Here is a 71,717-nt window from a genome sequence, read left to right as displayed (position 1 = left end):
AGGACAATGCCAAAACCACAAGGCAAATGCAACGAAGGTTAAATCCTATGATGAGAGATGTGGTTAAGGCAGAAGTCCTCAAGTTGCTTGACGTGGGTATTATTTACCCAATTTCCGACAGCAAGTGGGTAAGCCCTACTCAAGTCGTTCGTAAGAAGTCGGGTTTGACGGTGGTAGAAAATGAACAAGGTGAACTAGTTCCAACTCGTGTCCCGACGAGTTGGCGCATGTGTGTGGACTACCAAAAGCTGAATTTGGTCACACGAAAGGATCACTTTCCTCTACCCTTCCTAGACCAAGTGTTGGAAAGAGTTGCAGGGCATGATTTCTATTGTTTTCTCGATGGCTATTCGGGATATTATCAAATTGAGATTTCACCAGAAGACCAAGAGAAGACTACCTTCACTTGTCCTTTTGGCACATTTGCTTTCCGACGAATGCCATTTGGGTTGTGTAATGCACCTGCAACATTCCAAAGATGCATGCTCAGCATCTTTAAAGACATGAACGAGAAATTTTTGGAAGTGTTCACGGACGACTTCTCCATTTTTGGCGACACATTTGATGATTGCCTGTCACATTTACAAGCCGTCTTAGCTCGATGTATGAAAAAGAATTTGATACTGAATTGGGAGAAATGCCACTTCATGGTGCCTAAGGGAATTGTCCTAGGACATATTGTTTCATCGAAGGGCATGGAAGTTGATAGAGCTAAGATTGACTTAATCGCCAAGCTACCTGCACCCAAGACGGTTAGAGATATTAGATCATTTTTGGGTCATGCCGGATTTTATAGGAGGTTCATCAAGGACTTTAGTATCATAGCTCGACCATTATGTAACCTCCTGTCCCTTGATACACCGTTCAATTGGACTGAAACCTGTCAGGAGGCATTCGAAAAGTTGAAGTCTATGCTTAGCACTGCACCCATCGTGCGACCACCTGATTGGTCATTACCTTTTGAGATCATGTGCGACGCTAGCGACTATGCGATAGGAGCCGTCCTAGGACAACGCAAGGATAATAAGCCGTATGTCATTTACTATGCAAGCAAAACCTTAAACGATGCTCAAATGAATTACACCACTATCGAAAAGGAATTGCTTGCAGTAGTATTTGCATTAGACAAATTTCGTTCTTATATCCTTGGTGCTCCTATTGTTATCTTCACGAACCATGCAGCACTAAAATATTTGCTAGATAAGAAAGAGGCCAAACCACGCCTAATACGATGGATACTTCTACTCCAAGAATTTGACATCACCATCAAAGATAAAAAGGAAGTAGAAAATGTGGTTGCTGACCATTTATCACGGCTAGTTTTTCATGATTCAGTGCCACAGTTTTCTATTAAAGACTCATTTCCTGAAGAGCAGTTGTTTGCATTCTCTACTGTGCCATGGTACGCTGACATTGTAAATTTTCTTGCTACAAACCGAATTCCGGAGCATTGGGGGTCGACAGATAGAAAAATTTTCTTGCACGAAGTAAAGAATTATTACTATGACGAACCCTATTTGTTTAAATATTGCAATGATCAAATCTTTAGACGATGCATACCGGATCATGATATACAAAGCGTACTTTCTTTCTGCCACACTAATGCTTGCGGTGGACATTTTTCCTCTAAGAAAATTGTTGCAAAAGTTTTGCAATGTGGTTTCTATTGGCCCACCATGTTCAAAGATGCCCACGAGTTCTGCAGGACATGTGATCCATGTCAACGTATTGGAAGTCTAACTCGTAGGCAAATAATGCCTCTTCAACCTATTACTATTATCGAAATTTTCGATTGTTGGGGCATCGATTTTATAGGCCCATTCCCACCGTCTTTTGGATATGAATACATTTTAGTTGGTGTCGAGTATGTGTCCAAATGGGTAGAAGCTGTCGCTTGTAGGACCAATGATCACAAACCTGTCCTGAAGTTTTTAAAAGAAAATATTTTTCACGATTTGGGATGCCTAAGATCATAATTAGTGACGGTGGAAAACACTTTTGTAATAAGCCTTTCGAAACCTTATTGAAAAAGTATGGTGTCACCCATAGAGTTGCTACCCCATATCATCCGCAAACCAGTGGACAGGTAGAGTTAGCCAATAGGGAGATCAAGCGTATTTTAGAGAAACCGGTGAACCCATCACGAAAAGATTAGTCTTTGAAACTATCAGATGCATTATGGGCCTATCGTACTGCATACAAAACCATTCTTGGCATGTCTCCCTACCGGCTAGTCTATGGAAAAGCGTGTCATCTGCCTGTAGAAATAGAACATAAATCGTATTGGGCAATTAGAAAATTGAATTGTGATTTACATGATGCCGGTCTAGCTAGAAAATTGCAATTGAACGAGCTTAATGAGATTCGCAGAGATGCTTATGACAATGCTAAAATTTGCAAAGAACGAATGAAGATCTTACATGATAAATCAATTTTAAAAAAATCTTTTGAACCTTTGCAAAAGGTTCTTTTATATGATTCCCGCTTACATCTGTTTCCTGGTAAGTTGCGATCGAGATGGACAGGTCCTTACATTATAAAAACTGTTTTTCCACATGGGGCGGTTGAGATTGAGAATCCACGGGATGGTAAAATTTTTAAGGTAAATGGACACAGGTTAAAACCTTTTCTTGAGAATTTTGCAGATGAAGAGGACTCCTTTTCCTTGGGGGAGCCTTCTTATGACTGAATATGAAGGCAAAGGTATGTGTATATTAGTTAGAATTATTTTTTTCTAGTTTTGTAGGTCTTATTTTCTGGATATCAACAGCTCAAGGTATTCTCCTTCTCTCCAATATTATTTTCTCTACTGTCTCTCATATAAATATTTCTTGTATCTATTACATTGAGGATAATGCAATGTTTAAGTTGGGGGGAGGGAAGTATTTTGCAAAAAAAAAAAATATTTTTGCATTCTTTTCTAAGCAAATGCACATGTATTTTCATATTGAGTTTGTGCAACTATTAAGGCAAGGAATACATGCGTACTATGACTGATCAGAGACCTATTATTAGATCCCCGCACATTTATTTAATGATATAGGAAGGCCTCAGGAGTTCACATTTGTTTAATGCATTTTTATTAAGCCATATCTGTAAAAGAAGTACGAGTATCCTTATCCGTACTATAAGGTTCTTGATTTAGTTTTCACATAAAGATAGAGGTTGAATACTCCGGCTAGATCATCTAAGTGTCTTATGTTCCGACCTTGGTTGACCTATAGTCACGTTGCAGTCACATTATATGGTTCAGTTTACCTTCTCCATTTTGAAAAAAAATAAAAAAAATAAAGAGATGACAAGTCTAACCTCGTGGCGTAGTCTGGTTCGAGTAATTAAGCCCAAGGGGTGTTTCACCTAATGCCTTGAGCCAATTGGATCAGGAGTCATTGGCCGAAAACTCGCTACATGGACCTTGCTAGAGCTTAAGGGGGTTGGACTATTGTAATCACCATATGTGTTTAAAAAAAAAAAATGAATAGGGTTGGTCAGGCTGAACCCAGTGACATGTGGTAATGGCTGGTTTGGCTCCATTGTATTGGACCTTTGTGTACTTTGGATATTTAGTTGGGATTGATAGCTCCTTCTTTTTATGCGAACCATTCTTGATAATTTTAGAAAACATGAGATATTCCAAAAATTTGATGGATCAGGCTCTAATAAACTGTAGTAAATACTTGTAAACTTGAGTAGTACACCTAAAATTCAAGCGGTACCATGTTGTGGTGGAGGTATTAGTACTCTGAGAAAGTCATACTATTTTATGCACACTACACTTTCATATTTTTCTTGCTTTGATAGTTGCCAAGCTTGAGAAAAATATATATTAATTAATTACATGTATATTAGCTTAGGCTTTATTTCATATTTTTATGATCTCATGTCATATCATTCATGATGTTTGTGGGTAACATCCCTGAAAACCCTCACGAGACAACACTCGTCCACTAGGATAACCTAGGGGTTTAACGGCTTTGTGGAGTGATTGATTAAAACCCCTATTTGATTTTGATGAGCTCAAAGCATTTGAGTATATCTTATGTTTACTAATGAATTCAATTAAGTGTTTCAGTGAAAATCGTGTCTAAGTGTTTCTAGACTTGGTTTAAGATATTTTGGATAAGGTATGAAGTCAGTTTGAACCAAAGTCTGAGACTCGAGTCGACTCCAGGATATTACGAGTCGACTCCAAGCGTATCAGAATCACTGGCACGGGCTCGAGTCGACTCCAGACCAGTACGAGTCGACTCCGACTGAGAACAGACAGACGAACAGAAAGCATCAACTTAAAACCTGTCAGCGAGTCGACTCCTGAAGTGCGCGAGTCGACTCCGATGCTTACCGAGTCGACTCCGGAGTAATATGAGTCGACTCCAAGAAGCTACAGACAGAAAAGTCAGAGAGCGTTATTTCGACCCTGAGATTCGAGTCGACTCCTGTGGAACGCGAGTCGACTCCGATGGTTGGCAGGTCGACTCTAAAGAAAGCGAGAGTCGACTCTCAGTGGTACACAAAGAAAAAGTCAGAGAGGAGTTTTCGGACTCTGAGATTCGAATCGACTCTCGCAATACACGAGTCGACTCCAAGGCAGCGCTCCACCAAAAAGACAGAAGGCCAAGTTTCGGAAACTGAGAGCCGAGTCGACTCCAGAGAAGTTCGAGTCGACTCCAAGACTGGACGAGCCAAAAGACAGAAGATCGGAAGTTCGGGCTCTGAGCGCCGAGTCGACTCCCAGGATTATCGAGTCGACTCGAGTGGGCCAAGTTGAAAATTGGCTTCGTGGATTTCATGAGATGAGCCGACTCCGAAAATGCCAAGTCAGCTCCAGAAGTTGGCGAGTCGACTCCGGGTCAAGACGAGTCGACTCCCAGTCGAAGAGGCCACTTTAATTCAAATCCGGAACAGTTGCCGAGTTGACTCCAGAAAAGCATGAGTCGACTCCCGCTACAGCCGAGTCGACTCCTGATCGCACGAGTCGACTCCGACCCCCCAACGGACATATTGTCAGGTTGTGCAGAGTGTGCAGAACGGGCAGAAAAAGGTGTCTAACGGCTAGTTTCCGTGGGGATGGCTTAAATAGCCACAGAGGACTGTAGCAAGGTAGAGAACTACCATTCCATTCAAAGAGATCAAGCTTTCATTCTCTGCAAGTTGGTTTTCAACGAAAAGAGGGAAGAGCGGCATTAACTCCATCCAACTTCCTCTTCCCAGCATTTAAAGAAGCCTCCTCCTGTATTCAAGTCGACCAGACATTCAAGAGGAGACCCGAAGCTCAAGAAGCCCTACTCAACTCCAACTCAAACGTGTTTGAGGGCTTCTAACCTCTCTTCAATTTATATTGTTATTTATCTGCTTTTGAGAAGCTTTGTTTTCTGTTTGTCCCTTTTATTTACATCTTGTCTTTGCTTGATTCAATCGGGGGATTGAATCAAGGGTGTAGAGGTTGGTTGGTGAGCCGAGTGTAAAACCAACGTGTAAGGGTTCGATTGTGATCCCGGAAAAACAATCGGGGTTGGTTCTAGTCGGTGAGCCTGGAAAAACCGACCGAGTTCGTTGTGAGCTCGTAAAACAACAAGTTTGGTTGTGAGCTTGGAAAACAACCGGCTGTAATCCAAGGGGTTATAGTGAATTCCTAAGTGAGGCTTGGGGAGTGGACGTAGGAGCAAGGGTTAGCTCCGAACCACTATAAACATCGTGTTTGTGATTGCTTGTCTCTCTTTCTCTCATTCTCATTTCACTCAAAGCACATAGCAACTAATTAATCACCTTGCAAAAGTATTAATTAGTCATCTACAAAAGTTTTAATTGTAAAATTATTTTAAAACCCAATTCACCCCCCCTCTTGGGTTGTCTATCTGGGCAACAAGTGGTATCAGAGCCTAAACTCTTCTACCCTAAGAGTAAAAGATCGAAATGACAACCCCATTTGGATCTTCCCACATTGAGGGTCAGTCCACCCAAAGACCCCCATTCTTTAATGGATCCGATTACTCATATTGGAAGGCTAGGATGAGAATATTCATCCAAGCCCAAGACTATGAGATGTGGACCATTGTATCAAATGGACCATACATCCCATCCATCTATATAGAGGGGGTCACTGTACCCAAACTAGAAAAGGATTGGGATGAACATGACATGAGAAAGGCACAACTCAATTCTAAAGCAATGAATGTGCTTTACTGTGCATTAGATAGGAATGAATTCAATAGAGTCTCTACTTGCAATTCTGCAAAAGAGATTTGGGACAGACTTGAAGTGACCCATGAGGGCACGAATCAAGTCAAAGAATCCAAAATAAATATATTAGTTCGTAATTAAGATGGATTCTAATGAGACAATCACTAGCATGTTCACTAGGTTTACTGGCATTGTCAATGGCCTAAAAAGCCTTGGCAAAAACTATACTAACAGTGATCTTGTCAGGAAAATTCTTCGCTGTCTACCAAGGTCATGGAAAGCCAAGGTGACGGCAATCCAAAAAGCTAAGGACTTGAACAAACTTCCACTTGAAGAGCTCCTTGGATCCCTAATGACTCACGAGCTAACAATGAAGCAGCACAGCGAAGAAGAGTCCACCCATAAGAAAAAGATAATAGCTCTTAAATCTACATCATCTAACAAGGACTTATCTTGCAGTAGCAGCAGTGAAGAAGAGGATCATGAGGGAGATGATGATGAGGCTCTTCTTGTGCGCAAATTCAGAAAATTCATCAACCACAAGAAGTCCTATCATCAAAGGAGAGGCCCCTCAAATTCCTATCGCAAGGATAAAGGTAAGGAAAGGAAAAATGAGGGGAGTGGTTGCTATAAGTGCAAAAAGCCGGGACACATCAGAGCTGAGTGTCCCTTACTAAAGAAGAGCAGCAAGTACAAGAAGAAGAAAGCCCTTGTCACCACCTTATCGGACTCCGACGCATCATCGTCATCATCGGATGAAGAACAAGAAGAAAAGGCCAATTTCTGCTTCATGGCCAATGAAAATGAGGTAACATCCGAAACACATCTTGATTTTACTTTTGATGAACTGTATGATGCATTTAATGAACTAATGATTGAATATAAGGCTATAAACGTTAAGAATAAAGAGCTAAAACTAGCTAATCAATCTTACCTACATAAATGCGATAAATTAGTTAAGGATAAGGACTATATCACCAAAGAAAATCTAGAACTTAAGACAAGCAACCAACTCTTAACTCAAAAGACTAATACCTTGAGCAAAGATAATGAAAAACTAACTAAGGAAATTTCAGAACTTAAAAACAATAAACCAATCTTAAACGAGAATCTCATAAAAGACTTAAACATTTTAAAAACAGAAAAACAAACTCTAACTAAAGAACTTGAAAAATACAAATCTTTGGTTGAAAAATTTACATATAGTTCTGAAAAATTGAATATGATACTTAACAGTCAACGAGCGGTATTCAATAGAGCGGGTTTAGGGTATAAACCTAAAAATAAGCAAAAACTTCTTAGTGACTTCTTTGTTAAAGCAGGAGAAAGTAAAACTAAGAAAATAACCTGTTTTTGTTGTGGAACTGTAGGACATAAAGCAAATGTGTGCAATTATAGAAAAGGAAAAACAAAAAGAAAAGTTAAAAGGGTATGGGTTCCAAAAGGAACCAACATGACTAACCATGAAGGACCCAAGAAAACTTGGGTACCTAAGATTACATGATTTGCTTGTGTAGGAGTGTCTTGCAGCCAAGGTCAACAAAAATTGCTGGTACTTGGATAGTGGCTGCTCGAGACACATGACGGGTGACAAGGATCAATTCTTCACCCTTGAAGCTAAGAAGGGAGGTGCTGTGACTTTTGGAGACAACAACCAAGGTCACATCATTGGTATAGGTAAAGTACAAATTACCCCTTCTACTTTTATAGATAATGTTCGATATGTTGATGGTCTTAAGCATAATTTATTAAGCATTAGTCAATTATGTGATAGAGGCTATAATGTCATGTTTAAACCATCACTATGCATCATAACAAACCCAAATGACAATAGTTTAGTTTTTAAAGAAATAAGACGTGGAAATGTGTATGTTGTAGACCTTGAGGATCTTGCCAAACACAACCCATGTTTAGTGGTTAATGAAACCAAGGATAATGATGCTAGTTGGTTATGGCATCGTAAGTTAGGTCATGCAAGCATGGACACAATATCTAAACTAGTTAAAAGAGATTCTGTGATAGGTTTGCCAAAATTAAAATTTGAAAAGAATAAAATATGTGAAGCATGTCAATTTGGCAAACAATCAAGGAACTCCTTTAAATCTATAAATTGTGTCTCTACCTCTAGACCTCTAGAACTACTACACATGGACCTCTTCGGACCAACTAGAACCACAAGTCTAGGAGGAAATAAATATGGTCTAGTTATCGTAGATGATTACTCTAGATTCACTTGGGTTATGTTCTTAGCACATAAAGATCAAGCTGTTTCAGTCTTTAAAAAGTTTCATAAGGAAGTAACAAATGCTAGAGATTCTTCAGTCATAGCCATTAGAAGTGACCATGGAACCGAATTTGAAAATCAGTTATTCGATGAGTTTTGTAGTAAAAAGGGGATAACTCATAATTTTTCTGCACCTAGGACACCACAACAAAATGGAGTTGTGGAGAGAAAAAATAGAACTCTAGAGGAAATGGCTAGAACTATGTTATGTGAAAGTAACCTCCCTAAGTACTTTTGGGGAGAAGCCATTAATACTTCTTGTCATATATTAAATAGAGTTCTATTAAGACCCATTATAAAGAAAACACCTTATGAACTTTGGAAAAACAGAAAACCAAAGGTAAACTATTTTCATATCTTTGGATGTAGGTGTTTTGTTCATAATAATGGAAAAGATAATCTAGGAAAATTTGACTCTAAATCTGATGAGGGCATATTCTTAGGGTACTCTACAACTAGTAAAGCCTATAGAGTCTTTAATAAAAGAACCCTAGTCATAGAAGAATCTATACATGTTGTTTTTGATGACTCGAGTGATATCTCCTCTAGTAAGAGAGTTATTTTTGATGATGATACGGAAATTCTTGAAGAAAAGATTGATGAGATGACATTACAAGATAACAATCAAAAATTAATTGAAGATGCATCATCAAGCCAAGAGACTATAGTAGATCATGGGCTAACTAAAGCTTGGAGGTATGCTCACGGGCATCCTAAGAAATTAATTCTAGATGATCCGTCTCAACCTATTAGGACTAGAGCATCCCTTAGGAACTTAAACAATCATCTAGCTTTCGTTTCACATTTTGAGCCCAAACACATAGAAGAAGCTGAAAAAGATGTAAAATGGATAAATGCAATGCAAGAAGAATTAAACCAATTTACTAGAAACAAAGTATGGAATCTAGTTGAAAGACCTACTGAATATTCAATTATAGGTACCAAATGGATTTATAAAAATAAACTTGATGAAAATGGTATTGTAATAAGGAATAAGGCTAGACTAGTAGCAAAGGGTTATAATCAAGAAGAAGGTATAGATTTTGATGAAACCTTTGCTCCGGTAGCTAGACTTGAAGCAATTAGACTTTTACTAGCTTTTGCATGCTCTAAGGACTTTAAATTATTTCAAATGGATGTAAAAAGTACATTTTTAAATGGGTATATTAATGAGGAGGTATATGTAGAACAACCTCCTGGTTTTGAAAATCATCAATACCCTAATCATGTTTATAAATTGAACAAAGCACTTTATGGTTTGAAACAAGCACCTAGAGCATGGTATGAGAGACTTAGCAAATTTCTATTAGAACATGAGTTCTCTAGGGGTAATGTAGATACAACACTGTTTCTGAAAAGGCAAAACAAAGATATGTTATTAGTACAGATTTATGTTGATGATATTATTTTCGGTGCTACTAACAATCGCCTCTGCGAAGAATTTGCTGATTTGATGCAGAGTGAATTTGAAATGAGCATGATGGGAGAGCTGAATTACTTTCTTGGACTTCAAATCAAACAATCTGAAAAAGGCATCTTCATCAGTCAAGCCAAATACATCAAGGAGATGCTCAAGAAGTTTGATATGGAGGGAAACAAATCAATCAGCACCCCCATGAGCTCATCATTCAAATTAGACCAAGATGAATCAGGTAAATCTGTAGATCAGAAGCTATATAGAGGTATGATAGGATCTTTGTTGTATTTAACTGCAAGTAGACCTGATATCATGTTTAGTGTTTGCATGTGTGCAAGATATCAGTCTAATCCTAAAGAATCTCATCTAATTGCAGTCAAAAGAATCTTTAAATACCTAATAGGAACTAAGAATATAGGTTTATGGTATTCTAAAGAATCTAGCCTAAAATTAATAGGATACACAGATTCAGACTTTGCTGGATGTAAACTTGATAGAAAAAGTACCAGCGGGTCTTGTCAATTTCTAGGAGAAAACCTAATCTCATGATTTAGCAAGAAACAAAACTCGATTGCTTTATCTACTGCTGAAGCTGAATATGTTGCAGCCGGGAGTTGTTGTGCTCAAATCTTGTGGATCAAACAATAATTAGAAGATTATGGCATTAAACAAGACAAAATTCCCATTAATTGTGATAATACAAGTGCCATTAATCTAACTAAAAATCCAATTCAGCATTCAAGAACTAAACATATTGAGATAAGACATCACTTCATAAGAGATCATGTACTGAATGGTGATGTGACACTTCAATTTGTTTGTACTGATGATCAATTAGCTGACATTTTTACAAAACCCTTAAGTGAAGAGAGATTTAGTGTGCTTAGGAGGGGATTAGGAGTGATTGATCCATCCTAGTGGTGTTTTCCACTAGTTCATTGATTTTGATGATTAGATTGTGGTTAATTTAGAGTTTCTTTACAATGATCATCAAATCAGATCATAACTTAGTGATTTTTCCTCATTCGGCACGAACATAGCATGATTTTTAGGTGCGTGCCAGAGTTCGAGACGACTCGAGCATGTTTCAGAGTCGGCTCGTAAGAGGGAGTCGACTCGCGCATTCACGGGAGTCGACTCGAGAACGATGGCAGCAGAGGGGGAGTCGACTCGCATACAGTCGGGAGTCGACTCGAGGTCAATAGGTGCATAAGAAGAGTCGACTCGCGCATATTTTGGAGTCGACTCGAGGTCGAGTCGACTCGCGACTCAGTGGAGTCGACTCGCAGTCGGGATCCGACTTTTTAACCCTAACTTCATCGCTTAGAAAATATTTCTTTTCACCGCCGCCACTGTTCAAAACCCTAGAGTCGACTCGTAGATCGTCTCCGGCCGCCCCTAGGTCCTTTTTCCGTCGATTTTTCATCGCCCATTAGGTTTTCATCCCATTCTAGGTCAACCATGCCTCGCAAATCCGTTGTCTCAAGCCGGAAGAGGCCCCATTCCGCGACCGGTGCCGAGCGGCGTTCCAAGGCTCGGAACGACCCCGTGAGGCCACAACCTCCGGCTCGTTCCCCGCCGAGGGCGGTTCCCGCGAGGCCGTGCGCCGGGAAGGCGGTCTCCACTGGGAGATATGTCGATTTCGACTATCTCTCCCGGGAGGGCTTCACCATAGGTGAGAGATTGCGTGTCCAGGGCTTAGAATATTTCCTTACGTTAGATCTCCCCACATACCCTGGATTAGTTAGAGAGTTTTACGATACCGTCCATCGGGGAGATGGGGGTATAGAGGGCACGGTAGCCGGTGTCCCTTTGTTCATTTCGGAGGATATCATTGCCCACATCCTCCACCTTCCACAAGTAGGGGTGGCTCCCACACATCCCGAGGATAGGACTGAGGCCCTTACGGCCATTCTAAGATACCCACTTCAGTCCCCCTTAGATGAGGTGTCCGCTAGCTCACTTCCTGTTGAGGTGTGGATCCTCCTGAGCATCTTGTCTAGGTCCATCTTCCCGAAGACTGGCCGCTTCGATTTTGTTTCTGAGAGGGACCTCGCCCTTATGTTTTATATTCTTCAGGACACCCCAATCAACTTCCCCAAACTCATTTATAGGTATCTATGTGAGCCACTAGATAGACCTAGGCTCACCCTCCCCTATGGCATGTTGTTCACCCTTATCTTTAGGGAGGCCGAGCTCCCTATTCCTGAGGGGGAACCCTCTCGCGCATTGCGATGGACAGATCGCATGCGTCCGGGGACCCTACACAGGATGGGGTTTCGGAAGGTAGAGGGGACCTGGGTTAGGAAGTCTTCCACCTCCACACATACCACCAGACATTCTCCTAGTCCTGAGCCAGATTCTGACTATCCTGACTTTCCCTCCACTTCGCTCCTACCACCTCAGCCGGACCCTCCTCCTCAGCTCCACCACCCATGGAGGTCCGGATCGCTCCTGAGCAGCTCCTGGAGTTGCGGCAGGAGATTGTCCGAGACCTGCGAGATGATCTACTTTGGGAGCTCCGAGGTTCAGTGCCTGCTCCCACTCCTGCACCCACATCTTCTGAGTTGGTCCCTTCCTTGACAGCCGTGACTGACATGACGGCCCATGTACGGGAAGAGATCTACAATGTTCGGAGTTTGGTCCAGGCTCAGTTCTCCAGTATGAGTAAGGTCACGGGCATCACTCGGAAGATGCGCGATGACATCCGGAAGGACATGAGCACCACTACTCAGGGGGCCGAGCGCTTGTCGAATGTGCTCATCGACAAGCTGGATGCACTTCAGAAGTCGGTGACCGAGCTCGACACGATGCATAGCAGGGCCACCTCGGCCATCATCCGACAGCTAGAGCACGTCACCAATGCGGTCCAAGCACTCGCTGAGCGCATGCCTCGAGGAGCTACATCCTCGAGAGGAGGAGACACATCCTCGAGAGGAGGAGATACATCCTCGAGAGGAGGAGTTACATCCTCGAGGAGACCTTAGCTGTTTTTGTGTTGACATGTATTGTTTTGCTTTACTTATTGTATTCTCAAATGTATTTACATACAAATCAATACAATGAGTAGCCATATTTTCTGCAATTCTGTGCCATTTGATCTATGATTGATTGTGTGCTCTGATTACCTCCTTTTTGATACGATGACAAAAAGGGGAAGAAATATTTAATAGATATGTAAATGGAATCAACATAAAAGGAATCAAAATGAAAATTAAAACATAATTTGTTCTTAGTGGATTTGGTACCTCGAGGCTCATTATCTCTCTGTTGGGGCTCCTAATGGAGTAATCTCCAGAATCTATTCAAGGGATATTTGGAGATTAGCTGAATCCAACTCAAGAACAAATTGACAGATTTTTCCTCTAAAAACCAAAAATTTAAAATCAAAAAATTCAATACATTAAAAGAAAATTCAGAGAATCAAATCATAAGTAGAATGCATATGTTGAGGGGGAGAATCTGAATGTTTTTAAGAAAGCTAAATCATTAAATATATATAAGCCAAACAATTGATTGCATGATATGAAGGCTTATATAATTCCAAATGAAAGGGGGAGCTTTAATTCCAAAATTTATTGCTTCACACCTTTCAAGCTTGGATATATTAAATTACCAGACATTTGAATTCATTTATGGATTTTATTTCCTTGTTTATTGAACAATTCACTTTACATATACTCAAAGTTTTGTCATCATCAAAAAGGGAGAGATTGTGGAGTGATTGATTAAAACCCCTATTTGATTTTGATGAGCTCAAAGCATTTGAGTATATCTTATATTTACTAATGAATTCAATTAAGTGTTTCAGTGAAAATCGTGTCTAAGTGTTTCTAGACTTGGTTCAAGATATTTTGGATAAGGTATGAAGTCAGTTTGAACCAAAGTCTGAGACTCGAGTCGACTCCAGGATATTACGAGTCGACTCCAAGTGTATCAGAATCACTGGCACGGGCTCGAGTCGACTCCAGACCAGTACGAGTCGACTCCGACTGAGAACAGACAGACGAACAGAAAGCATCAACTTAAAACCTGTCAGCGAGTCGACTCCTGAAGTGCGCGAGTCGACTCCGATGCTTACCGAGTCGACTCCGGAGTAATATGAGTCGACTCCAAGAAGCTACAGACAGAAAAGTCAGAGAGCGTTATTTCGACCCTGAGATTCGAGTCGACTCCTGTGGAACGCGAATCGACTCCGATGGTTGGCAGGTCGACTCTAAAGAAAGCGAGAGTCGACTCTCAGTGGTACACAAAGAAAAAGTCAGAGAGGAGTTTTCGGACTCTGAGATTCGAGTCGACTCCCGCAATACACGAGTCGACTCCAAGGCAGCGCTCCACCAAAAAGACAGAAGGCCAAGTTTCGGAAACTGAGAGCCGAGTCGACTCCAGAGAAGTTCGAGTCGACTCCAAGACTGGACGAGCCAAAAGACAGAAGATCGGGAGTTCGGGCTCTGAGCGCCGAGTCGACTCCCAGGATTATCGAGTCGACTCGAGTGGGCCAAGTTGAAAATTGGCTCCGTGGATTTCATGAGATGAGCCGACTCCGAAAATGCGAAGTCAGCTCCAGAAGTTGGCGAGTCGACTCCGGGTCAAGACGAGTCGACTCCCAGTCGAAGAGGCCACTTTAATTCAAATCCAGAACAGTTGCCGAGTCGACTCCAGAAAAGCATGAGTCGACTCCCGCTACAGCCGAGTCGACTCCTGATCGCGCGAGTCGACTCCGACCCCCCAACGGACATATTGTCAGGTTGTGCAGAGTGTGCAGAACGGGCAGAAAAAGGTGTCTAACGGCTAGTTTCCGTGGGGATGGCTTAAATAGCCACAGAGGACTGTAGCAAGGTAGAGAACTACCATTCCATTCAAAGAGATCAAGCTTTCATTCTTTGCAAGTTGGTTTTCAACGAAAAGAGGGAAGAGCGGCATTAACTCCATCCAACTTCCTCTTCCCAGCATTTAAAGAAGCCTCCTCCTGCATTCAAGTCGACCAGACATTCAAGAGGAGACCCGAAGCTCAAGAAGCCCTACTCAACTCCAACTCAAACGTGTTTGAGGGCTTCTAACCTCTCTTCAATTTATATTGTTATTTATCTGCTTTTGAGAAGCTTTGTTTTCTGTTTGTCCCTTTTATTTACATCTTGTCTTTGCTTGATTCAATCGGGGGATTGAATCAAGGGTGTAGAGGTTGGTTGGTGAGCCGAGTGTAAAACCAACGTGTAAGGGTTCGATTGTGATCCCGGAAAAACAATCGGGGTTGGTTCTAGTCGGTGAGCCTGGAAAAACCGACCGAGTTCGTTGTGAGCTCGTAAAACAACAAGTTTGGTTGTGAGCTTGGAAAACAGCCGGCTGTAATCCAAGGAATTATAGTGAATTCCCAAGTGAGGCTTGGGGAGTGGACGTAGGAGCAAGGGTTAGCTCCGAACCACTATAAACATCGTGTTTGTGATTGCTTGTCTCTCTTTCTCTCATTCTCATTTCACTCAAAGCACATAGCAACTAATTAATCACCTTGCAAAAGTATTAATTAGTCATCTACAAAAGTTTTAATTGTAAAATTATTTTAAAACCCAATTCACCCCCCCTCTTGGGTTGTCTATCTGGGCAACAGGCTTGTTGCACGTGCTAAGTGCAACCGTAATGCTCTACGAAAATGGGTACGTATCTTAGTTTTGTATCTTCAGCTTCAATAAATAATAATAATAATAATAATAATAATAATAAAAAAGTCATAGGTTAGACCACATTTTTTTGTGCCCTCATTTTATCGTTTGCTCGTTAATTGCTAGAGACTAGCAATAAGCTAGTTGGAGGGTGTGATGAGAGCACAAAAGCGCGATCTACATGCAGCTTAAATTAATATTATTGCTAACAAATAATGATAAAAGTGCTACATTAATTTCATATTTTTATTTGGCACAGATCAGAGTTTAAATGCGTATTGGGTCTATAAAGATGCATCATCACAGGCCAACAGCTGAGCGCATAGGGTCAACCCCATTTGCATACCAGAAGGAGTATTAGCAGACCAAGTTCAGTCTAATGGAACAGCAACCAAAAGAGCTAGATTCATTATCCGAGAGGATCCAACGGTCCGTGCGGTTCATAGTAGCATGCCCACCATCCCACACATCCGTCCGTGATTCATCCGTGAGCCGGTGTCCGTGTCAAACTCATCCCGTCCGCGCAACTCCACCAGCGTTCACCTCTCCCGTGATCATCCCGTCCTCCCACGCATCTGCCTGCCTCGTCCACGGTCCAAGCCAATCCTAGCTCAGCTCCTCATCCTTCCGCGCCCAATCCTCTCCGCGAATCAAGCCAGCCTTCACTCCCATGCTCCAGCAGCCGTCCGTGCGATCACCGCCTCCTCCACAGCGTCCGCGGCTTCATTTCTCCATCACCCCAGCCGTGATCAGCGCCCTCCTCCTTCACAGCGTCTGTGTGCAGCCTATCCTCCTGCGAGCCACCCGTGAAGCCCCCAGCATCCCGCTGATCCCGCCTGCAGCCATCCAGCAAACCGAGATCAGCGGCCGCTTCTTCCTCTGTTCCAGCCATTCATGAGCATCTCGGTGACCACCCAGCAGGCCGTGATCAGCTCCCTTGCTTTTGGATCCGCCGCCCAGCTTCTTCCCGGCCGTCCGCTCCTCCCGCATCCCAGATTCTAGCATCCGACTGAACCTCCCACACATTCACAGCAGCGGATTTCCAGCCTTCCAACGAAATCCCATCTGAATCACAGCAAATTTGATTCTGATTTCCGTTTGATTTGTTTGGCTTTCCAAGAATAAACAGAGGGGGGAGAGAGTTGAGTATAAAGGAGAGGAAGGGGAGGCTCATTCGGGAGAGGGGCTCATTGGAAGAAAATAGAGGAACCAGCAGCCATTCAAAGAAAGAAAGAAAAAAAAAAGAAGAAACAGGGCATCCCCTGTTTCAAAAAAAAAAAAATAGACAAAAAAACATGAAGAGGCTTATTTCTTTGATAGAGGGCTGATATCCTAGGTGATAGGTGAAGGGAGATCATTTGGTGTACCAAGTTCATGATGTAAATTCTAATCCTTTGCTTTAAATGATTTATCTTTTGATTATGTCATGATTCTTATATGTTGAAAATTCTTTTATGATTTATGCTTATTGATACATGTCTTCCTCGATTATTTGATTCATCGTTGACGTTATAAGGCATGTTGAATGCTTAAAAAAGAATTCATATTATCAAGAACATACTCCATAATTAAATTTTATCTGCTTATAATTCTTAAAGAAAACAAAAGAATCATAGAATTTATCGCATGAATTTGATATTATCAAAAGAGATTCTGGATCCCTACACCATCTTAATCTATCCTAACTTCGATTCTCTATTGACTGATTTATTTTCTATTTGCAAAACATCATCTAAATCCACAAGTTTATTGAATTAATTAAATCTGAAATTACGCTAATAATCCATAGATCGTTCCCTGAGGAATCGACCTCGGACTACCGAGTTATACTACTTGTGCGATTCTCCTGCACTTGGGAGAGCAGTTTTATTTTTGCACCATGTATACCCTTATAAATATATGAAATTGCATGGATATCTTCCAAAATTGTTATTTCTATGTATACCCTTATAAACGATTCTTTTTGCATATTTACCCGCTAAGGGTATTTTCTCATTTTAGTTTTAAACTGCTAACTTTTTAACGGTATTAGATGGCATTGGTAGATATTCCAAAAAAAAAAAAAAAAAAAGATATACATACAAAACCAGTGTTTGATGAGGATATACATGCAAATATTAATTTTGGAAGGATATTCTCGCAAATTCCAAAATTAGGATGGTGTGTACACAATAAATCCTTTTATTTTTCTGATGTTATTTATTTATATTTGATGTATTTGAAGACTTATCTGGCAACTATTATTGATGAGTGAACTTAATAGGATAATAGACATATTATAGATTATTGGCAATGTTTAGTTATTTATATTTAGTATATTAAGTGATGAAGCTCAAGTCCGAGTCCGACTGAAGCTCGAGCAAGAACTGGGCTCGGGTGTAAGAAAATTTTGTTCGCCTTTGGTCAAAGCTTAGCTGGGCTTAGCCCATGAACAAGTCTGAATCAGAGTTAAGTATTGTGATAATGGACATTCAAGTTCCATTTTACATGCAGTTCTTACAAACTCAATTTTATAAAATTTCTTGATTCTTTTGTAGTCATTTAATGTTCAATGCCTACTCTTTCCATTAGTATGTATAAAACAGATATAACAGTGCATGAAAGTAATATGCCAAACAATATAACATGGCTGACGGGCATCTATTTTCACATTCAAATCTAATCATGAGGAGACTTTGGTGTCATGGCTAGTTGGCCGCCTCCTCCTTTGAATTGGATTAAGATTAATTCTGGTGCCTCTTTTGCAAGGCTAGGTAAACCAGCTCATTTAAACTCCTTGTTCTCAAACTTTTAGATCTTCGAAGTAGTCTAAAATATGGTATATTGTACCGTACCATACCAAACGATACCGAACATACCGTACTGGTCTGGTACCAATACTGATGGCGCACCGACACTCGGTATGCCAGGCATAACGCGTACCGTACTATACCAACACTATGAAAATGTGGTACCGGTACGGAGTCTGATACCAGTACGGCGAAACTTGATCTAAAAAGAGCTCTAACTCATAACTATCGCTATTTTCTCCTCAAATCAAATTCACAAGTTGCAGGAATCATCAAAAATAAGCTCTTGTGGATTATTGAACTTACCCCACCCATAGAGGAGATCAGTAAATTGATCATCCAGTTTGGGCAACCAAGAGTCTCTCACATTTGTAGAAGAAAGTAATCAAGCTCCGATTAGCAAAGGATTTGATGACTAAAATGTGGGTTTGTATTATAAATATAGTGTGTCTATTGAGGTGTTGCAGATAACACAGCGTTGGTGGTGGCATCTTGAAACTGCCTCTTTAATGATCATCTTTAAAAACTGAATTAGTATATATTTAACATAAAAAATAACAAAATTATAACAAAAGGAAAGCTGTGCACAAAAAGAGGTTTAACCACGTAGAGAACACCGTCTTAACTGTTTCCAGAGGTTAACTATAAAATAACCGAGGCAGTAAGGTCTTTGGAGGTTGGTATCAAGGATCTGGATTCGTGTCTCGCCTTCACTCAGATTTTGGTTGGGTCCTGATTCTAAAAAAGTAACTAGATCTAGGCTAAATATAAAATGATAGCCAAACAAAGGAATGGTATTAATTTTCCATTTTCAGGCTAAATAGGTTTAAGTCATTATTTAACATGAAGAAAACAAGAGGAACGTCAAGAAATCCATAATTTAAATACCAGTCACCAAAGGATTTGCTTGGCCAAGAAACCAGTTTCACCACCATACATTAACTTTCAGTATTTGACAGAAAACAAATAAATTCTTTTATAGAAATTAAAACCATCTGGAAAATAAAAATTATAAAATTACAACCATCTCTATGCTTATATCGAAGAATTTTTTAGATTCTGTAAATCAAATCTCATAACTCCATGTAGTCTCAGCTGTAAGTTTTGGAACTGCAATTTTCTCCGCCATATTGATGGATCCAGAAATCTGGGAAAAGAAGCCATAATTCAATATGATAACCATCATTGAACACTAAGAAAGAAAATATTATGCTTAAAGCTATATAACACTAAGAAAGATAATATTATGCTTAAAGCTATATATATAATAAACAAAAGAGTAAAGAGGATAACCTCGGATGATATATCTGCGTTGGTGAGGTGTTCATAATTAATCGGGCAATTATCAAAACAAATCGAATTATGTATAACTGTGAAAGAGATTTGTTTTATCACTACTGATGCAAAGAGTGTTGTAGCAAAGAGAGTCAGTGTCAATCTAACTAGAAGGACCACTGTATGTATCTAAAGGTTTAATAAATGAAAAGTTGTTGATACTGAGCTCTTTTTGGGCAAAAAAGAAAAAACAAAAACATAAATTTAAAAAAAATGTGAACAAATCTGCATCAGGAGGGTGCAATAAACAATAGTAGAAACAAAACGAAAAGGACAATTAAAGAGTTAAATGCAAGAAAAATCAATATAGATAAGAATCTTGAGAGAAACATATTTACAATTACTTTTGAAGCTTAGCTAGAATAGGGAACCAACATCAGCCTGGTCTTAAGAATAAGTGCAAAGAGTACGAATAGGTGGCATGTCTTTGAAGATATGCTGAAGAAAGTAAAAGAAAATTTAGTTCATTTTAAAAGCAAAGCGATCAACCTTCCATGCAATTGCTTTGCCTTATTATGATTCGGTATACCGCTCCTACTTTGCCACCTCTACCAGAACTATAAAACCATCAAAATCACTAAAATCACATATTGATGGATCTGATCAAAAATGAGTTTAGAGGCCTATCTTTGGCCTATGTAACTAAGGATAAAACTGATCTAACTATCCTGGACTGCCTTCCCTTGGGTCTCATATGAGGTGATAATTGGCCTACAAGGAAAAGTGACTATAAGATATAAATGATGGAAACATAGACTAAGGAAGTTGGTTAAAATGTCACAACTTCAAGAACATTATAAATTTTCCCATTGAAAAAAGTACTTAAGAACTCATGTCAAAAGTTATAGTTTCCTCTTCAATATTACAATGACTCACAGGGTTTTTGCATTTATACCATTGTAAATATATAAAATTGGATCTATATTTACAAAATTATAAACCCTTGCAAATTTATTATTTATATGCATATCCTTATAATTTTTTTTATTTTTTTTGCTCATCTATCCATTTTGAGTTAAGCGGCGGGTGGGTGGATGACTATATTTGTATAAAAAATAATTTATAAAAATATATATAAGCAAATAGTAAAATTCATAAGGTACATATTTAATTTCAGATATGTATAAGGATATATGTGTAAAAAAATATAAAATCATACGAATATTAATTTGCTAGGGTATATAGGTAATTTTAAATATTTATAAGGGTAAATATATATAACATCTTTTAAGAAAACTGTGCTGATTTAGGTATTTTATTACAATAAAGAAACCAATAATTATAGACCCCAAGTTTTGAGCTTTTTGCTTATTTTATTCTCACGAAGACAGCTACCAAAAAGAAAATCTAAGATGAAAGATATGATATATAGAAAGTATTGGCGGTATTTCTATTTCACAGAAAAATCAGGACGGCTTGACAGTAGGGTTAAAATCGGACCGGATACTAGCATGTCTATATCTATATTTATTTTATATGACGAATACAAATACGGATACGAATGTTAGTCGGATGCAAAATTCTCATAATTATTTTAGACGGATATGAATATAAATTGAATATCAAATATAGGTATAAATATGGATATAAATTAGATGATTAAACTTTATGACCACAAAATTAAAGATATTACTAAGTAGATAATAAATCAAATTAATAACATATTAATGTGGATATTTATTTTTTTTAAAGTTTCTGAGTATCATATAAAATTAAATAGAGTTACAAATAGAATTGGATATTTGGATACGTATCCGATAGCTATGTATTCATATCTATATCAATCTTTTTATAGCTATAGATATGAATACGAATATTAGTCAGATGCTTGAATTTTTATTCATATCCGGATAGATTTGGATACGAAAATGGATTTGACGAATATTATCCAATCCACTTTTACCCTTTTTTTTTTTTTTTTTGCTAGGAATGGTGAGCTATTCAAATATTATTATATAACAGCATTTAATCATTTAGTAGAAAATTATTTTCTAAGAAAAAATAAATGAATAATATCCCCCTGAAAAAAAAATGTATGTATTTATTTATTTTATTATGTTTACCTTGATGGTTGTATTGAGGGGGATGTCCCCGGTCCACTCGAGATCGACGCTCCGGGAGGAGGTTCGGAAGGTGGCCTTGACGGCGTTGCCCCGTTCGAACTTCCTCGTCACGGCGACGTCCCAGGCGTTGGCTTTGACGTCGTAGCAGGGCTCGATCACCGTCCGCCGGAGCGCGCCGTGCGCGTACGTGTACCGCACCTTCCACTCCTCTGTTCCCAGCACGTTGCTCACCGCGATCTTGTTCGACGCGTCTAACGCCACCGCCCCTTCCACCGCCGTCCGATTCTCCTTCCGCGCGTGCGTGTACGTCAGATCCACCGCCTTCTCCAGCACCTTCACCGAGTTCATGAACTGGAACTTGACATCCTGATAGACGGAAGGAATGATCGATTGACGGCGTTAGGAAAAAACAGCGAGGATGGGGAGGGTGGGTTGACGGTAACGGTGGCTGGGTCCTGGCTTGCTTACATTTTTGTGGGAGTAGTCGATGGAGAAGGAACCGGGCTTCTCGAGGGCGAAGGAGAGCAAGGAGGACAAGGAGGGGCGCCCATCGGCGACGACGAAGTCGGGGACGGAGGCCTTGAGCTTGACGTCGCCGACTTTGGTATCCACAGTGAGGGAGGCGGTAGGGAAGTTTTTGATGCTCTCGTACTTGCCTGTGAGAGTCGCCTTCATCTCCCCCGCTTCTTTCTTTGCCTCCCTCCCTTTCTCTCTCTCTTCTCCCTTCTCTTCTAGGAGGCAGATGAAGGGATACGGGAGGGAGCGGCGTGTGCTAGGTTGATCACATTTTTCTTTTTCTTTTCGTTTTTCTTTTCTTTATGCTGTATTTCCTTTTTCTTTTTCACTTTATGCTTATTGCAGGAAGGGGGTTGGGGCGTCGAGAATCCATATTTAATTTGTTGTGTTTGAGAAGATCAAAGTGCATGGAGAGTGGGTCGGCTGGTAACCTCGCAAAGTAATCTGTTGTTCATCCATATTTTAGTGTTAACTAAAATATGATTCACCTATGCATATTTTAGTTAATATAAAATATATTATTATTATTATTATTATTATTATTTTATTTTTTTGCTAAAATGAATGTATCATACATGGCTGGTATGAATACATCCAAAAAAGTCAAAAGATAACAATTCTCGGAATGCTTCGGGTAAGTCCTTCCCCAGCCAAAGAGTCTTGCCATAATTGTTTGCTACGTAAGAGGCTATCCAATCCGTTGCCCTGTTGGCTTCACGGTATACATGCTTTACCTGAACGGCCATCCTCCCATATATCATAGCCCAAATGTTCCTAAGCAGCGGGTGGCTATCGTCCACACTACGCGCGCCCTGATGGATCCAACCAATGACTGTCATTGAGTTACCCTTCAGCACTATAGTGCATGCAGGCAGAAAACGTAAAATATATTATATTAACTAAAATATTTTAGTTAATATGTTGTTAACTAAAATATTTATATTTTAGCGTTAAAGTAACTTATTGCATGGAGCTACTTGAGAGGGCATCACTTATGCGAGGCGTGTGCTGAGAGCAGACTGCAGATGTAGTGATGGTTGTAGGCCGCTGCTCCATAACATTGATTGTAGGCCACCACTCTACGACATCTATAGACTCTTAGATGAGTTTGGTTCTTATTAGGCCATACATGTCTATAGGAAGGCAAATAGTATTGTTGACTAGGTGGCTTTTTTTGCAGCTCATTACTCTTCATTCAGAAAAACCACGTATATGTGCGTTACTTTTTTCTACTATATTTTTTTTCTAGTTTTATTAGCTGCACCCATATCGGCATGTGAGCCGCCATTGTAAAAAAAAATAAAAATAAAAATAAAAAATAAAAAAAATTGCTTCCAATGGGAACTAGATTAACGAGCCTTTCCTCTAAAGGTGCGTGCTTTTGGATTTGTAGCAGGCGTTTAAGATGGTTTACGGGAAATGGGCAGTTGGTTATTATATTTAATCAACCTCGCATCAATACCATCTATCTGGACGGGGTAATTATACCCTGCACTCGGTGTACCACCTCAACGGTGCATCAGGTCAATTACTTTCGTCAAAAAAAAAAAAAAAAGCGCTCCGCCCGTTCTTCCAAAAAAGGGAACCCTGGCCACTGCCCTCTCGAGCGAACGGCGGAGGGGGAAACGCCGCCTGCGCCGGTCCTCTCTCGAGCGTCCTCTGGCCCTCTCCTTTCTGGTATGACCCTCCAACGGGAGGAGACCATAAAGCTTTCATTTGAGGTCAATCTCTGCCATACAGAACAAAAAATTCAATGCCCATTTATTCTTGTCACGCTTGGGCAAGTATTGTATGCTGCTTGATCCAGGACCCTATATTAGTGATAAATCCTACTCAGAGATCTGAGCTTGTGACAACGTGGGGCTTCTAATTTGTGGACTACAAGTGGCAGGTTAAAGCCCATCTTCATTTTCGCTCATCTCCGCCGTCCATTTGAACCATATGACATCTCATCGACGAACTCGCTGATCGGACGGCTATGATTGACCGCAGCAATAAAATAACGTTCAAAATACCCTATGATGGGGTGCGATGCATCCTCCCATTTCCCGCCGAGGCTTTGGCGACCGTTTATTTATTTCCTAATTCATTCATTCATTCATTCCTCCCCCCCCCCCCCCCCCCCCCCCCCTACACTCCACCTGGGGTTCTGCTCCCAAGCCGCCGCTTTTCGCAACCTTCAACTCGTTGGATGACTTCTCTCCAGGTCAGTTTCTGGCAAATCAATAGCATTTGGATCTAGTTTTCAGTTCGATCGAATCGCTACTGCAAATTAGGGCACTGTTTCCAATTCGTTTTTCTAATTAGGTTTAGGTTCGTGCGGATCTTTGTTGATAATTTTACCAGCTCTAGGATTCGATTCAAACCAGGATTTTTGCAGCTAAAATATCTAGCTTTCGTTCTTTGACCGTTCTGTTTTCTTGTTTTTCCCATGAATCGGTTTTCTGGTTACTGTTTGAGCTACATTGCTGGATTCTTTTTATTTTTTTGATGTTTAAGCTCACTATTCTTGTATGTAACCCCTTTGTTTGTCAAAGATCTGGTTATCCAAGGTTTCATAGGCTCATGAATTTAATTTGCTACCGTGGGTTCAAGAGGTGCATTGGTCAGAGGCAAAATAGATGCATTAGGAACAGAGTGTGAGGCATTAGCGAGTATATCAGAGATGACTATGGTCTTTGCCAATGGAGCATCAGTTGGTGGAGTTTCATATGAGGGCATTTGTTGAGTGGAGTCCATTGGAATTGAAGGACCATATGTGGAGGCTAAATTCGAAGGAAGCCATTCTTTAAAGGTAGTGACAATTGACTCAGGAGCACCACGTTGAAGAGGCTGGTTCTTTAAATAGAAGTGTTGCCTCATCAAATACCACATGGCAAGAGATAATGGTCCGCCGAGTAAGAGGGTAGTAGCATCGATACCTCTTGTGTCTATCACTGTAACCCAAGAAAACACTGGGTAAAGACTTAGTATCAAACTTACTTGTTTTAGTATCCCATATGTAAGGAAAGCACCGTGAACCCAGAACCCGAGAAGAACCATAATCTAATTGTTGATTGTGAAGCAAATAAAATGGTGACCGCCATTGAAGAGTTGTTGAAGGAGTTCTGTTAATTAGAAAAACAGCAATGGTAAAAGCTTGAACCCATAATTTCTTAGGAATATTTGCATGAAGCATCATAGTAAGTCCAAGTTCTCTTATTACTCGATGTCGTAGCTCTACAACCCCATTTTGTTCGGGTGTGTAGGGACAGAAAATCTGATGAATGATACCTAATTGTTGCATATGGTTTAAAAATTGCTGATTAACAAATTCTCCATCATCATTAGTTTGTATTATTTTAATAGATTTTTCATATTGGCGAGTAACATACTTTTCAAACAACAAGTACTGAGCAAAGAAATCTGACTTCTGTTGTAGAGGAATTAACCATATAAACTTTGTGAAATCATCCACAATTGCAGCATAATATCGAAAACGGTTAATAGAAGTAACTGGAGCAGGTCCCCGTAAATCAATATATATCTTATCAAAGACAGTAGTACTTTTAGAAGAAGGTAATGAAAAAAAAAGTTTAGACATCTTTCCTAATTGACAGCTTTCACACATGGGAGCTGCTACTTTATTGGACACAACCTTTATTAAACCAAAACTGCGAAGATGTGCTACGACAACTGCTTGAGGATGGCCGAGCCGCTGATGCCATAATTCTTCAGTGACAGCTCGAAATTTGGTTGAGAAGAAGGCAGCCGACGAAGCACGAATGGAGTACAAGTTACCCTATTTTATTTTCCTCATCAGCACCTTTTAGGTGACCCGGTCCTTTATGACAAAATCTTGATTTTTAGAACTCAGTTAACTGGATAATCAGAAGTAAGTTGGCCAATAGATAACAAATTCCTCTCTAAATCCGGAACCAAAAGAACATCAGTTGAGGTAATTTGAGAAGAACTAGAACTAAGAGTAGCATCACCAATATGAGTTATACATAAGAAATCCCCATTCCCAATAAGAACATGATCAATACCATTGTAGGGACGAAGGTTATGCAAAATACCTTTTTTAAGAAGTCATATGAGCTAAAGCCCCTGTGTCCGACGTCCATTCTTTATCATTGGCATCTGAATCAAAATGAAGAGCTGCAAATGCCTTTTGTAAATGTCAGGTTGAATGGCGTGATTAAACCTATGCCAGCAATGGAGGGCATTGTGACCTATGCAAACAAGATCACGATTGTTCTCTTGGGAATTGTTAGGTGCAACAGGGACAGAGTTGCAAATATTTGGTTTGGCCGAAGATTGGTTAGCAGGACTAAACCCCTTACCTTTAGAGGAGAAATTACCTGAGTTTCTTGGCCCTTTGTTATGTGACTTGGAGTTGTTTTTCTGCCCAAAGAAGGCAGTGTAGGCACCTTGGTCTGGAGAATGAAGGCTCACACGTGTTTCATAACTTTGCAGCAAAGGAACCACTTCGCCATAGGAGGGCATAGGAGGTTTGAGCATTGAAGTAGTAAACGGTTCATAGCGAGCACCAAGATTGTTAAGCAAAGAAAAAACCTTTGTTTTGTCATTACTGGATGTTCAATAGCAGCTAGGCTATCACAAATACCTTTAAACTTGCGAAGATAGTCATTGAGAGACATTTGTGGATCTTTCTTCATGTAGGTAAGCTGTTAAGTGAGTTGAAACTGGCGCTCTTGAGAGGTTTGAGCATAGGCTTCTTCAAGAGCAGACCAGACTTGTGCAGAAGTATCAAGGCCATTGACAATGCCAAGGGCTTCCTTAGATAGAGTTCCGATGATCCACGCTCTAAGAAGATGATCGGCAGTTTTCCATTTTTGGTACTTAGGGTTTGGAGCATTCGATCCATCTACTATTGGAAGTACAGCAGCCGGCGATGACATGTCGCCAGTGAGATAGCCTACTAACTCTTGGCTTTCTGTAAGAGCAAGAATCTACTCACGCTAAAGAGGATAGTTTTCAGGTTTCAATCTGAGTGACAAAATTGCCAATATTAAGAGATGCGGAAGATATGTTCTTTTTTTGAAAGAAAGAAGGGCACTCCTCACAATTTAAACGCTCGGATACTAAGTAAGAAAAGAGAGTTTGATGGATGTTGAAATCTCACCACACATGCAATCATGGGTGCAAGGTTGTATTTATAAGCATTGAGATATATAAAGAAGAGTTTTACAAGGGAACAAATAAAGCAAATTACAAAAAATTAGAAGAACAATCAGCATTGTTTTACAAGGCAACAAATAAAACAAATTGCAAAAAATTAGGAGAACAATCAGCACTGTTTTACAAGGCAACAAATAAAGACTCGGATCCAGATGATTTGAATTTTGAGCATGGCTCCAGATGATTTGAATTTTGAATTGATTTTGAATTTGAATTTTGAATTGATTTTGAATTGATACAACTAATATAATGGAAATCAATATTTGCAATGCCTAGGACCATAGGTGCTATTTTCCTTGTCCATGCCTGAAAATATAGTTCCTAGGCTCTCTGTAGATTTATGGGTAGGATGGGGGTGTCCTAGTTTTCCATGGAATTGGATGCTCCATGTACCGACACTCATGACAATGGATACCTTGTCCCGGACCATTTCCTAACTAGTCCCGTATTGACACAGGGGATGGTGGAATGGGATAGTGGATGCCCTATCTCTGTCCATTTCCTGCCTTGTTCCATATCGACACTTGGGATAGTGCGCTGTCTCAACACAGGATGGTGGAATGTCCAGCAATCCCACGGTATTTCAGAACTTTGGTATTTTTTTAAGGTTTGTGATGATTTCATATATTAGGGTTTTAACAGTTGGGATAAATCTGGCTTTACCCAAACCTAGAACTTGTGATCCAACCCCTGCACTGCTTCCTATATGGAAATTGATCTTTTACGTCTTCCCATGTCCAGGAACATCCCAAAGTTCATAGTCTGCCAATCAAGTAATCTGCCTCTGACTCAATGACACTAATATATTAAAGACATTATCAAATAACTACATTAGTGAAAAGCCTAAATCTGCTGGGCCATTAGTATCTTGTGCAGAAGGTAGATAGAATAGGTAATTAGGCTGGTTTATTAGGTACCATTCTGGTGCATCTAAGAGGCTCATGAAATACGTAAGAAAGCTGTGTTATAGGATTTCATGTTATAGGTCTGTCAGGTGTGCTGGAGGGCTAATGATGCTGCTAACTAGCTTAACCAATGTGATGAGGAAATCTTTTGGCTTTTAGAGGCACTGATTCAAATCAATATGAAATGTGCTCCAGTGACCTCTCTGTCATGGAATTGGGATTTATGGCAGTTAAAACAATTGGCTGAGGCCAAATAACTTAAGGGCTGCATGTCGAAGCACTGTGATAGCCATTTGCTACAGGTAAGGATTAGAAGTGAAAATCTTGATGATTAAATGGAATACATAATAAGTCACACAGAGTACGGGAGCTTTATCTGATTGGTGTGTTACTATATATTGTGCCATGTATGCTACAGATGCGGCATATCCTCTAATGAAAGGATTAGTAAGATGAAGGATTCTTGATTCATTGGTGTGGATGGCACTGATCTAATGGAGGATTCATTATGTTAGGTTCTTTGGCTGGTAATGTTGCTTGAGTATGTGGTAGAACTGATTATGGAAATGTATCTTCTAAGCACACCTTTATGATGAAATTGCTCCTGAATATCGGTACAATAGAATTTTTGTGATGAACGAGATCAAGGCCTATAAGTTGAGCAATCTAAGGGATCACAACATTACCTCGACAACCTTCCTTATGGTCAGAACCCAACCATTAACCTCATACCATGCATTTAGGTTGCCAAATCCGACATCGAGGTACTATCCAAAGATGCTTACCTGTATGAACGTAGGTCCAAATTCCAAGACTTCAAGACATCTTTAACAAAATGATATATGATGCTTTTGAATATTAAATTTCAAAAACTTGAATTTGTATGGGAGACTGTTGAAACCTGTTGATATGTTAACTCTCTTGTTTGGTTGACATGGGGCTAGCCATGTCCTCTGCATTTTCTGCACTTTACACAAAAACTTTTTGAGTTTCACATTGACTCTTATGGTTTGGAAGGATCATTGTCTACACAAAAAGATTTAGTCCTACATTCCTTTCATGAAAGTATCCACTTTGACCTTACATTTGAATATTCACCTTGGAATTTGCCAACACACAACCCTTGCTGTAAATAACATGAGACAAAATGATGTAGTGCATGAGTTTGTATTATCATCCTTCCTTCACCTTTTATATTTCTTTCGTTCTTTCAGCTTAATCTCTTACTATTTCCTTTTCTCTTTTACGTTTGCATGAAACAATTTTCAGTTGTTATTTTTCCAGGCTAATGCAGATGCTGGATATATAAATGATAGCTCAAACTTGTCCTTGATTGTCAAACTATCTGTTGTCCTTGTAGCATGCTAGAGTTTTCCTGCACTGTCTCTGAAAAGTTAGAGCAGCTTTTGTTGTCTTCTTCTTCTCATTCTATCAAATTTATCGGTGGTAATAGCTAACCACTGTTAAGTTTGAGCCAATCTTCCTCAGAGTGCATTCCTGGGAGTAAGATAGGGCAGTTATCTCATTGGAAAAGAGCGCTGTCTTCACTTTGCACCACTGATGGCGAATCTATTCTGCATTGCCATAAATGCCTAAGAATTCAAACCGGATATTTGTCCTTCATTTCTCTCTCTCTCTCTCATCACTATGTTGCTGTCATAAGCTGCATGATATATTACAGCGCGTCACATCCCCAAAATATCTATACCACTAGACATGAAAATCGTATTTACATGCAAGGGAGAAAATAGAGAACCACAAAAATGACAAAAGATACATGCAGCAGTAGATGAATGGGCAAAAAATTGTTGTTTATTCTTTATTCTTTTATGTTTGATATGTGAGTTTTCTATCCTTGTTTCCTTATTTTTGGTGGGTGATGTCAGGAGTTCAATTCAAGCTTGACAAAATGAACAAGGGAAGAACTGGATAACCTGAGAATGTATGCACTGTTGTGTCTCGGGAGCAGCTTCAGGAAGGTGTTACTGAAATTTAATTTCATCTCAACAATCTGATTTTTAAAATCTACACTTTTCAATTATATAAAATCTTGCTGAGCATGATGTCTAAGGACGTTCTGTGAGCTTATCATGGCTTTTGTGTTGCACTTGTTATGATGCATAATCTGTTACACAAGTTTTGCTGTTTTGACTGATACTAGCAACTAGGCAAACCTCCTAACCTTTTCTGATCTTGGGTGGATGCTAAAATCATATTAAATATGCAGGTCATGACCACCAGTAATAACTTGCCTCTCTGTTTTCCATATGCTCCAGGACTGGTCCTGAAAAAGGAAAGGTGTCTCTTGAGAAGGAAGGGTAATTATAGACTAGCTGCCAATTTTTCTACACTGGCCAGTCACAGCTATACAAATTTCATTCAGGCTACCATGGGGGGCTCAAAGCTTAAAAACCATAACTTTACGTCCCCTAGGAGACAATCATTAAGGCTTAAGGCACTCAGTGCCATTTATGAAGCAGAAGTTGTCAATATTGCAAATTTACGTACAAAGCATCAGCAGCAATTTAATGGAGGAAACTGTTCTACTGTAGCCAAGCGAATCAAAGTTGAGGTGCTTGAGCCTGAAGAAGGTAACTGTACTTCCAAATCAAATGAACATGTTAATGATCCCACTGAGTGCAGCTATCCTGAGAAACATATTTATGAAGAAACTAATACCGACCATGATGACCAAAGCCTTAGTGACTTGACTTTGAAGGACTTGCGAGCAAGCTGCAAAGCTAAGAAGAAGAAGGTCCTGAAATCTGTTGCTTCTGCAGAAGTTGGTCTTAGGAACTACTCACATGTTGATCCATCTCAAAAGTGGAAGCATGAACATGAGAAACCAAAAGAAGAGAAGCCTGACCTTGAGGAACCCCTTGTTACTTTGAAACTTTCAAAAAAGTCCACTGCAGATAGAAACCAAAGGAAGCATGCAGGATTATCCCCAGTCTCTTTGGGTTCTATTGAAGCGGTGACTGCAAAGACATGTTCCCTATCTTCTAATGACATGCATGGTTCAATGCCTGTGGCACAAATGAAGGCATCAATAGCAGATAGGCCTTCAGAGGACAGTGCTGCAGATCTACATGACTTAAAAAGTGAGGCAGGTGAGATTTAAGAAAAAATTCATGTGATTACCAGAATGTCTATGGTTCTGAGTGTCCTGTCATGGACTTTATTGCTGAATTTGATGTTATATTTAGTCATTGTTTCAATTTCCTGATAAGGCCGAGGAAGGTAGCTAGGAATTTAATTACCTCTGTATTTCTCTGTTGATTTTTTATATTCTTGTACTCATGATGTTGCTGTTTCTCTTGCAGAGACTGTTGAAGAGGACTTTGGAGGTAGCGCGAAGGAAAACTTTATTGAAGTAGACCATTCTCTCCTGTCATCAACAACTTATGCTGGCAGTTCAGAATTGGTTTGTCATTTCAAAACTGAGATCATGGAACCTTGTTCTTTGGATGGGGAAAACACAGTAAATATAGCTACTAATTCTACTTTGGACATTATTAGTTCTGGTAATTCTCTTGACAATTCATCTGCTGAGCTGCTTCAGAAAGTTAGTGAAGGATTAAATAATTGTTTCCCATCATCATCACCTGATTTAAAGAGGACTCTTCATGTTGATAGCCCTGAATTGGTTTATACCATTAAAAGGGAGATCTTGGAAAATGATTCCCCGCTGCATCAGAATCCTGTTTATGTTGCTGCTTCCTCTACTGTGGATTTCATTGCAAAATTTAATTATTCTGAAAAGTTATCTACTGAACCATTTGGAAGACATGAAGATGTCTTGGAGAATGGAGGATCAAATTCTTCCAGTAATACATCAACAAACTGTTGCCTTAATGAGGTCTCTACTGAATATATAGAACCTGATCAGTGCTCTCTATCAGAAAATGAAGAACATGCTAATGAAATCAGGAAGATGGACCTTTCAGAAATGTCCAACCGGAAACTTCGTCTTTCCTTAGTCTCTATACACAAAGCAGTTCCCTTCGATCTCTGCAGCTCTGGACCAGCCTCTATGACCATAGATCCTGGTGCTGATATCCCTTCAGCTAGCAGCCATAGCTACAGAAGCATGGATATCAAAGTTGCAGAGGCTTGTGCTTCTGTGTGGGGACATGAAGATTCTCGAAGTTTAGCTCATTATTTACCTGTACAACAGATGCCAATATGTAGTCATATAGAACATGCGACCAATGCTTGTAGCCTCCTATGCAAGGAACATGATTTGGAATTAATCTTTAATACTGCTACAGAAGGTGAATGCTCTAATAATTCAGCTTATCATCCGATTGCTGCAGATGAACGTAGCCTCCTTTGCAGGGAACATGATTTGGATGAAATCTTTAATACTGGTCTAGAAGGTGAATGCCTTCATAATACATCTCATCATTCAGTTGCTGGAGATGAACAAATAAACAGTAATGATAATGAAAGTATTAGCACTCATCTAGAAGAGTTCTCCAAAGCATATAATCTCTATTCCCCAAAACCTTCCCATACATGCTGTGGTGCTCTTGCTGAAAGCTCGTGTAAGACTGAGGAGTTGTCCTCCAAAGAGGGAGGTCGTGCAGAGGAAGTAACATCTTATTCTGTTGAAATATCTGGTGTGAATGACCCAGAGGGACTCACTAGAGCACCTGATTCCCGGTCTCCTAAAATTTCCCCAACATGCTTCAGTACTCTCAGTGGCTTGCATTGTGCTGACAGTTTATCAAAGGTTGCAGGAGAATTTTCATCTTTTGGTGTGGAGGGAAAGTTGCATGCTGCTAAAGACCAACCAGCTTCTTCTGAAATCTCCCAGTTAGTCGATGCAAAGGGACAAAACATGGAAAAAGAGCACAAACACGATAAAGGGTTGTTGGTAGCTCATTCTCCGCAAAGGCTACTATCGAACAGAAAGGTTTGGACAATACTGTTAGTTTGTTTCTTACTTGGTCCATATCTGATACTGTAGACTTAATTTTGATAGTACTGTTTTGCAGACCATTTCTCCAACTTCTCAGGAAAAGCTTTGGCAGGCTCTGAGTGACATTGATTTATATGGTGCCAGTCAACTCCCCAGTAAGAAAATCATCTATATATGTTTGCATTTATTTTTATACCAATAATTGTGCTTTGGTTGTAACCCAAAAAAATCCAGAGAATAGGAAGAAGCTTTGGTCGGAGACATGGACTAAAACGAAGACTCCATCATCATTATCAGGTCAGAAGGAAGCTGAAGCATTGCTAGCCCCTGAGCAAATGAGCAAGAAACCAAAGAACCACAGTAATGCTTCCCTTCTTTCAGTTAACAAAGGAATTCTCAAGTCGCCAGATGCTTCCTGTAGGTCACCTTGTTTTTGCATGAAGAATTCAACATTTCACGAACAAACTGAGAAGGCTGTTGAATTCTCACAACGACAGATGCATGATATAGAAAACATTGCAATGAAACTTCTGAAGGGGTTGAAGTCCATGAAAAACATTGTGGAAGAAACTCTTTGTTCAGAATCATGTTCCTCCCTACCTTCAAAATTTACTGCTGACGAGGTACAAATTATGATTTGAAACCTTTTGGCCCAAAATAGCTTTGCAAAACTATCAATATTGCTTTCACTTGGACATCTGCATTTATACCTAATAGTATGCACAAATGCATGCCTAGTGGCACCTGGCTCTGATGCTTCAGTGGGGGCAACAGTGAAACTTGAACCATGTGTTTAATTTCCAAGTTCTCATGATGCCTGCCTATAGGATAAAAAAAAACTGAAAAACTGTTTGTATCATTCTTCTCAAATTGAACCCACCTATTAGATTTTATGGTTTTGACTTTGATTCTTCATTCCCAGACTACATTGTTTGTTTTCTTTTTCTTTTTGAACACTATATGTTATATTTTGAAATTTGCCACCTTTCTTTTTGTGTTATAATTGAGTTTGAATGTAAAATTTTAGTGGCAACTAACTTTATGTTTTTGGAATGCTCCTACTATCTCTATGTTGCTAATTCAACCCATTAATAGCACACAATTGCATGCACACAATATTTTTTGATGTTTCTTGCCATTTGAATTTGGCAGCTGATATTGTACGATTACGTTACTTGACTACCAATTCCTTGATTTAAATTGCTTCATTTAACTCATAATCTTTATCCTTTTTGAGAGTACTATTTTTAGACCTATTAAGCGTGCAATTACATTAAGCGCCCAATATATTTGCATCCTTCTCTGCATGTGCATGTATGTTAGTCTTTGCATTACAACTGGATTTCCTTACTCCACAAGCATCGTGACTTGCATCCTTTATGCATCATTATCATCGCACAATCATTTTAGGTTTTTAAAATCTCACACAAATTTCCATTTTGCAAAACCTATTTGTTGAGTTATGCATGTCTTCTTAATCTTGTTCCTTTGTTTAACAAGATTTCTTTTATTCACAGATCAGGGCAGCTGTTGAGAATGCATCCAAACTTGAAAAGATCACAAGGAGGTGGCTATCTATGATGACAAAGGATTGCAATCGTTTTTGTAAAATAATGGTTAGTTTTCTTTCTTATTTCACCAAATTCAAGATGTTGCTGATCTGCAATTCTTTTAGCGCTTGCTTGTGATCTGATCCTCATCGTGTCTTATTGCTGACAGAGATTAGCTGAGAACAAAGAAACTACTCCTGTTAATGGTGTTTCTAAGAAACGGAAGAAGATTACTTTTGCTGATGAAGCTGGTGGTGTTCTCTGCCAGGTGAAAGATTTCAGACAACAGCCAGCACCTGTTGTTGTACGTGAAACTGGGAAGGATGATATGAGCCATGTACTGTTGTAGAATAGCAGTAGGCTGCTATAGGCAACGAGTCCAAGCATCTCAAAAGCTGGTAATTTTTGTTGGCATGCTCAAATCTCACAGGCGGTAGGCAACAATGGCCACTTCTTGGACAATTGCTGCCATGACAGATGCTTGTGTCTTCTATCTTGTGGCAGAAAGACTATGTGGCTGGAGGATATTTCATACTTTATCCTTGCAAAGTCTGCCTCTGAAGTAGGTCTTGGATTGAGGTGCAATGGATGTTTGAAGCTGTTTCTTAACTGATATTTGTTGCCTGCTGAAGCATTATCCTATCGGACACCACTGGTGAGGTGGAATTTAAGAAACCTAGTTTTATGCTGAGCTATACGTATATGTGCGGTAGAAGGCTTGCCACAGTAACTATGGTAGGGAAAGATTAAAAAAAATCATTTGCTTATCTGGATGACATTGGTCTCAGTTGGTGATGTTATCTTATGATTAAAATAATGTTAGTTTTATATTTATTCCATCATTTCAATATTGTGAGCTGTGGTTTAACTAGAATGCAAATGCATGGTTCAGGATATTTGTTCTATGAAATATGAAATATTTTAGGTCAAGGTGAAATCTATAACAAGTTAGTCAAGTATTGAATAATATGATCATCACCAAGACATGTTTGTTTGCTTGCAATTAGGAAATAATGTTGAAATGAAACTATGCGTCAATGTAATTGAAGGTATTTTAAATTATAATCCTAATTTTTAATTGTTCATATGTACGTCTGCAACAAATAGATAAAATATTTGAGTAGATGTAACACTGCTAAGGACAAAAAAAAAGAGAGACTTGTTAATCCATGAAGACCGAACGTGAAGGCAAGTGGGAGTTGGTCTTGATCTTCCATTTTGTGCGAGACTTGTTAATCCATGCTCGACTCGGTCTTTGATTTGTTGGAGCTTGACTCAGTTTGAGCCCATTTGCACCCCAGAAACAACCTCTGGTGGTCAACCAAAATTCTAAATCTTTTGTCTTTCTTACTTAAACTTTTTAACGGACCAGCATCCCAAGCAATGGACCACTGTTCAGAACCTCATGGCAATATCATGGCATTGGGAAAAAGGGAAACCGAATAATCATCTACCATGAACTCTGGGCCATCATGGTCTCTCGGAAAGCAAACACAAGTATGTCATCTGAACTCGGGCTCCAGCTCGTGGTCCGAGAATACCGCTCCGGCGCCGTGAGAGGGAGGCTAGTTCGCATGCATGTGTATCATTCCTATCATCGTGCTCCCATATTGAGGTCCCACCTCTAACCAGGCACCCATCTATTGTGGGGTGTGGTTTGCATCGTAGAGTGCTATGCAGCACGCGATTGCTGTTATCAGAAGTTGGCAGCTATCAAACAAGATGCTTTGTGCGCCATACACGGCACATCTTTCTTGATAGTCATCCATCTTCTGATGGCAGCCATTTTTACAACACTTCATAGCGTAAATTGTGTATTGCAGAGGATTCTGAATCCCTCTATATTTGGACCATAGATAGCAGGAGAGCAGTTTAGGCTGAAGTAACGCCCATAACAGTAAATGCCTAGAGTAGCTTAGTAAAGAAACCTTTGTATCTTTGAGGCTTAGCAATCCAAAGATCTTCTCTATTGCAGCTTTGTAATGCATGCAGATTCATAAATTACGTTTTTACTTAACTGATCCGTTCAGGAAGAAGAAAGATTTTTCTCAACCCACTCCACTCGAATATCTCAAAAAAAAGAAGAAAAAGAGAAGAGGGAAGAATTACGAAAGTACGGCTTAAATCCTTTTTTTTTAATTGATATTCCATACCTCCTAAACCAAGGTACATAGCACCTATTCATAATACTAGTAAGATCCACCCTTTCACAATTTAGATTGGATTCTTCTCCTATTTAGAATAGAACTATATCTCCAAAAATGAATATGATTAATAGAAATTATAAGAAAAAAAATTATACAGGAAGTAGAACTCGACTTTTAGATCTATTTTGCCTCATGTTACTCCATCTAATTCTTCATTGATTTCTTAATGGATTGGGAAATAACGTCTGGCCAATATTGTATCCAAAAAGAAAATTTCGATTTGACTAATTTATTTCGGAGCTCAAACGATAAAATTTCGATCCGATTTAACTATTTAAGAAATTGGTCCAAAGTTGTAGATCTCAAAAAACCACTTAATTTCAAAAAAAGATAATCTTAATCGAACGTTATATAATCATGTTATGACATTTTAAAATTTAGCATGCGATTCGGCTTTTTAATATGATAAAATTTGCTCCTAAATCTTATATAGCTCTACTTATAGTGACTAAAATATTACACATCAAATTTAAAGTTTCTCTAAATCATTAACTCAGTCTCCTCGTGTTACTGAACCTTGCACAATGGCTAATATTTTCAGAGGTCACGGGTGCCGACTCAAAATATAGTGAGTCATTCTACGATTTTTGTTTTGAGCCAGGTTTTGTTCCTGTTCTTTTCCTGGTATTACCAAAACGGTGGCAGACTTATATCGGCCGAGGGAAATGGATTCGGTGCTAACGAGCGGGTGTGAGGTGCTGTGGACGGCAGTAATGACGCCCAAACGGCAACGGAGTCGGTGTTGACGGGCAAGTATCGAGTGCTGTGGAGGGCGGTGACGATGCGCAGAGGTGGCGGAGATGCCTTGGGCTAAGCGAGGTTTGTGAGAATTTTGTTACAGCTGTCGTAGCTGAACAAAATAACGGCAGCAATTACACGTTACGTTAACAGTTTGCTTTTGGGGAAGGGGCGGAGCGTTGCGCCTCGGTGAACTCAACAGCTTTTGGCCTCCCATACCATATATAACAAATAAAAATATAAAATTCAAAATCTAGAGTGCAGCGCATATCTATAAAAAATAATAATAATAATAATAATAATAATAAACAGTATAACAAATTAGATGGTATTTTATATAATCAACTATATATTGATCCTAAACGGTGGATTTAGTAATACAAAATAATTAAATCAAAAGTTGACTAATCTATTGCTTTAAGTGTAATTGATTAATTTTAGAAAATAAAGAGAAAAAACTTTAGTTACTTTCGAATGAAAGTTATCTATTTGAAGCTCCATGTCAAGAAGCCAAACTCCAAAAGACCATAAAAATATTTTTTAGAAGTTCACTTGTAAATACAGAAAAATTCATTCTGAGCTAGCTCAAGAGTCGACTCTGTTGTCGTTGAAATTTGGCCTGAGGGTGATCACACCGGAAGAAGCCGAGGAGACACCAGCCGGGACGGAGAAAGAAGGCCACCTCCTATGCTCCGGGGTACCTACACAAAGTCTTGGCCGAAGATTTCGGCGAAGGCCCTCCGATGGCTAAGTTAACAAGGCTTTTGGAGAAGTTTCTGAATACTTTAGATGGTCTCTTGTAGCTTAAATAGTTTATAATGACTTACCGAAGGTCTTTCCCTACTTCCTTTTTATAGAGTGAGGGTCTCGGCCGTTACCTGAAATCTCGGTCGATTTGTGATTAGTGGGCCATCAATTTGAGACATTGTGCATCATGGAGATCCATCCTGCGGGCTGAGAATTCGGGAGATATTGTTTTGAATCTGTTCTGAGGGTTAGCCATGTCATTTCAAACGAAAGTGGTCGAGGGAGTTCTTAAATGCGTCGTGTGCGCACTTACTCCGAGATGTTACCTGGTGGTATGCGAGGAGTCGGTCATCAATACCCTGCCCCTCGAGGCGGCTGTCATAATGACGAGCTTTTATCACCATGATCCAGTAAGATCTGCTGAGGGAGCCTCTAGCACGATCTGGTCGCTTGGTGGCCTGGGCATGGGATCTGTAGGATCTTTGATGGGATCAAGGCTAACGGGGCCGAGCTCGGCTCGGCCTTCAGCGGGCCGAGGTCGGTCTAGCCTCCCTCTTGAGGTTAGCTCGGTGCTTGGTGAGCTGAGGTCAGCTCGGTGTTTGGTGAGCTGAGGTCGGCCTGGCCTCCCCCTTGAGGTCGGCTCGGCCTTTGGTGGGCTGAGGTTGGCCGGACTTCTCCTTTGAGGTCGGCTCAGCCTTTGGCGGGCTAAGGTCGGCCTGGCTCTTGGCGAGACTGAGGTCTACTCGGCTCTTGGTGGGTCGTCATTGCCTGTGGTCAAGGGAGCCTCTTCGGCCTACTTAGCTTTGAGGTTTGCATTGCCAGAATTGGGTGACTACATGCCGGAATAGACGTTCGGCGCTCTGAATCACCAAAGGTCGCATTTTTGAGCTCGAGGCTGCATTGGCCGGCTAGAAGCACGAAGCCAAGCAGCTCGCTAGTTCGGCCAATGAGCGGGTCCAGGAGGCTGTCCATAATTACTGCGAGTCCGAGGCATATTCAGACGAGCTGGCAGAGGAGGCCATTGACAGCCTAATTCGGGGTTTCGAGAACTGCCATGATCAAGCGTAGCGACTCTGCCCCGAAGTCGACTTCAACAGCCTTCATTTACTTCCGGGTGGAGCCACCAAGTCTGCGATCACGGGTGAAGTGGGCAAGCTCGCTGAGTTACACAAGCTCGTCGCTGGCGGGGATGGAGATGCTCCTGAGGCCTCTACTGAGGCCGCTGCTGAGGTCAGAGCTGGGGCTACTGCCGAGGTCGGGCCAAAGACTGCGCATGCCGCTTGAGCTTTACCCCCCGTTTTCTTTAACTTTTTTTGCCATTCTTGTAGAGTGGGCCACGTAGGCCTTTTTGTAGTTGACCTCTTTTGCATTCAATCCGACCTCAAAGTCGGTATCTTTTGTATTCGGCCTTTGGCCTTTTAACATCAATAAAGAATACTTTTTTTCTCTAAGTACATTTTTTCTCTGAGTGCTTGGGCTCGTCTTGCTTCATGTCTTGTGTTGGATTTTTGCGCTTGGCATCTGCTTCCAACTTGGACTTAGAATAGTCTTGCAAAGTCAATGAAGAGCTCACTGCTTCCAAGCCCGTCTGCTGGTGTGCTTTAGGCATCGAGGTCGGACATCAGGTATGCTTTCGGTCTTTGAACACGGGACCCTGTTTAGCCTTTGCTAGGGCACCTTTTAAGTAGAGGGTCATCATGAATTTTGATGCATTCAGACCTTATAGATCTTCTTAGGTTTTAACTTGGGCGCGCGAATTGAGGTCGAGGCGCTTCTAAATTTTTCTTGAGGTCGAGGGAGCCCTTGGGCTCGCGGTCGACTCAGTAAGGTGCCCCGAGCTCGGGCTCGGGGTATCATTGTAGATTTCGTCATCGTAGATACCTACGGTCGAGGGAGCCTTTTGGGCTTGCGGTCGATACTACAGGGCGCCCCAAGCTCGGCTTTAGGGGCGTAATTGTAGATTTCGTCGTCGTAGATACCTGCGGTCGAGGGAGCCCTTCGGCTCGGGGTTGACACTGCAGGGCGCCCCGAGCTCAGCTCCAAGGGCGCCATTGTAGACTCTGTCATTGTAGGTACCTACGGTCAAGGGAGCCCTTGGGCTCGCGGTCAACATTGCTTGGCGCCCCAAGCCCGGCTCAGGAGCGTCATTGTAAATTCTGTCGTCATGGATACTTGTGGTCGAGGGAGCCCTTGGGCTCGCGGTCGACACTGCAGGGCGCTCCGAGCCCGGCTCAGGGGCGTCGTTGTAGCTTTCGTTGTCGTAGATACCTGCGGTCGAGGGAGCCCTTGGGCTTGCGGTCAACACTGCAGGCTGCTCCGAGCCCGGCTCATGGGCGTCGTTGTAGCTTTCGTCATCGTAGATACCTACGATCGAGGAAGCCCTTGAGCTCGTGGTCGACATTGCAGGGTACTCCGAGCTCGGCTCCAGGGGTGCCATTGTAGCTTTCGTCGTTTGTAGATACCTGCGGTCGAGAGAGCCCTTGAGCTTGCGGTCGACACTGCAGGGCGCCCCGAGCTCGGTTCCAGGGGCGTCAATGTAGCTTTCATTGTTGTAGATACCTGCAGTCGAAGGAGCTCTTGGGCTCGTGGTCGACAATGTAGGGTGCCCCAAGCTCGGCTCTAGGGGTGTCATTGTAGCTTTCGTCGTAGATACCTCCAGACAAGGGAGCCCTTGGGCTCGCGGTCGACACTGTAAGGCGCCCCGAGCTCGGCTTCATGGGCGTCATTGTAGACTCTGTCGTCTTAGATACTTACGGTCGAGGGGGCTCTTAGGCTCGCGGTCGACACTGCAGGGCGTCCCGAGCCCGGCTCTAGGACGTCATTGTAGCTTTCGTCGTTTGTAGATACTTACGGTCGAGGGAGCTCTTGGGCTCATGGTCGACACTGCAGGGCGCCCCAAGCTCGTCTCTAGGCGCGTCAGTGTAGCTTTCGTCATTGTAGATATTAGCAGTCAAAGGAGCCTTTGGGCTTGCGGTCGACACTGCAGGGCGCGCTGAGCTCGGCTCTATGGGCGTCATTGTAGCTTTCGTCGTAGATACCTTTGGTCGAAGGAGCCCTTGGGCTCGTGGTTGACACTGCAGGGTGCCCCAAGCTCGGCTCCAGGGGCGTCATTGTAGACTCTGTCGTCGTAAATACCTGCGGTAGAGGGAGCCCTTGGGCTTGCGGTCGACGCTACAGGTTGCTCCGAGCCCGGCTCAGGAGCATCATTATAGATTCTGTCATCGTAGATACTTGCAGTCGAGGGAGCCCTTGGGCTCGCGGTCGATATTGCAGCGTGCCCCGAGCTCGGCTCCGGGGGCATCATTGTAGATTCTGCCGTCGTAGATACCTGCGGTCGAGGGAGCCCTTGGGTTCGCGATCAACACTACAGGGCGCCCCGAGCCTGGCTCAGGGGCGTCATTGTAGCTTTCATCGTCGTAGATACATGAGGTCGAGAAAGCCCTTGCGCTCGCGGTCGACACTGCAGGTTGCCATGAGCTTGGATCCAGGGGCATCATTGTAGCTTTCGTGGCTCCCGCAGATTCCTTTTGGGCTGGCAAGGGCGAGGCACACGCCGCTGCCCCCCGAAGTCGAGGAGCCATCAAGATGTAAGATCCGAGGCTGTCTAGGAGCCTCTTCTTTTTCCAGGTGGAGCTCGGCTTGGTGCGGACCCCGCCTCCGATGGTTGTTTCCGTGTTTGGGACTGAGCTCTGTGAGAGCTTCGGTAGTGATGATGCTCCTTTTTGTGGACTCTTCTGCCCTGCTTGGCCAGAGAATTGCATCGCGAGCGCCATCATATGGATCCGCACCCGCGAGGAGGAGGCGCAGGCTAGGCTCCCGCTTGTTGCAGGCCTTGAACGACCGTGGTGAATATATGAATCTGCTGAATGAGCATACCGTATTGCTCTAGCATGACCTGAGAAATTGGTCCACCGGTGGCACAGGTGGTGGGCTTTCTTTCTCCATCCTGGCTGGTGTTTCCTCTGGCTTCTTCCGGTGTGATCACCCTCAGGCCAAAACATACTCTTAAATTTGTAAGGAGTCGACCTTGGCATATTGTTGCTGGCTTATAAGCTCTCATGAGCGGATTTTAGCGGATCATGAGTTAATTTCAAAATAGTTTTAGAGGACAAACAACTAGCCAAAAAATTTATCATTAGTATAAGTATTTACACCTCGACCACCAACACCGTGGTAATCAACATAAGAGACGGATCGAATGGTGGCCAGAGAACCGTACCTTGCAAGCCAATCCATATCACCCACGCACTAAGACCAAAATACGCATACATATACAAACTCGAATGATAAGAACATTTCACTATCTCTAACTAATTTTTAGGAATTTTATCAAAAAACCTAATTTTTAGAAACAGCCGGGGCAGCGGCGGCAGTGGCGGTGACGGGGAAGAGCGCCTCCCAGATATCCGAGAAGGCCGCGACGATGGCCCTGTGGTGGTGCCGCGAGTTGAGCGACAGGAAGCAGAGCAGCAGCTGCTCCAGGTCGCCGGCATCGTAAATCTCCTTTTCCACCACCATCTCCGCCATCGACCGCCGGAAGTCCGCCCGCGGGTCCTCCGACCGCTTCACCACCGCGAAGCTCTCTCTAACCTTCCCCTCCGCCGCCGCCGTCGCAGCCGCCCCGCAAGGCACCAGGCTCCGCAGTACCGCTGCTGCAGTTCTCTCCGGCGACGGGTAGCACTTTACCAACCGCCTCCTCCGCCGCCTCGTAATCCTTCTCCGCTGGAGCACGTTATGCGACGAGCAGTCCGTCGACGAGACCAGCTTCTCCGTCTCGCCGTCGTCTTCCTCCTCGTCGAAAAAATCGCCCTCCCGCTCGTCGTTCTCCCCGTCCCCCTCGCTGCTGAACCACCCGCTCACGGCCGAGGAGGTGCTCACCCGCGCTCGGGATCGCGATGATCTTTTCGTCTCTCCCCGACGCCTCCTGCGGCGGAGCTTCGCCTCCCTCCGCCTCGCCTTGGCCATCGCCGCCGGCAAGAGGATGTCGCAGCCGTCGTCGGAGTCGATCTTCCGGCGGGGGGAGGAAGGGAAATCGTAACGGTCACCAGCGTCGCCGTCGGCATAGGCAACGACGGGCCACTTCTCCTCCTTCCGCCAGAGGTACGGCGGGGTCTCCCCGTCGTCGGCGGGGAAGAAATGGCAGCCGCGGCGGGAGGGGAGGCAGCCGCAAGCGAGGCCGGAGACGACCGGGGGGTGGGGGCGGCGGAGGAAGGACGGAGAGGGGCCGGGCGTTGGCGGCGGAGGGAAGTCGATGTCAAAGGCTTTCCGGTTAACGGGGCAGAGACGGAAGGCTGCGTTGGTAACTGTGACGCCAGCGTCATCTTTAGAGCGGCAGCTCTGGAAAGAGGGGATAACGCGGGATAGCCGGAGACGGAAGCGTTTGGCCATTACGAGGAGTGAGAGGAGGGAGGAGAAGGAGCTAGCGGTGGTAGGAACGAGCGAGCGATGTGGGACTAAAAAGGGCGGGTGTGGGGATTGGAAAAGACTGGGAGCAAAGGTTAATTCTTTAATATATAGTGGAGTGGGAAAGCTGGGGAAGAGGACGAAGGGATGACGCTTGCAAGCAGAATCCGGCAAGGGTCGGGACAGGGGGGAGGGGTGAGAGAGTGAGTGAGACTGGGACGAGGTTGCTTCGTGCATTTCCTTTCCGGATGGTTTCGTAAAATACCCGGCAAAACAGAGCCAATGAGCACTTTGTGGCCCTTTTCGACTCCAGCCTTTAGCTTTGGCAATTACGATCCGAAACCTGCAATTTTGTCCTCTAATCCTTTGGCTTGGTTTGCACTCAGAAGGCAGAGAAGTAGACTAGTGCATTTGAGCTCCGGAAGTATCGTCGTCTTTCTTTAATTCCATATAATATTAGACATAGTCATCACTTGTATTGGTCGTTTCCTGCTCGGTTCACATGTGCAAAGCTGTTTCCCTCCTTCACCTTTGAGGTGTTCTCTGTTAAAAAAAAAATAATCATATAAAAAAATTCTGAACTATTTGAAGGTTTTTAATTTTCTTCTAAATTTTAATTTAGTATGGTCAATTCAATTCAAATCTTGGCTATGAATTCAGTTTGCTACTATAACGGAATTTTCACGTGATGTCACATGAGGCATCATCCCTTTTCGCCATATAAGCTAGTTACGTGATAATTCCGTCATGGCAGTAAGACGGAATTCATAAATAGTATCTAAATTGAATGAATTTAAAAGTTTGATAATTTGATTGCATTAAATTAAAATTTAGAAAAAAAATAAAAAAGTTTCTAATAGTTCAGATTTTTTTTGCATGATTATTCCAAAAAACATATGTTGCCATCCGGACTGAGGAGGAAGTATAGCTCGAAAGATCTTGAGGTTGGTTGGAGACGAGCTGAGCAAACTGGTTAAGGTATGTGATGTAGGCCTGGCGCAGGGCGTGGTGCCGACGCGACTGCGGATTGGTAGAGTTGTTGATTGTTGGGATTGTCATCCCTTGTCGATACAGGCTTGTTGTTCTCTTTGGTAGGCAGCTCCTCGGCTAGTTTGCTCCTCGGCTAAGGTCGTAGTCATTCGTCTTGGTTTACATTCGATCGAGGTAAAGAAGGTCGGTCTGATCTGAGGTCAAGGTCCAATATTTCTTCCATCACTTGCCTCTCACTTCCGAGCTCAAACTGCACTCCGGTTTGGGCGATGGAAGTTGAACGATTACTTTGATCAAGGGTGAGACCTTCGTTAGGGGCCTTAAGTGCATTGATCGGTCTTTCCAAAGCATCGAAAGATTCAGGCCATCTCAAGATGTCATCATTGTGGGGCGACGCCTAAATACTATTAATGCAGCGATCCGATGAATTGCCCACGTTATATCTCGAGTTGACATGTGGCTCGATCTGCTCAGGTAGCTAGATCGGCGCTTCGATTGTGGCCGTCTGCACCCTTATATAAGGGCATCCCCAATCTTTAGGCTCTACCTTTTGCCCCATTTACTCTCCCACCCGAGTGCTCGAGCGTCCAAGCCCCTGGGTGGTTTTTCGGCAAAGCCTTTCATTCTTTGTGTTTCTCCATTTTCGGTGAGTTCTCGCTCCTTGGCTGCTCGGCCTTCTTTTTTTATCTTCTTCGTCTCTTTGTCCTTCATTATCTTTTTCTCGTCCTTTCGCCGTTTCATCCTTCTTCTTGCCAGCATAAGCGGAGTTGAGGTCAATGCCTAGGAGGAGAGTCGACCGTCTGACCGCTCTTCTCGAGGTTGGCAGTCATCGCCATCAGGTGAGGCAAAGTTCGAGGTCCGATTGGGCCCGGTCTATAAGGTATTTGTCCTTACTCAGGAGGATATGGACCTCATCTGAGCTCAGTATTTTGTGACTCCAGAGTTTACCTTTGAACTCGTTAGTCCAGGTAACTGGGTGATGGACCACATCCTCCTCGGCTTGTATGAGGAAACTCTATAGGCTAGGTTAAGACTTCTTATCAGCTCATTCTTTGTGCAACTGATGTGGTCTTATGACCTTATTTTGACCCAGCTGGTGTCGAACTCCTGGCGGATATTAGTTAGTTTTCTCTCTTATTTTCTCTGGGGCATTCAAGCCTCAATTTTTCTCTTTTGTAGGTGCTTCACCTTGAAGAGGCATCATCGGAATAGTAACTAGTGGTATTTCTCTTCCTAAAAAGACTGCCAATTGCTCTGAGGTACTCCCTCTTCCATCCATGGATGAAAAGAAAGATTTTTCTTTGTCCACCCTGAGCAGCCATGGGGGTTTGAGACCGCATGGAGGGCACCATGGACCGACCTGAGTCGGCTTTCGAGGTTGTCTGATGATGATCAAAGGACCTTGGATAGACTTCTAGAATCTCAATCCGAGATCTCTTTCCTACAGGAGTTGTTACCCAAGGAGGCTCTAATTAAGGCCGATTTGATATAGCCGACCCCCAGGGTAAGTTTCTCTTGGATTTTCTCTATCCTCTCGCCTCGGCGTTGTAGAATAACTTTGTCTTCGATTTTGCATCTCTTGCCGTCATGAAGTTCGATCTCTCATTGATTTGCAAGAGGAGAAAGGTGAAGAAGAGGTCGACCGTGGCCGCTGAGGGCGAGGCTCCCCAAAAGAAGTGGTTGAGAGGGAAGTCCTAGGCCCGTGCTACCAAGGCCACCATTGAGGTTGGTGTTGAGGCATCAGTTTCTAAAGTTTCCCATGATGTGCCCGTACCTTGAGGAGAGATTGTAGAGCCGAACTCCACGTTGAGGTCATTTAGTCGATCGAGTCAACTCCCCTAGAGGAGGTTGTCTCTGCTGGACCCAGCTCAGTCGTCATGCCCTGCACCAACCATCTTCCAAGGTTTGTGCTTGGCTTGATCGGATCCAGGCTCGTCTACTCCAGCTAAGGAAGGCCATTCAGCCCCGGCCCACACCTCTAAGACCTACTTCCCAAATTGGGCAGTCGAAGAGCCTGATTCAGCATTGGAGACTCTCGGGATGGCGAGGAAGTTAGTTTGAGCTATACAGCTTCAAGCTGATAGGAAACTTGTACTCTCCCTCGACCCCACCGAGTTCTTCGACAGGGCCTATGTAACGGTAGTTCAGGTATGTTTAATAAATCTTCTCTAAGTCACTTTTCTCAAGAACTAATTCCTCTTTTCCTTTTCAGCACGTCCTCGAGATCGGCTACATGAATGAGAGGATCATGATACACTTAAGCAGTATCTCGTAGTACAAAGTGAGGGCAGATATCATCGAGGAGCACGCCCATCTGGCTGAGGTAGGGGCGGAGACTATTGAGGAGCAAGCTTAGGAAGTCGAATTGAGGATGGAGGTAGCCGAGGAGCGGGCCTAGCAGAACTTGGGGCGAAGGTAGCCAAAAACAAAGTGGGGTTGACAAAAGCCTATGCCTTAGCCATGCGGACCCAAGCCTTGATCATGGAGAGACAACTATCCATGTCTAGGAAGGCCTACCATGTTGCCGAGTACAAGGCTGCAGAGCTCTCTAAGAAGCTAGTCCAAGATTGCAGGTGGCCACCAAGGCTAGGGAGGAGGCCGTTTGCGTTAAGGAAAAAGTTGTAGAGGCGGTTAAAGAATACCATGCCTCTGAGGAGTTCATAGAGGAAGCCGTGGAGATTGCGATCAACATCTTCGGTAAGGTCTTCACAGATAGCCGAGCTCGGGCTCAGCTGCTTTTCTTGAGGATGGACTTCTTCGGTCTTTACGATGACGACAATGATGATGAGGGCTGCAACGAAGGCGATGACCTTACAATTTGCAAAGACATCGAGGTCAGCGGTGGTGGCGGTGAAGGCACCGAGGGGGAGGGGCGAAGGAGCTAATTAGGGGGATGCCCTCCTTGACCTAGATGTTGGCCTTGACATTGCAGATCGCGTCTGCGGACCCGAACCCTCGAACAATGGCCTTGCCGGTAGGGATTTTCATGAAGATCCGCATCTTTTTAACCGAAGAAAACTAGATACCTCAGCAAGGAATGAAGTTATTTATCTAGTCATTTTTGGTTTTTGCTTTTTGCTCGGGTAGACTGAGCTCAATGTACTTTTTTTTGTTCTACTTCTGCTGAGGTTAGTGTAAAAGCTTACAACTTAATGAAAGCAAAGCGTTTTCCAAGTACCTGATTTTGGTCTTTGCTTCCGTTGTTTTGTTTTTTGTTCTTCGTCCGAGTCTAGGTCATTGTACCAATCTTCGATCTTTTATTGTAGCTCTTTGTGGCTTGGCTTTTGCTGAGATCAATGTATGTATAAAAAAATAATGAAAGTAAAATTATTTTCTAAAGTATCGGACTTCGGTATTACTAGCTATCATTGTATTTCTTTATTTGAGTTCAAGTTGCCTCACCGAACTCTTTTTCTTGTGGAGCTTTAGCTTGCCTTAGGCTCCTCGGCCGATCTTTCCGGAGTTTGGCTCCCGAAAAATTTTGAGTGAGTCGACGGAGGGGGGCCGGTGCCTTTTTTGTTGGTCATCCTTAGAGTCTTGCTCCGGAGGCATCTCCAGAGTATGCTTCCAAAGGATGCCTCTAGGTTGGCTCCCACAGAGAATTTGAGTAGGCTCGGTCTTCTGCTTGGGCTGTTTTCGACCTAAAGAAGTCGATTTGAATGCTAAGCCTTCGACATGGTGGCTGGTTCTCCTGCTCTAGCTATTTCCGACCTGAAGAGGTCAGTTGACTTGCTGAGTCTTCGACACGATGTCAGGTTCTCTTGCTTCGGCCATTTTTGACCTGAAAAAGTTGATTGACTCGCCGAGCCTTTAATACGGCGGCCGGTTCTCCTGCTCAGACCATTTTTAATCCGAAGAGATCGGTTGACTCATTGAGCCTTTGGCGTAGGGGCCAACCTTCTTATGTCTAGAGTATTCTTCGAGAGACATCTCTTGAGGGTTTGTTCCTAGAGAAAATCTGAGTAGGTTTAGTCTTGAGGAGGTCGGTGCCTCCTTTCATCTCCGGAGTATGCTCCTAGAGGCATCTCTTGGGGTTGGCTCTGGGAGAAAACCCGAGTGAGCTCGGTCTTGAGGAGGTCGGCGCATCCTTTCATCTCCAGAGTATGCTCCTAAAGGCATCTCTTAGGATTGGCTCCTAGAGAAAATTCGAGTGAGCTCGATCGTGAGGAGGTCGGCATCTTCTTTTATCTCTAGAGTATGCTTCTGGAGGCATCTTTTAGGGTTGGCTCTCCGAAAAAATCTGAGTGGACTTGGTCTTGAAGAGGTCGGCATCTCTTTTCATCTCTAGAGTATGCCTCTAGAGGCATTTCTTGGGGTTATTCTTAGAGAAAATCCGAGTGGGCTTGGTCTTAAGGAGGTCAACGCCTCTTTTTATCTCCAAAGTATGCACCCAGAGGCATCTATTGGGGTTGGCTCCTAGAGGAAATTTGAATAGGCTGAGTCTTGGGGAGGTTGGCACCTCGTTTCATCTTCGAAGTATGCTCCAAAAGGGATCCCAAGCGAGCTAGTTTAGGGAGGTCCCAGGCATCCCCAGGGTTTCTTCTTTATTGGGGCCTAGGCATCTCTAGGGTATCCCAAGTCAAATATACTTGTCATGATTATTCGATCTAGAGACAGGAATGTTCGTCCGATTTCTGTCTACCTAAAAATACGCTAGACAGATCGTTGTTAGAACCGACGAACAAAAGTTAAATTTAAATTTTACTCTTACCTTTCCTACTCGAAGAATAGTGGTCGTAAGAGGTCAATCCACAGGGAGACGATTGGAGTTGCATAAAAATTAAAACGTTCACTCGGATTCAAAATCGATTTTCGAATAACTAAAGAAAAACATTATATCAGGGATGTTGAATGTTCTCTAATTGAAAATAAACAAAGGAGAGAAAGAAAACGTTGCAATTGAAATTGGATGCAGATTAGGGGTCAATTTCTAAAGACAGAATATGAATTAAAATCGCCAGTCGAATAGCAAAGATTAATTTCAGAGTTATCTTAAAATTAAGAATTTCAAAATAAACTGCAAAGATTAAACTAAACCTAGAGCATGGATTGCCTAAAAGAAAATTAATATATTGTATATGAAGCAAACATTAAATTGAACCTAGAACACGGATTTCATAAAAGAAACTGATGGATTTCATGAAAAGGAAATTGATTACAAGAACATAAAATTAAAAAAAATGAAATAAAAAGAACAAGTAACTCGGTTGAACAGTTAAAAAAAAATAAATTAAAATAGCTTTTTTTTTCTTCCTTCTTCTCGGAAAACAGGGCTTCTCCTCTGTTCCAAGAACAGAAACAGAGCTTCTTCTTCCTCCTTGGACCAGCCGATAGAGAGCCCTTTCCTTTCCTCTGTTTCTTGGCCTCCACCCCAACCGAGCACACCTCCTCCCTACTCTGTTTCCTCTCCCCCCTCACACCTTCCCGATGGCCTCTTCTTATAGGAGTCTTGGAAACGCGTTGAAGACGTGTTGGAGATCTGCCTCGCTGGGGGAGACCTTTGCCACGCGCGGATGGAGTTGGATGCGGTGCGGGATGTGGTGAGATGGACGGCTGTGAGGCGGGGATGACTCGGTCGGACGCCTGATGCGGAAGGCGCTAGGGCGTTAACCGCATGAGGAACGCGGCTGCTGGCTTCGCAGATGGGCTGGCACGTGGTTGAGGAGCTGGAGATACTACATTTGCTCGGCACGGCAGCTGGGAAGCACGGTGATTGCGGAGGATTTGGAGACGGCTTGCAGCTGGGACGCGGCTTCGCCAGCGCACGCGATGGACGATTGCGTGGAAGACGGGGACGACTGCTAATGGCGGAATACTCGGGGAAGAGCTGATATCGCGGTTGGGCTGGCACGCGGGGATACGCTGAGGCGTGCCGGCTGGTACGCTGCATGGCGGGGACGCGGGCTGGTGACGCGTTGGGGACGAGCTGGCCGCGATGTGTGATATGCTGATTTGGGAAGGAGCTTCATACGGACGCCTGGGATGGATGCAGAAGAAGCGGTGGTTCCAGACGATGGCTGGATGCGGGATCATTTGGAGCTTCGTGGACGCCGGATTGGAAGCGAGATCACGACTCAAAATGGACATGGAAGGCTGAAGGGCACTGCAGGATACTCGGACGCAGGATCCGGGCAGCTCGGACGCGGCTGGAACGGGCGAAAGAGGCTGCCGGGAGGAAAAAAGAACAGTGATCAGAAAAGAACATTTCCGAAACACTATTCATATGAACAGTATTTTTACGTAACACTATTCATATGAATAGTATTTTTACGTAACACTGTTCATATAAACAGTGTTTTTACGTAACACTGCTCATATGAACAGTGATTTCAGCCATGAATAGAAATTTTGGAAATAAAGAGTAATTTCAGCTTTTGTTCATGGGATTGGAGGTTGAAGATGAAGATGCTCATTTGGAAGGTGCATGCGTGGTGGGGACGCGCTGAGGACGCGGACGGCCTGGCATAATCAAGTTGGTGCTGTAAGGGCGGACTAGGAGCTGGAGACCCGTCTGGGCTGATCGCGAGATCCTTGGGACATTGCTAATGGCGTGAAGGATTAGGACGCGCTAGAATGCTGGTTTGACTCGAGCTTGGGCTGCCGGGCATTGGGCTCAAACCCAATGTTATTGGGTCTCTTGGATTACTTGTACTCAAACACAAATACAACATTAATTAGTTAATTTTATTATTAATGATTAATTATAATGCTAATTAAAATGGTCTGACGATTGCACTTTTGTGCTCTCATCATACCTCCCAACCAGCTTATTGCTAGTCTCTAGCAATTTAGTGTGACAATGATAAAATGAGAGTGCAAAAGTTTTATTTATTATATATATATAAATATACATGAACTAAGATAAATACTCACTTTCGTAGAGCATTACGATTGCACTTAGCACGTGCAACAAGCCGTTAAACCCCTAGGTTACCCTAGTGGACGAGTGTTGTCTCGTGAGGGTTTGCAGTGAAGTTACCCACAAACTTCAATCCTAAAATAAAATTTGGTTTATGAAATGAAAGTCTAATTTCAAGTAAATAACTGATCAGAATTTTAAAAGCACACAAGGTTTTAATTACTAATTAGCCCAATTTCTAGGTTAGTATGCAATTTAAGTTGAAGTCATTAAGTTTTCCATTAGGGAGTTGTAATACTTATTTATACTTGAGTACTTAGTGAAGTCTAGACCATGCACCAGCTAAGGTTTCAGATCTCCAAAATATCGCTAATATTAATAGTTTCCAAGAATTGGTCGGACAAGACCTATTTGCTGATTCAAAATCATCTTATCTGCAGGATTTCGAGAGCTGTGGATGTTTACTTTAATACCTCATGGGCTTTATCTGTAATATTCCAGTTTACTCGAATTTTTACAATGACGGCTTTCACACTATTGTCTTTCTTAAGGTCAATATACATTTTTTTTTCATTTTTTTTTGCATTAAAGAGAAATGATAATGTATATATTGTGCACTTTTACTCCTGTGATGATTCCTCCATGTAGCGAGCAATTAGTCGACAATTCTCACACCAGTTGGCATGAGGTGTCGGGCATCAAGACTCCCCTACGGACCTATACTCGGGTTCCTCATCACAAGCCCGCTGACCTTTGACAATAGGTAGCCCTTTTCGATGTACCTGACTAAATCCACCAATTTTTTTTTTTGGATCAGAAAAAGATGGTTCATCAGGATTCGAGGTTGCTACCATATTCTCAACACAATGTCGAACCTATACCTTAGAAAATGCAGGCCAGATGTATTGTGAAATTCAAAGCACTAATTAGCTTACAACTTACTAAAAGGAACTTAATAAAAAGAACTCACTTTGCACTACTTCCGACTAGTCATTGGGCTCTTAGATTTTATATACCTTGTGTGTTGTAATTTAATTTTTTTTTCAAAAAATTTTAACTAAATTTTTTTTTTTTAAAATGCTTAAAAATACCCCCAAACCTAAATCTAACATTGTCCTCAATGTTAAAAAAAATTTAAAGCAGTAAGAGGACAGAGGATAAGTTACCTGATATGGGTGGGTAAATTGAAAATTAGGGCAAAATTTCCCAAACCTGCATGTTAGTAAATTTTTTTTTTTTATAGAAGATATTTATATGTTGGGTTGCCTCCCCAGAGCGCTAAGTTTTATGTCTTCAGCCAGATAATTCTAATTCATTCATGATAGACATGGTCGGTCAGAAGTGTCTCCTCAACTTCTGGACTCAGATACTCAAGGTATGGTTTTAAACGATGTCCATTGACTTGAAAGGTCCTACCATCCTTGGTTTTGCATATTACTACTGCACCATGCGGGTGTACTTTCTCTACTGTGTATGGGCCAGTCTAGCGAGATTTAAGTTTTTCAGGGAATAGATGTAATCGAGAGTCATATAAGAGAACTTTTTGTCCTTGGTAAAACTCTTTACGAGTAATCATTTTATTATGCATGACTTTAATGCGATCCTTGTACTTCTTAACACACTCGTAAGCATCGTTCCTAATTTCTTCAAGCTCGTCGAGCTGAAGCTTTCTATGTTCTCCCGCCTTGTCGAGGTCGAAATTTAGGCGTTTGATTGCCCAATAGGCCTTGTGTTCTAACTCGACAGGTAAATGGCAAGCCTTGCCATAGACAATCCTATATGGGGACATTCCAATTGATGTTTTGTAGGCCGTACGATATGCCCACAATGCATCTGTTAACCTAAGGGACCAATCCTTTCGAGATGGGTTGACAGTTTTTTCAAGGATGGTCTTGATTTCTCTATTGAAAATCTCAACTTGTCCACTCGTTTGTGGATGATATGGTGTACCGACCTTGTGGGTGATGTTGTACTTCCTAGCAAGGGCTTTAAAAATTCTATTGCAAAAATGTTTCTCCCCATCACTAATGATAGCACGAGGGGTGCCAAAGCGAGCGAAGACAGACTCCTTAAGAAACTTGATCACTACTTTGTGATCATTGGTCTTACATGCGATAGCCTCAATCCACTTGGACACATAGTCAACAGCTAGGAGTATGTACTGGTGCCCAAATGACATAGGAAAAGGACCCATAAAATCAATACCTCAAACATCAAAGATTTCTACAATTAAGATCGGGTTCAGGGGCATCTCATTTTTTCTTGAAATTTTTCCTAGTCTTTGACATCGGTCACATGCTTTACAATACTCGTGTGAGTCATAAAATAGTGTGGGCCAATAGAATCCGCACTGCAAAACCTTTGCAGCCGTCTTTTTACCACTGAAATGACTACCACAAGCATGGTCATGACAAAAGAAAAGGACTTTCCTTTGTTCGTATTCAGGAATACACTGTCGGATGATTTGATCAGGGCAATATTAAATAGATATGGTTCATCCCAAAAATACCACTTCACACGAGCTAGGAAGCGAAATTGCTCCTGTTTGGTCCAAGAGCTAGGCATTTGTTCAGTAACAAGGTAGTTGACTATGTCAGCATACCATGGAACATTGGTATGGGAAATCATCATTAGTTGTTCATCCGGAAAAGTTTCGGATACCGGTAATGATTCTGCAGATGACTCAACAATCGGTCTGGACAAGTGGTCAGCTACTACATTTCAGATCCCTTTTTGTCTCGAATTTCAAGATCAAATTCCTAGAGCAATAGGATCCAACGAATGAGCCTTGCCTTAGCATCCTTCTTTGTGAGAAGGTACTTAAGGGCGGCATGATCGGAATAAACAAGAACCTTAGATCCTATCAGGTAGGGGCGAAATTTATCTAGGGCAAAAACAACTGCCAACAATTCTTTTTCAATGGTGGAATAGTTGAGTTGGGCGTCATTCAAAGTTTTGCTCGCATAATGAATAACATGGGGAAGCTTCTCTACTCGCTGACCTAAGACAGCACCTATGGCATAATTGGATGCATCACACATGATTTCAAAAGGACGACTCCAATCAGGACACCTTATGATGGGTGCTGAAGTCAATTCAGACTTCAGTCTTTCGAAAGCAGTTACACAAGATGGTGAAAAATTAAAAACAGCGTCTTTGGCCAACAAATCACATAAGGGTTTTGATATTTTACTAAAATCCTTGATAAAGCGGCGGTAAAAACCCGCATGCCCTAAAAATGATCGAATTTCCCTAATAGTCTTAGGAGGTGGCAGTTTAGCAATTAATTCTACTTTGGCCTTATCCACCTCAATTCTCCTTTGTGACACAATGTGTCCTAAAATAATACCTGATTCTACCATGAAATGACACTTCTTCCAGTTAAGAACTAAGTTTTTCTCTATACAGCGTTCTACAACAAGTGTCAAGTGGTGTAGACATTCCTCAAAATTGGATCCAAATACAGAAAAATCATCCATGAAAACTTCTAAAAATTTCTCCACCATGTCGGAAAAAATACTCATCATACACCATTGGAATGTAGCTGGTGCATTGCATAACCCAAAAGACATACGGCGATAGGCAAAAGTGCCATAAGGACAGGTGAATGTGGTTTTCTCTTGATCCTCACGTGCAATTGGAACTTGGTTATATCCAGAATAACCATCAAGAAAACAGTAATAAGAGTGGCCAACTAGACGTTCTAACATTTGGTCAATGAAGGGTAGTGGGAAGTGGTCTTTCCTAGTCAGGGCATTCAACTTTCTGTAGTCGATGCACACTCACCATCCAGTTTGGATTCGAGTTGGGACTAACTTATTTTAGTCATTCTTGATCACAGTAATTCCAGATTTCTTGGGTACGACTTAAACTGGGCTCACCCACTGGCTATCAGAAATAGGGTATATAATCCCTGTATCTAAGAGTTTAATGATTTCAGCTAGAACCACATCCTTCATGATTGGGTTAAGTCGCCTTTGTGGTTCTCTAGAGATTTTTGCATCCTCTTCTAGATGAATTTTATGTTGGACCACAGAAGGGCTAATCCCCTTAATATCAGCTATAGACCAGCCGATCGCCTCTTGATTTTTCTGAAGGATATTTAACAACTTCTCTTCTTGTTCTTCAGTTAAATTTGATGCAATAATAACAGGTAAGGTGTTGTTGTCCCCTAGAAATGCATATTTTAGGTTTTCAGGCAGATCTTTAAGTTCAAGCTGGGGAGGTTTGACACTTGAAGGTACTAGCGGGATTTAGGTATAGGTAATGATTCAAATTTAGTAGCCCATCTGCTAGTATCCATTACAAGAATGGAATCTAGCAATGCATTAACCTCCTGATTCGACTCTCTTTCCTCACAATTTTGACTGAATTGGGCCAAACATCTTTCTAGTGGATCAGAATAACTTGATTCCTCGAAGGACTTACTGATTATGTTTTCAATCATGTGAATTTCTTCTAAATCGTCCATCTCAGATGGTTGATTACTACTGTGAAAGACATTGAGTTGGACGGTCAAGTTTCCAAATGCTAAGGTCATTATCCCATTTCGGCAACTGATCACCGCATTTGAAGTGGCCAAAAATGGTCTACCAAGGATTACCGGGATGTGACTACCTGGGTTTTTCACTGGTTCAGTTTCGAGGACTACAAAATCTACAGGGTAATAAAACTCATTTACCTTTACAATTACATCCTCTACAATTCCCTTAGGATACTTCACAGTCCTATCTGCTAATGACAAAGTAATGTTTGTGGGCTTTAATTCTCCCAAACCTAGTTTGGTGTAGACAGAATAGGGTAATAGGTTCACACTTGCTCCTAAGTCTAATAGGGCTCTTCGAATGATGGTTTCTCCTATTTTAATTTCAACAGTGAGGCAACCAAGGTCCTTTTATTTTGGGGCAATCTGTTGTTGAATAAGAGATGAGGCTTGTGCCGCCATCACAGCTTGCCTAGGAATACTGGTTTTTCTTTTCACCGTGGTTAAGTCTTTTAAGAATTTTGTATAGGAGGGGATCTGTCTGATGGCATCTAGGAAGGGTAAATTTATTTGGACATTTTTAAAGACTTTCATGATTTCATCGTACTGAGTTTTTTCTTTGAGTCTTGTAGTCTACTAGGAAAGGGAGCCTTGGGTGTGTACGTCTTTATTGGTTTCTTCTCTATTCCTTGTGTTCCCTGTTCTTGTGCCTTTTTCTGGGTGGGGTTTGGTTCATGCTTTTCTTCTTTTTCTTACACAGGAAGTTGGACTTTGTTGTCCACTTGCTTGCCAGACTGTAAAGTGGTAATTGCCTGGACTTCATGGGTAGGGTTTCAATCTGAAACTGGCCTCTCAGCCCTTGATTCTGTTGTCTACTAGGGTTAGGTACTGGCTGACTGGGCAATTTACCTTTCTTCCTATCCCCTAGAGAGTTGGCTATTTGGCTCAGACTAACATCAAGTTTTGCAATCGCTTGCGCATGGAATTGGTTAGTCTGGGTTTGAGCCATATTGGTCTGTTGTTGTTGTTGGATGAAGTCTTGTTGCTGCTTCATCATGTTAGCCATCATGGCTTCCAATGATGTAGTTTGCTGAGGGATAGGGGCACTATAAGTAGGAATAGGTGGAGCCAATGATTGGTTTATTTGTGATGGACCTATCCTAGGAAAATTCTTCTGAAAACCTGGTGGACCACCTTGATGCTGAATAGGTTCATTTTGCTTGTATGAGAAATTTGGGTGGAACCTATTATCAGGGTGGTAGACTGGGCTGAATGAATTGGGAGTGGGCTTCTTGAAGGCACTATATGAGTTAAGAGCATTTGCCTGCTCAGCCTTAATGTTGGGTAAACTAGGACAACACTCCACTAGATGCTCAGAACTATTACACAAGATACATAAACTATGTGACTCGTGATCCACTTTCATGATGGGATTTAACTCTTTATATGAACTCGAACTAGTGGAAACAGTGAAAGCATCAAACTTTTTGCTTAAGTTGTTCATTCCAGTCGCCAGATTGGACACGACATTTTTGAGTTCTGGGTCTGCTTTCATTTCATAATTACCTGGTTTTCTAGATCCGAACTCATCTCTATTTACTTCCTCACCATAGCTACTCCAATTTTGGGCATTCTCGGCTAAGTCAACAAGAAATTCATAGGCTTGATCCGGGGTTTGGTCCATGAACCTACCCTTGTGCATGGACTCAATCATGTTTCTATGTATCGGAGTTAGTCATTTATAAAAGAAATGTACTAGATCAGCCTTGTCAAGCCCATGGTGCGGGCACTTGACCAAAAGATCATGGAATTTTTTCCAAAGTTGGAAAAATTCCTCCTCAGATTTTCCTCTAAAAGTTTTTATGGCATCCTTAATTTTTTCAGTTTTTACCATGGGATAGAACTTAGCCATGAGCTTCCTAGATAGTTGTTCCCATGATGTGATGGAATTTGAAGCAAGGGAATACAGCTATGCAGCGGCACGATCCTCTAAAGTCATGGAAAACAATCTTAATTTAATATCCTCTTCATCTAAGTTTTGATTTCTAAACGTCTGACAGATTGTCAAAAATTTGTTTAGATGGATGTAGGGTTGTTCACTCTCGAACCCATGAAACTTGGGTAACATGTTTATTGTTGCAGCCCGAATCTTGAATTGGGCTGCATTATTAATTGGTAATACTATGCAAGTAGGGGGACTAGTGGATGCGGGTGCGAATAACTCATTCAAAGTTCTAATGTGTTCACCCATTATAGAGATTGACAGTTGGTTTACAGTTCGCAAGTTGTGATGAAAAGTTCTGTCAATCTCAGGATAAAATAGGGTTAACTTATCCCTTAATGACCTTCTACCATGCATACATTTTCAACACTTCATTAGATTTGACTCCTACAATGAACGAAATCCTAAAAGAAGAGAAGGGTTAGACACAGATGACCATAACCAACACCACACAACAATTTGACCCTATTAGTCTTAGAACTAAGTGAGGTTTAGTAGCTTCTTAAATCTAGTTGCACAGAGATGTATCAGGTTAAAAAGTTCCTGAAATTCTCTCTAGATTAGACAGCTCCTAATCACCCTTTCAGATTAAGCTTGAGCTTACCAGTTAAGCAATCCAGTAACCAGTGACCAGAAAAGTCCCGGGGTGTGTGGTGGTGCCAGAAGGGATACACCGATACCACAATATCCGTAACAGTTCTCACTGTTGTAAAACTTTTCTAGACATCACCAATTACTAAATTTTCACTGGAGTGGCTTTCAGCCGCTTCTTTCCAAGAGCCTAATTGAGCTCGAAAACCCTAAGGCCAATGTCTAATTTGATTTTAATTTAATTTGGCTTAGGATAAGTATGCAAGGTGGTGATTTTTGGGCTAAGGACAGGTAATGACTTCCCGACCTTATCTTTTTAATGGATTTTGCCCATAAATTCTTTTATGCAAATGTTTAATACTAAATACAGCAAATAATCAATAATTTTTTAAAGTTTATGCAATGTCATTAGGTTGTACTGATTAAATGAGCAAGCATTTTTTTTTATTTTTCTTAATTTTTTTTAAAAATTTTATGTTGTTTTTTTTTAATTTTTATATAGGAATAACTTAAATGTAAACTAAAACTAATCCTTATGCATCAGTCAATCTCCGAATGCCCGTTGAATAAGCTCTAGAGATTACTCCGTGAGGAGCCACAATAGAGGTATGATCACCTCGGGGGATTGCACCCTATCAATTACTAGCAAAAATAATTTTTTTTTGATTTAATTAATTTTTTAAACTTTTTTTAAATTTAAATTTAAATTTCAAATTTCGAATCACAGAATTCAAATTTTGAATTTAAATTTTTTTTTGAATTTTTTAATTTTGGAATTGTTTTTTTATTTTTATTTTTTTTTGAATTTTAAATTTCGAATTTCAAATTTTAGAATTTAATAACTACGAAATTATTAACTAGAAATTATCAAAATAAGAAAAATTAATAAAAATAAAAATAAAAAAAACTTACTACCGGAGTGCGTTCACTCCGGGCATCCAAAATTTGATTTGATCTTCGTGATCGTTCTTGCTTCTCGATTTGCCTCCCCGACAACGGCGCCAAAATTTTGTTCGTCCAATTCCTGTCTATCTAAAAATACGCTAGACAGATCGTTGTTAGAACCGACGAACAAAAGTTAAATTTAAATTCTACTCTTACCTTTCCTACTTGAAGAATAGTGGTCGTAAGAGGTCGATCCACAGGGAGACGATTGGAATTGCATAAAAATTAAAACGTTCACTCGGATTCAAAATCGACTTTCGAATAACTAAAGAAAAACATTATATCAGGGATGTTGAATGTTCTCTAATTGAAAATAAACAAAGGGGAGAAAGAAAACTTTGCAATTGAAATTGGATGCAGATTAGGGGTCGATTTCTAAAGACAGAATATGAATTAAAATCGCCAGTCGAATAGCAAAGATTAATTTCAGAGTTATCTTAAAATTAAGAATTTCAAAATAAACTGCAAAGATTAAACTAAACCTAGAGCATGGATTGCCTAAAAGAAAATTAATATATTGTATATGAAGCAAACATTAAACTGAACCTAGAACACGGATTTCATAAAAGACACTGATGGATTTCATGAAAAGGAAATTGATTACAAGAACATAAAATAAAAAAAATGAAATAAAAAGAACAAGTAACTCGGTTGAACAGTTAAAAAAAATATTAAAATAGCTTTTTTTTTTCTTCCTTCTTCTCGGAAAACAGGGCTTCTCCTCTGTTCCAAGAACAGAAACAGAGCTTCTTCTTCCTCCTTGGACCAGCCGATAGAGAGCCCTTTCCTTTCCTCTGTTTCTTGGCCTCCACCCCAACCGAGCACACCTCCTCCCTACTCTGTTTCCTCTCCCCCCTCACAACTTCCCGATGGCCTCTTCTTATAAGAGTCTTGGAAACGCGTTGAAGACGTGTTGGAGATCTGCCTCGCTGGGGGAGATCTTTGCCACGCGCGGATGGAGTTGGATGCGGTGCGGGATGCGGTGAGATGGACGGCTGCGAGGTGGGGATGACTCGGTCGGACGCCTGATGCGGAAGGCGCTAGGGCGTTAACCGCATGAGGAACGCGGCTGCTGGCTTCGCAGATGGGCTGGCACGTGGTTGAGGAGCTGGAGATACTACATTTGCTCGGCACGGCAGCTGGGAAGCACGGTGATTGCGGAGGATTTGGAGACGCCTTGCAACTGGGACGCGGCTTCGCCAGCGCACGTGATGGACGATTGCGTGGAAGACGGGGATGACTGCTGTGTTAGATGTATGCCCTAGAAGCCAATTTGGCTGACACATTGTTGATTCTAGGGACATAATTTTGTACTTGACTATTTATTATTGAATAAATAAAAGGCATCTTTTTCATTCATATTGTTTATGTGTCTATGAATCGTCCAAGAAATTAATAAGATGATGATACATATTCTCAAGAGTTGAGAATTTGAGCCATGTATCATTGGTGATTAATTTCTAAATGCTCCTGATCAATGGATCATCACGAGGACGGTGATCGATCCGATCAGTGCACAGATCACTCTCCTTCTGGATGGACGAGACTTGAGTCCACAGTGTAGGGACACTGAAGTGATAGTGCAGGTGCTTGTTAGAGAACAAGGGTACTGAGCGTGACCAAGACAAGAAGTCACTTGGATGTCTATCCACTCGTCAGTGACTTGCTTGATGTTGCAGTAGTGTGACTGGTCCTTTGACCTGCGGTGCTTCGGCTACTCACAGTGAGGTTATTGTAGTTTGACTGCACACATACATGGTCTCTAGCCATATGGGTCCATGCAGTGTAGATTGGCTGCAGTAGGTTCACTGTAGGAGTAGGGTATGCACCTACAAGGAATCTATCGACCTTGATAGAAGAGGAGTGATCCTATGTGATTTGTTAGACTGAGTTCTAAGACCTTGGCCAGGGCAGTAAAGTGGAGAAAGAGTTTTCCACTATCGAACTCAAGTCGAATAAATCTTGACATATGACAGACGATGGGGTTTGACGAGTCGTCCATGACCTCCGTCCTGTAGGGATCCACGATAGTAGGACTGTATCACACGTTAACTGCACCTAGAGGTTCATCATTCCATTCTGCTGGGTAGCCACTACATGCTGCTAGGTGTCACTGGTGGATGGTGGGACTCATAGGGATTATCTTGATGATCGATAAACCCTAATGAGTTGAGTTGGAATCGTTCCAACCCATTGAAAGGAGTTTTCAATGATATAGTGATAGAGATCACAATATATCTCACTACCAGTCAGAATAGAACCTATGGGGTCACACACACTAGAAGTATTGACCGATCCGATGGTTGAAATCGTGATTAGGAATCACAAGAAATCAATTTGATTGATAAAAAGTTGAAGAAGGAAAAAGGAATTAATTAATTGGACTTGAAACAAGAATCCTACTTCGGGTAGGATTCCTAGAGTCCTAATTGGATTAGGACTGGGAATCCTAGTTGGAGTAGGACTGGAATTCCTATTTGGAATAGGATTCCTACAATCCTAATGAGATTAGGAATTTTGAATTAAAATTGGATTCCTACTTGGAGTAGGATTCCTAGAAATCCTAATTGGATTAGGACTTCGGATTCAAATAGAGTCCTAATTGGATTAGGACTAAAATTAAAATACATCCTAATTGGATTAGGATTCCTTAAGTCTAAATTAATTATTAATCTAATGAATCAACATGACTCCTAATTGGATTAGGATTGAAGAGTTCAATTGAGTCATGATTCATTCAAGTCCTAATTGGATTAGGACTAGCATAGATTGAACCCAATTTGGTTAAGCCTAATTGGATTAGGACTTAACCACATTAGGGCATCCAAATCCTTACCTAATGAGGATTAGGGCAACCATGAAGGAGGGGCACACGCCCCTCCTCCTTTCATATTGCTTGGTGCGGCAACAAGAGGGGCCGGCGCCCCTCTTGGAATTATTTCAAGGGAGCTCCTAAAAGTTAGGAGCTCCACTTGTTATTTAAAGAGGGCTTCATGGGGGCTGACCTAATAGATGAGAAGGCTTCTTGCTTGCTGCCGTACGCCCCCCTCTTGCTCCTCCTTTGGTTCAGCCGCCATTAGCAAAGGGAAAAGAAGAGGAGGCCTCTCCCTCCTCTTGGTCTTCTTCCTTGGCTTCAACGCGTGTGAAGAGAAGAAGGCTGCGAAGGGATTTGATCTTCTTCCTCTTCTTCATCCTTCTTCTTTCTCCTCTCAAGTGCAATCAAGAGTTGATTGAAAGAGAGGACATCAGCCATCAAAGCTATCTCTGCAAGGGAGCTAGTACCCCGGTGAGATAGAGAGCTTGGATCGGATCCTGCTTCGTGTGGATACCCGTAGAGGCCGGACGTTTGAACGGCTTCAAGCGAACCCTCTTCCAAAACCACGAATTCAGATTTGCGGTGATCATCTACCCGCGCAAGGTGAAGATTTGATCTTCCTATTAGTTTTAAAAGTTTTAATTCTTACCTAATTACGAAAGGTCTCGAAACAACGTTCATGCGATGAACGTCGAACCCGTGCATGCCGATTCCGCTGCCATCTGAAAAATTTTTGAAATATCAGCGGCATGGGCGGGTTCCCAACAGTGGTATCAGAGCCTAGGCTTCGTAGATTAAGGTAAGAATTAAATATCTAAAGGCATATTAGATCTGAAAATTAAATGATCATGCATGCTGAAAAATTCTGCATGCAGATTTTTTCAGGGGTGCTGATTTTTACATGCTGATTTTTATGTGATAAAAAGATGATTCTAATTGCATTGTTAATGGGATTACAAAGTTTAGAATCAAGATTAGCATGATCAGCGACCTATGTCATGATATAATCAGTTAAGTTTCAGATCTGAAAATTATAATTGTTGCATACGGTGATGATCATAGGATTCAACCCCTTTTGGTATCAAATGTAATGACCTGCGATGTGATCTGCGATGTCATGTAATTTTTCAGATGCTTGCATGCATCTTATTTGATGTTTTGAGAGGCCTGCGTGCCTCCTAAAAGGAGATGTAAATTATTTTTATTTTTATTTTACATCTGGTTGTATTTCTGTGATGTGATGTACATCAACGATCAAGTCGAAGACGATGCATGAGATGAACAGGGGTCTAAGCGGTTGATGGCGATGGGATCAAGAGTTGATCAAGGATCGAATCAAGGAAGCTTGGATCCAATTCAAGAGTTGAAGACCACTTGATCGATTGATGTGCATGTGCTTGTAATACGACCTAATTAGAATCCATGATCATCACCTAGTTAAAGTTTAGCTTTAATTATTGCCGCGATTATAACTGCCTGCAATGCGCCGTTTGCATGTGATGTGAATGAGAGTCGGGTAGATAGGTCTACATGTGATGTAGCAAACCCAATTGAGACCTAAATCAAAACCTCCTCAATCAAGTCGAGAGTGAACCGACATGAGCAAATCATATTAGATTAATTGATCTAATTGGTGTCTAGGAAAGCATGAAAGGTGGTTACTTAATTAGGACCTTACTCTCTGAGTAAGGGGAGCCTCCCACCTGCTTACCTGGCCAATTGTTCGATTACCTCTTATGAAAGGCTCAAGTTGCAAACACTAAGACCTGATTAACCAATATTAAGTCAATAGGTCTTCCACTGTAGTAGAGCTGCTAAGGCCTTTCTGATGTTGACTTGTCTCGGCTGGATACAGTGGTCAAGTTGCATTGGGGGGCTGGACCTCTCTATAGACATGAGATGTTGTAGGGTAAAGGTGGGGTTGGGCACCAATAACTGTTAGGTGAGGACCCAATGACGACTTTATTCCTACGGTTATACAGTGGGTCTGACTTAACTAAGAAATGAGACCAATAACTGTTAGGTGAGGTCTTCATGGCTTAGAGACCAAGTTGCACTGCAACATGCTTGAGAAGCATTGTACAAGAGTTGTACACTCATCCATCTATGTGTCACCAATAACTGTTAGGTGAGGTGGCATGTAAATTGGTGGGACCGCAGTACCCACTAGAAACCCTAGTCGTGTGGGATTTCCGTTTTCCTACCAGGGGAGTGTGAGGAATTCGAGAAAATAGTGGGAGTCACAATTTGTTCTAAAAGACCTTAGGACAGATTAGGATCAAGTACAAAAGTCTAACTAGAATCTTTACTCTCTGCAGATACAATGTCGGCTTCAAACCCTTTGACCCGTATTCTTGAGACCAACCGACTGACCGGAACCAATTACAAGGACTGGCTTAGAAATCTCAAAATAGTTTTGGACTGTGAGAAGATAGGCTACATACTCGATTCAGATATCCCCACATTACCAGCACGTCCCACTGATGTTCAGCGTGAGATGCATAAAAAGTGGTTGGACGATGACATTAGAGTAAAATGCTATATGATGGCATCTATGTCTAATGAACTCCAATGCCAGCATGAAAATATAAAGACTGCTAGGGACATACTGGCACACCTGCAAAAGTTGTATGGTGAGCAAAGTCGCACAGCTCGTTTTGAAGTGTCCAAGAGGCTTTTCAAAGCGAAGATGCGCGAGGGGCAGTCTGTCCATGATCACGGTCTGACCATGATCAAGGACCTAGAGGAGCTTGAGAAGCTCGGTATGGACATGCACAAGGAATTGCAAGTGGATTTGATCCTACAGTCACTTCCTGATTCATTTGGTCAGTTTATAGTAAACTACCACATGAATAAGATTGAATGCACTAAGACTGAACTAATCAACATGTTGGTAACTGCTGAGGGAGCCTTGAAAGGTTCAAGGGGCAATGTCCTCGCTGCTGAGTTGACTTCTGGTTCCAAGAGAAAGTCTACTTGGAAGAAAAAGAAGCCTGCAAAGAAGCAGAAGAAAGACAAGAAGCCAAAGAAGGAAGTTCAAAAGAAAAGGGCTAACGACAAAGGAAAATGTTTCCACTGCAATGTCGAAGGCCACTGGAAGAGAAACTGTCCTTCATACCTCGAGAGCCTAAAGAACAAGAAAGGTGACACACCTTCAGAAGGTATAGACTTGCTCATTATTGAAACTAATCTAACGGTTTCTTCTACTTCTAGTTGGGTTATAGATTCTGGTTCTAGTGCTCATTTGTGCACTACCATGCAGGGTCTAAAGGAAAGTAGAAGGCTGGCGGAAGGTGCAGTAACCCTTCGGGTTGGCAACGGGGCAAAAGTTGCTGCTGTGGCTGTGGGCACCTACCATCTGCGACTACCGTCTGGATTTAGTTTAATACTTAGAGACTGTTATTATGTACCTGTTGCTAGCAGAAATTTGATTTCTGTTTCATGTCTAGCACAAGAAGGTCATGTTTTTACATTTGACAAAGACTGCTGTTCTATTTATTTAAGAAATAAAATAGTCGCACGCGGTTTCATGATTGACAGTCTCTATCATTTACATATGGATGTATCTGTGAATGTTACCGAGCAAGATGTGAGTGCCAAAGGATCCAAAAGATCCAGAGATGAGATAAACCAAAGATATTTGTGGCACCTCAGGCTTGGCCATATTGGAGAGGACAGAATGAACAAAATGGATAAAGATGGGCTTTTAGGCTCATTGACTTCCGAGTCATATCCAGTTTGCGAGTCCTGTCTTCAAGGAAAAATGGCAAGACTGCCCTTTGTAGGACATGGGGAGAGGACCACTGAATTACTTGCCCTAGTACATACAGATGTATGTGGCCCATTCGATGTGCTAGCCAGGGGACGTTATTCTTACTTCATTACCTTTACCGATGATTACTCACGGTATGGGTATGTGTATCTTATGAGACACAAGTCTGAGTCTTTTGAAAAGTTCAAAGAGTTCAAGAATGAAGTAGAAAAACAAACTGAAAAACCTCTTAAGGCTCTTCGATCAGATCGAGGAGGAGAATACCTTAGTAGGGAATTCCGGGACTATCTCAAAGAAAACGGCATAGTCTCACAATGGACACCTCCGGGTACACCTCAACTCAACGGGGTGTTAGAGAGGAGGAATCGGACCCTATTGGATATGGTCAGGTCCATGATGAGCTTCACTGATTTACCTATGTTCCTTTGGGGAGATGCCTTACTCACAGCGATTTATTTATTGAATAGAGTTCCCTCTAAATCCGTTCCTACCACACCGTATGAGATATGGCATGGTAAGAAACCAAGTCTGGGTCATCTCAAGATTTGGGGGTGTCCGGCCTACGTCAAGCGACTACAGGCGGACAAGTTAGAGGCTAGGACCATAAGTGCTCGTTTTATAGGATATCCTAAAGAGTCATTAGGATACAATTTTTACGTCTCAGAGGATCACAATGTGTTTGTGAGCCGTCATGCCATCTTCTTGGAAAATCAGTTTATCCTTGATAGAGGCAGTGGGAGGAAAATTGAGCTTGAAGAGAAAGTCTCTGAAAAGCAACGAGTCATGGATCCTAAAGAACCTATTCATAAGGAGCCAGTACACGATGTCCCTCAACCACCTCGTAGATCTAGTAGGGTCTCCCATCCTCCCGATAGATACTTAGGTATACTAGAAGAGGATACCGAGGAAATGTTCCTAGTGGGAGATAGGGATCACATACAGGATCCCAAAACCTACAACGAGGCGATATCTGATATCGATTCCGAGAAATGGCTGAAAGCTATGAAGTCAGAGATAGACTCCATGCATTCCAACCAAGTCTGGACCTTAGTAGATCCACCAGAAGGTATTGTACCTATTGGATGCAAATGGATCTACAAAAGGAAAATAGGTTCGGATGGAGAGGTAGAGACCTATAAGGCAAGGCTTGTGGCGAAAGGGTATAGTCAGCGCGAAGGCATTGACTATCAGGAGACCTTTTCACCTGTAGCCATGCTAAAATCCATCCGAACATTGCTTGCCATTGCAGCATTTCATGATTATGAAATCTGGCAGATGGATGTGAAAACTGCTTTCCTGAATGGATATCTTGATGAAGATATCTATATGGAACAGCCTTTGGATTTCACTTCCAGTGATGGAGATCACAAGGTCTGCAAGCTGCAAAGGTCCATCTATGGACTAAAGCAAGCATCTCGGAGTTGGAACACTCGTTTCGATGACGCAATCAAAACGTTTGATTTCATCAAAAACGAAGAGGAACCATGTGTTTATAAAAAGGTTAGTGGGAGTGCTGTCATTTTTCTCGTACTGTACGTAGATGACATTCTCCTGATTGGGAATGATATTCCCATGTTAACCTCGGTCAAGGTCTGGTTGTCAAAAGAATTCTCCATGAAAGACCTTGGGGAAGCATCCTATATTTTGGGAATAAAGGTCTATAGAGATAGATCTAAAAGGATGCTTGGCCTTTCACAGAAGATGTACATAGAGGAGGTGCTGAAGAGGTTCAGCATGGAAAACTCCAAGAGGGGTCTCTTACCCCTAAGGCATGGAATTCATCTCTCCAAGAAGATGTGCCCCAACACATCTGAGGAGATTCAACGCATGAGCAAGATTCCTTATGCATCGGCAATAGGAAGCCTCATGTATGCCATGCTATGTACACGACCTGATATAGCTCTTGCTGTGAGTGTCACAAGCAGATATCAGTCGAATCCAGGTGAAGAACACTGGACAGCTGTGAAGAACAGTCTTAAGTACTTGAGAAGAACTAAGGACATGTTCTTGGTCTTTGGGAGAAGATCAGAGTTGAAGGTAGAAAGATGCACACATATTGATGATAGAAAGTCAACATCAGAATATGTGCAATTGTGGTTCAGTAAATTGGAAGAGTTCCAAACAACCGATCATTATAGATTCTACCTTAGAAGCTGAATGTTAAGCCGTATCTAAGGGTGCAGTGGAAACCTTCTGATTAAAAGTTAATTGCAGAATTAGGTGTAATGTCATTAGATGCCATGACACTTTACTGCGATAACATTGGCACCATAACACTAGCTATGGAGCCATGGTCTCATCAGAAGTCCAAGCACATAGAGCGGCGCTTCCATTTCATACGCGACTATGATATAGAGGTGCAGAGAGTAGACTCCGCGGATAACGTGGCAGACCCTTTCACTAAGCAGCTGAGTCAGCAAAAGACTGAAGCCCACCTTGAGAAGATGGGCGTAAGATATATGACCAATTAGCTTTAGTGCAAGTGGGAGATTGTTAGATGTATGCCCTAGAAGCCAATTTGGCTGACACATTGTTGATTCTAGGGACATAATTTTGTACTTGACTATTTATTATTGAATAAATAAAAGGCATCTTTTTCATTCATATTGTTTATGTGTCTATGAATCGTCCAAGAAATTAATAAGATGATGATACATATTCTCAAGAGTTGAGAATTTGAGCCATGTATCATTGGTGATTAATTTCTAAATGCTCCTGATCAATGGATCATCACGAGGACGGTGATCGATCCGATAAGTGCACAGATCACTCTCCTTCTGGATGGACGAGACTTGAGTCCACAGTGTAGGGACACTGAAGTGATAGTGCAGGTGCTTGTTAGAGAACAAGGGTACTGAGCGTGACCAAGACAAGAAGTCACTTGGATGTCTATCCACTCGTCAGTGACTTGCTTGATGTTGCAGTAGTGTGACTGGTCCTTTGACCTGCGGTGCTTCGGCTACTCACAGTGAGGTTATTGTAGTTTGACTGCACACATACATGGTCTCTAGCCATATGGGTCCATGCAGTGTAGATTGGCTGCAGTAGGTTCACTGTAGGAGTAGGGTATGCACCTACAAGGAATCTATCGACCTTGATAGAAGAGGAGTGATCCTATGTGATTTGTTAGACTGAGTTCTAAGACCTTGGCCAGGGCAGTAAAGTGGAGAAAGAGTTTTCCACTATCGAACTCAAGTCGAATAAATCTTGACATATGACAGACGATGGGGTTTGACGAGTTGTCCATGACCTCCGTCCTGTAGGGATCCACGATAGTAGGACTGTATCACACGTTAACTGCACCTAGAGGTTCATCATTCCATTCTGCTGGGTAGCCACTACATGCTGCTAGGTGTCACTGGTGGATGGTGGGACTCATAGGGATTATCTTGATGATCGATAAACCCTAATGAGTTGAGTTGGAATCGTTCCAACCCATTGAAAGGAGTTTTCAATGATATAGTGATAGAGATCACAATATATCTCACTACCAGTCAGAATAGAACCTATGGGGTCACACACACTAGAAGTATTGACCGATCCGATGGTTGAAATCGTGATTAGGAATCACAAGAAATCAATTTGATTGATAAAAAGTTGAAGAAGGAAAAAGGAATTAATTAATTGGACTTGAAACAAGAATCCTACTTCGGGTAGGATTCCTAGAGTCCTAATTGGATTAGGACTGGGAATCCTAGTTGGAGTAGGACTGGAATTCCTATTTGGAATAGGATTCCTACAATCCTAATGAGATTAGGAATTTTGAATTAAAATTGGATTCCTACTTGGAGTAGGATTCCTAGAAATCCTAATTGGATTAGGACTTCGGATTCAAATAGAGTCCTAATTGGATTAGGACTAAAATTAAAATACATCCTAATTGGATTAGGATTCCTTAAGTCTAAATTAATTATTAATCTAATGAATCAACATGACTCCTAATTGGATTAGGATTGAAGAGTTCAATTGAGTCATGATTCATTCAAGTCCTAATTGGATTAGGACTAGCATAGATTGAACCCAATTTGGTTAAGCCTAATTGGATTAGGACTTAACCACATTAGGGCATCCAAATCCTTACCTAATGAGGATTAGGGCAACCATGAAGGAGGGGCACACGCCCCTCCTCCTTTCATATTGCTTGGTGCGGCAACAAGAGGGGCCGGCGCCCCTCTTGGAATTATTTCAAGGGAGCTCCTAAAAGTTAGGAGCTCCACTTGTTATTTAAAGAGGGCTTCATGGGGGCTGACCTAATAGATGAGAAGGCTTCTTGCTTGCTGCCGTACGCCCCCCTCTTGCTCCTCCTTTGGTTCAGCCGCCATTAGCAAAGGGAAAAGAAGAGGAGGCCTCTCCCTCCTCTTGGTCTTCTTCCTTGGCTTCAACGCGTGTGAAGAGAAGAAGGCTGCGAAGGGATTTGATCTTCTTCCTCTTCTTCATCCTTCTTCTTCCTCCTCTCAAGTGCAATCAAGAGTTGATTGAAAGAGAGGACATCAGCCATCAAAGCTATCTCTGCAAGGGAGCTAGTACCCCGGTGAGATAGAGAGCTTGGATCGGATCCTGCTTCGTGTGGATACCCGTAGAGGCCGGACGTTTGAACGGCTTCAAGCGAACCCTCTTCCAAAACCACGAATTCAGATTTGCGGTGATCATCTACCCGCGCAAGGTGAAGATTTGATCTTCCTATTAGTTTTAAAAGTTTTAATTCTTACCTAATTACGAAAGGTCTCGAAACAACGTTCATGCGATGAACGTCGAACCCGTGCATGCCGATTCCGCTGCCATCTGAAAAATTTTTGAAATATCAGCGGCATGGGCGGGTTCCCAACATGCTGATGGCGGAATACTCGGGGAAGAGCTGATATCGCGGTTGGGCTGGCACGTGGGGATACGCTGAGGCGTGCCAGCTGGTACGCTGCATGGCGGGGACGCAGGTTGGTGACGCATTGGGGACGAGCTGGCCGCAATGTGTGATATGCTGATTTGGGAAGGAGCTTCATACGGACGCCTGGGATGGATGCAGAAGAAGCGGTGGTTCCAGACGATGGCTGGATGCGGGATCACTTGGAGCTTCGTGGACGCCGGATTGGAAGCGAGATCACGACTCAAAATGGACATGGGAGGCTGAAGGGCACTGCGGGATACTCGGACGCAGGATCCGGGCAGCTTGGATGCGGCTGGAACGGGCGAAAGAGGCTGCTGGGAGGAAAAAAGAACAGTGATCAGAAAAGAACATTTCCAAAACACTGTTCATACGAATAGTGTTGAATAGAAATTTTGGAAATAAAGAGTAATTTCAGCTTTTGTTCATGGGATTGGAGGTTGAAGATGAAGATGCTCATTTGAAAGGTGCATGCGTGGTGG

General features: G+C 42.0%; 3 protein-coding genes and 1 long non-coding RNA gene across 9 annotated transcripts; 1 reads left to right on the top strand and 3 right to left on the bottom strand.

Annotated features, from left to right (window-relative positions):
• Positions 1-19,234: 19,234 nt before the first annotated feature.
• Positions 19,235-22,509, bottom strand: LOC120108969 (outer envelope pore protein 24, chloroplastic-like). Its single transcript, XM_039122704.3, has 3 exons — positions 22,194-22,509; positions 21,726-22,091; positions 19,235-19,474 (listed from the first exon to the last, which is right to left on the bottom strand). The coding sequence occupies exons 1-3, from the start codon at positions 22,398-22,400 to the stop codon at positions 19,394-19,396; spliced, it is 654 nt and encodes a 217-aa protein (XP_038978632.2). The 5' UTR covers positions 22,401-22,509; the 3' UTR covers positions 19,235-19,393.
• Positions 22,510-24,361: 1,852 nt separating this feature from the next.
• On the top strand, positions 24,362-35,652 carry LOC103717132 (uncharacterized). Of its 6 annotated transcripts, none has more exons than XM_089927512.1 (8): positions 24,362-24,447; positions 30,217-30,309; positions 30,558-31,440; positions 31,654-33,248; positions 33,331-33,409; positions 33,552-33,877; positions 34,772-34,870; positions 34,974-35,652. In XM_089927512.1, the coding sequence occupies exons 2-8, from the start codon at positions 30,271-30,273 to the stop codon at positions 35,151-35,153; spliced, it is 3,201 nt and encodes a 1,066-aa protein (XP_089783638.1). In that variant the 5' UTR covers positions 24,362-24,447; positions 30,217-30,270; the 3' UTR covers positions 35,154-35,652. The 6 variants fall into 6 exon arrangements, with proteins under 6 accessions (XP_089783638.1, XP_089783636.1, XP_089783641.1 ...); XM_089927510.1 differs by having other exon boundaries at positions 33,489-33,877; XM_089927513.1 differs by having other exon boundaries at positions 24,384-24,447; positions 30,607-31,440; positions 33,489-33,877.
• A 6,943-nt stretch (positions 35,653-42,595) lies between these two features.
• Positions 42,596-47,405, bottom strand: LOC149751231 (transcription repressor OFP7-like). Its single transcript, XM_089927592.1, has one exon. The coding sequence runs from the start codon at positions 44,134-44,136 to the stop codon at positions 42,835-42,837; it is 1,302 nt and encodes a 433-aa protein (XP_089783718.1). The 5' UTR covers positions 44,137-47,405; the 3' UTR covers positions 42,596-42,834.
• Positions 47,406-47,773: 368 nt separating this feature from the next.
• LOC103717134 (uncharacterized) lies at positions 47,774-50,931 on the bottom strand. Its single transcript, XR_016398544.1, has 2 exons — positions 48,292-50,931; positions 47,774-48,176 (listed from the first exon to the last, which is right to left on the bottom strand). It is a non-coding gene; the product is annotated as an uncharacterized LOC103717134 (long non-coding RNA).
• Between the last annotated feature and the right edge of the window lie 20,786 nt (positions 50,932-71,717).

This window comes from Phoenix dactylifera, chromosome 15, assembly GCF_051530095.1.
Source record: "Phoenix dactylifera cultivar Ajwa chromosome 15, Ajwa_hap1_PhDact_Kaust_v1.1, whole genome shotgun sequence".
Taxonomy (NCBI): Eukaryota; Viridiplantae; Streptophyta; class Magnoliopsida; order Arecales; family Arecaceae; genus Phoenix; species Phoenix dactylifera.
This window is presented reverse-complemented; position numbering and strand designations above follow the sequence as displayed.

What these genes read in the sequence shown, in the direction of transcription:
- LOC120108969 (XM_039122704.3), bottom strand. Translation starts at nt 22,400, where the DNA reads ATGAAGGCGACTCTCACAGGCAAGTACGAGAGCATCAAAAACTTCCCT. An exon ending in TCGACTACTCCCACAAAAAT is followed by an intron (nt 22,092 to 22,193) that starts GTAAGCAAGCCA and finishes TCCGTCTATCAG; the next exon opens with GATGTCAAGTTCCAGTTCAT. An exon ending in CCCTCAATACAACCATCAAG is followed by an intron (nt 19,475 to 21,725) that starts GTAAACATAATA and finishes TTCTTTTCCCAG; the next exon opens with ATTTCTGGATCCATCAATAT.
- LOC103717132 (XM_089927510.1), top strand. Translation starts at nt 30,271, where the DNA reads ATGTATGCACTGTTGTGTCTCGGGAGCAGCTTCAGGAAG. An exon ending in TCGGGAGCAGCTTCAGGAAG is followed by an intron (nt 30,310 to 30,557) that starts GTGTTACTGAAA and finishes TTAAATATGCAG; the next exon opens with GTCATGACCACCAGTAATAA. An exon ending in TGGTGCCAGTCAACTCCCCA is followed by an intron (nt 33,410 to 33,488) that starts GTAAGAAAATCA and finishes AAAAAAATCCAG; the next exon opens with AGAATAGGAAGAAGCTTTGG.
- LOC149751231 (XM_089927592.1), bottom strand. Translation starts at nt 44,136, where the DNA reads ATGCACGAAGCAACCTCGTCCCAGTCTCACTCACTCTCTCACCCCTCC.